Source organism: Dicentrarchus labrax, unplaced genomic scaffold, assembly GCF_905237075.1.
Source record: "Dicentrarchus labrax unplaced genomic scaffold, dlabrax2021, whole genome shotgun sequence".
Lineage (NCBI taxonomy): Eukaryota > Metazoa > Chordata > Actinopteri > Moronidae > Dicentrarchus > Dicentrarchus labrax.
In genome coordinates this window covers 26,234,881-26,299,826 of record NW_026136722.1, presented here as the reverse complement: position 1 = coordinate 26,299,826, position 64,946 = coordinate 26,234,881, and the positions used below count along the sequence as shown (strand labels likewise).

Here is a 64,946-nt window from a genome sequence, read left to right as displayed (position 1 = left end):
CTCTACATCCTGCTGTCATCCCTTCATCCCTCCCTTCAGCATTCTTCCACCCGCCTCCTCGTCTCCGCACGATCTGTTTTTTAACGACACAGTCGGGGGAACTAAAGTGAGGGAGAGCCTCGCTCCCGGGGGGGAAACAGCTGGGAAGAACACAAAATGAAGGTTTAGGACCCTCACGTCCCCCTCCCCGCCTCCCCTCCTCAACCCACCCCCTCACCTGCCTTTGCTGACAGATGAGCAGCAGAAAGCAAATATCTAACACCTGGACTGACAGCCGCCCATCAGTTAAGTTTGTGTGTGTGTGCTCGGTTTCAACGGTAAGTGTTTAAGCCCTAGTCCACAAGTACACAGGGGTTTTTTAAAACAGCATCTTAAGACAAAAATGATCTCTGTTTCAGTGGTTTTCAGTGACCTAAATGGTGCTAAAATGCACAATAAAATTTAACAAATACCCATCAATACCTATGTGAACTAAGATGCTAATTAGGCAGGTACACCCACAGTCACAAAACACATGTGCAAACAGTGATATATTCCATATCATGAAATGCAGATGAACTGGGGAGGAGCAAAGTAATCCACCAAAACACCAGAAGAAAAAATGACCTTTAGTAACCAACCTTTAGTGGAGTATATAATGAACAGGTGTGACTATCAAAAACATAAAAGCTTCAATCTTAATGAATTGATTTGTTTAGGGCCACTTTGGGACCTAACAAACAAGCTGTAAACACATCACTGACAGTATCACAATATTAAGTTCATATGATGAATATCTTTTCCAGTTCAATATGTAAAAATATATAATATATATATATGAATATAAAATTTGTTAGAAACACCAAGACCAAATGTGACATACATTTGCTGCAGATGTTGATTCTATTAAATGCAGTGTATGACTGAGAGGAATCATGTTGTTTTGTTGTAATTTGAAAAAAAAAAACAAATGCAAATGACCAATTATCACATTCTGGCTTCACAAATATAAATCAGAAAGTTCACACTGCTACCTTGAACTGAATATCTGGCACTGCATTCTGGGAGATGATTGATGCTATATTCAGAAGGATCCATACCAGCACTGTTAAACTTACAAAACACCTTGAGGCCTAAAGCTACAGAGGATGTCAGATGGGGGTGTGGCTGTTCTCTCGTTGAGTCCCGATCAGTATTTTTATTATTATTAGTGGCACCTTGCACCAGGATGAAGTGACAAGTGTCAATTGTCCTTAAATTATACTGGCAAAGTAATTCTCTGACAGCAGCCAAATTCTCAATCACTTTGTTTGATATTTTTCTATAGACACATAAAGCTTAAACAGAGGGGGGAAAATATACAACTGAGGGGGCTAAGCCCCTTAAGACCCTTTGTGGCGCCGGACCAGGGCACTATTACTGTTATTAGTCTCTGCTCTTTAACAAAAACCCTTCATTTCCCAAAAGATCAGTGTTTCTGGAATTCTGAAGCACAGCCTAGTTTTCTGCTGTTACATAATAAGATTTGATCGAGAGTCATGGCTCACATTTAAGATTTGTTTCCACACACAGCTACTGATCAGCCACTTCATTCCACCACTATTATTTATTTTTATCTCTGCCTATACCAAACTTTGGCCTACAGGAACTTGTGTCTGCCATTATCTTTCTTCCCCTCATGAAGGGTTAGGGTCAGCAGTGCCAAAGTATTGTGTTATAGTTTTCAACATAGGAAGCATTTTTAGATTTGGGTGAATGTAAAGGTAAAAACAAACGCACACTGTGCATCACTTGTACTCATTTTATTCCAATGTTTGGGTCCTCAGACCTTTATCAGGTAAAAGTCATTAACACCAACATCACCTGATGTACCTGCTGAATGTCCATGGACCATGATGATGAAGGGATTCTTGAGTTCTACATGCCTGTCAGAACAACCTTTAGGTGTGCAACAACTTATTAGCTGTATGGATTTTAAAGATAAATAACTGAATAATAAATTATGCTGGGATAAAAACAAAATCTTAAATACCCTCACTGACCCGCAGCACTGATGACATATAGCGCATTCTTTTTTACATTTCTCCTTCACTCTCTTTCCTGGTCTCTAAACTGAACTCCTCCTCTTTATTTCCTGCATTTTTCCAAATACATAAATTACATTTGAGCTGGTTCAATTTCTAGAAGTTTTCATGGATTTACCGTTACCGAGACCAACAGGTGAAACTGTCTTGTGAGGGGCCTAATGTGAACAGTGCCGTACTTTGGCCACTTACCCATCTGTCACCAGTGATAATTGTACTAACAGAAACAGAAGTACCAGTAATGACAGCAATGGTTGCTCCACTAATATGAGGCCTCAATGGAAAACACTTTTAACAGAAAGCAGGGAGCATATCATTTGTACATTTGCCAGGAATGGAGGGAACACTGTGTGTGAAAATATTCAAAGCATCCCCCGACTCAATGACTGTAATCCACATACACTAACATAAGCAACAGTTTCATTTCTTTGTTTTTTGATCAAACACATTCACAAAGAGAAAGACAGGAAAATGCACCCAAAATCTACAGAAAACTACAAATGTTGTGTCTTGACAGGCAAACACACAACCTGTGTGTGTGTGTGTGTGTGTGTGTGTGTGTGTGTGTGTGTGTGTGTGTGTGTGTGTGTTGACATCTAGGTGTCAAATGTATTAACAGGTAAAAGTGAAACTTCACAACTTGTTAACAGTTTTCTCTCTCTCTGACTTTTCTCACCTTCTCTGTGGACTGTGTGTGTGTATGTCATCACATCCATTAGATTGACAGTGACTAAGTGCTAAAGCTCTCACACATCAGTCGTTTACAAACTCCTCTATCTGATCAGAGTTCGGCTAATCTGGCCTGGATCTGTAGTTTTCGTATCATAATAATACTTATTATTAAGAACAATAATGAATCCAACCCACATAAATACATATACATTGTATATAATTACTTTACTTTACAACACCGTATTAACTATGTGTGTGTAATGTTGCCATCCGCCATAACTTCCATTTATTTACCAATTTACTCACTCACAATACTTACAATACTTGATTTTCATTGTACACAGACCTGACACATATAATCATTTACAGCATTTTTTATTTTTTTTAACAGCTGCTGCTAAAGTGCACCCATGCTTGTGGAGTAACAGATTACATGAAACAGAGTTAAGTAATCAGGATACAAAAAAGGTAAGTGTAATCTGTCTCAGATTACAGTTACATTTGGTAAAAATGGTGATTATTGGCAGAATTCAAAATTTAAAATACATTCAAAGGACCAGTGTGTAGGATTTAGTGGCATCTAGTGGTGAAGTTGCAGATTGCAACTAACTGAACACCTCTGACGTCTGCATATGACAACCTGTGTTTGGTTTGTCCAATCTGGGCTACTGTAGAAACTTATTCTAAGCTCATGCTATAAATATTATATTCCCTTTCTGACAATAGATCCTATTAAAGTGTTTTAGCTGGAGCTTTAAAAAATAAAGAATGATATATTGCCATGCATTTGTGCAGTGTGTATACATTTCACTAGTCTTACAGCACCTCTTTGGTCTCCAGTGAAAGCATAGCTAATCTTCTCAGTATCATGGCCAAACATACTGTACACGGTTCTTTAGCACACCTATTCAGGATCCAGTTCTCAAGCATTATTAGTATTTAGTCATTAATATTTATTCATTATACTTTTGTTTTATACTGTACTGTACATATTTTAACATCTTATTTTCTATTTATATATGTTGTTATATACTGTGATATAATGTACATCTTTTACAAACTCTTATTTTATATTTTTCTATCTTCTATATATATTATTGTTATATTGTAATTCAATGCACATATTTTGACGTTCTTATTATTAGTTCTGATTAGAGAATGTGTGTCTCTTATGAGCACTGTAGGCTCCATTATACTGATTTAAATCATACATCCATAGTCTGTTACCGTTTATTATGACATTTGCAATTCTTTGTGTCTCATTTGACTTTATCCTTGTGTATTTCTCTGTATAAAAGTGATATAGCAGTGTTTGGGGCTGTGAAGTGAATTATTTCAAAATGTGCTGCTGTCTCCTCAAGTTCCTTCCAAAAGATTTTCCATGAAAAAGAATTTGACTCTTCTTCTTTTCAAAGACATTCAGCCAACACCTCCCTCCCCTCTCCTCACTTTGTGCTATTGTACCTGTGGATGACTCCTTCATTATGAACAAATACAGATTTCTGACACATTTTTATTGCCCTTTTCTCCACAATTTACTGACAACAACTGACATGCAAGTTGAAAAATAAATACAATCCTCACACATTGCCCAATCACCCCTTTTCACACCATATAGAAAATTTTACATAACACAACTGTAATATCTGTCAAAATAATCACAATGTTTTTTTTTTTGTTTTTTTTGCCATATCATGCAGCCCTATATTCTGTGCAGTGAAATAGCAAACAGTTATGTAAAGGTGTCTCTGGGTCAAGTCCTTAAATCAAGTCCTTCCTCCCTAAAGATTCACTTTCCATCATTGACTTCCAGGGTGATTTTAGAAGCCACTTGTGGGCTGCTTTCATTGGCTTAGAGTTGAATCTTACTAAATCTCAATGGACATAAATTTAAACTTGGTCTGCTCAGATGATCCTGCATAATAATGATTTCATCTAATCAAAGTACCTTTCATTGTTACCTAAGTGTCTCTCTACCTTCTATCTGACCTTTTGGGATAATTAATATCATTTCAATCTCTTCTTCCCTTCCTCCTGTGCAAGAATTCCAAACATTTCCATGGTTTTTCTCCAACTCTGCTCTGCCAGGGAAAAGTTGGAAATTACAGAGTTGGATTTTTTTGCTCCACTGATCGCTCAGACTTTATTGCTATATAGCTTTACAGTGTGCTTTAATTAGTTTATACTTTTATGTATGGACTGTGTCCCTGCAGATCTGCGTGTAAGTAGTTTCGTCTCTGGGGTCAAACTTACTGTTCTGCTTGTAAGAACTGCTGTGACCTTCCAACGTGCCACAGATAATTCTGAACCAGCCAATCAACTCACAACTACTTATTGACAGCTCTGTGCATGAAGTGTCTGCTGTGAGGGTCTTTTTTGGGAATCAAAGCCTTTATGTACATTTTTAGAGAAACTGTACATGATTCTGTACTCTTTAATTTAGGTCATATTATTTCTTAGGCTGAATAAAGGCTCAATCATCACCTCCATGAAACAACATATTTGGTACACAGATGCAAAAAACACAACTTTCACTGGTTTATTGTACTATGTCCCACAAGAAAGAAGAAACTGATAAAAGAAAACTGCACTGTTTTTAGCATCTCTTTATTTCTGGCCGTTTTACCCTGCATGAGCTACAATTACAGCAATTTTGAAGGCAGCTTAGCAAAAACCCTTTCATGTTTATTCACACCCGTTTCATTCCAAACAGCATAGAAACTGGAATTTCCAATTCAGTCAGAAAGTGCAGGCACTCAGTTATCAAGATATGTTTTTTGGAAAGTGGTTTTCACAGTTTCATGTTGCATTTAAAAACTGTGAATGCTGCGCTGGTTGGCTCCACGCTTCTTTAATTAATGTTTGGTTGAGCCAAGAGAAGGGCTTTGTTGTTTTGAGCGTGAAAATAGCAAAAATAGTTTTTTCAAATAATTAATAAAAAATCAATGGCAACGTGTTCCAGTGAGAAGGAAATCTGGTAGTTCGGTGACGTATGGCACACTGTTTTGTGCCAGGAGGCGTTGCAATTGGTGAAACTCGCAGGAAACTACAATGATTGATCAAATTTGTGGAAAAGTTGCAGTAATTGGACAAAATTGCAAGTTTGCACAACTGAATTCGCGTCAATTCCTGGAGGGACTGACATGCGCTCGTTCCTCAAACTGATTGATTCAATGTGGAAGAGCCTGTGTAGTGGAATAGTCCAGCGTTGCTTATTTTAACTTTAAACTTTATTATCAATAAAAATAAATGTTTTAATACAAAAATGTTTTGATTGAAATGATTGTGCCAAATTCATAAAACAACACACCTCCTGTTTAGGTAGTTTTAAATTGGGATAAATATAGAGTAGCATTTATATATATGTATTTATTTTTGTTTTATGTTTGTTTTTTTCATGCAGGTCCTGATCAGCTTGTCATGATGTGTCAAGATTGTACCCTGTTGGACTGGGTTTATCTGAAGGCTCCGAAGCCACGCTGTAGGCTAGCTGATGCGAGCCTCCTCAAAAACGTAACTACACGTAGGGGCAGCCGTGGCTAAGAGATAGCACATGGAGACTGTGACTGGCTGCTTGTGCTTTTTCATGCAAGTTTCTGATGCAGTTAGAGATTGAGCAATACAACATAAATAAAATAAATAAAAAATAAATAAATTGTTAATATTCTTGTGTATTGAGTAATAAATAATGAAACAAGGCAACACTGTCACTCCTCTCACATAGTAAATGGAAGAATACAAACTTATTTTACAGTCATTTGTTTCAATGTACTCTCAGTTTTAAATTGTATAATCAACATAAAAAGCTGAATAATGTCAAACATTGGGTCAAAACACATAATCTATTACGATTTGACTTTGGTGTCATGCACACAAAGTATCCAACCCTCATGGGTTTACAAGACTACAAAAATACAGTTGCAGTGATTTAACATTTCATTTCATTACAGAATTACAGAATATAGATTTGGCTCTGTCTTAAAACAGATATTCTGCATTCTCTGGCACAAAAAGTTTTTTACAAGAGAGGTTCCCTTCTTGAAGCACAATTCAAGTTTTTCATAATCATCCAGCCAAAAGAAATCATCTTAAATGGAGGACATTTTACTAAAAACTACACCCCTTATGTCCTCGTAGGCAGTACAGCAAAACAAAATGTGAACCCTTTTATCAGTTTCACAGTGTATTAGCATTAACATTAGCAACATACAATATAATATTCAAGGGTTTTCTGTGTGTTTTGTGTTCTGTTATTAGTTAGTATTTCTGCTAACACTTTGCTACAACCACTTTTTGTACATACCTAAACTAAACCCTGTATTTGTAAGTCATTTTAAATGAAGATCGCTGACTGACAGCTGACGTACACTACTGCAGATTACACACAGTTTGCTGAATGATTGACACTCAATTTAAAATGCCACATAGTGAAACTACTGGTGAATAATAGTTAAGTCTTTGCGGGTTGCTGCTGAAATGACGGCGATGTGTTTTTTTCATCAGGGACACATTGGAACAAAAGCTAAATGTGCGTGTGTGTCAGTGTGTACGTGTGTGTCGGTTTGTGACGCTCTGAGGATCCGATCAGAGCTGGAGGTTGAGCCGGGGAATGATGAGGTGGCGCTTTTCCTCCCTTTCTTCTTCTTTTCTGCCTCTCTTTCTTCCTGAAAGACAGATTGCATTCCATCCTCTTCCCTGTAAAAAAAGGAACAGGCAGACACATGGATAATGTGAAGGTATCTGCAGTGTGTGTGTGTGTGTGTGTGTGTGTGTGAGTGTGTGTGTGAGACAGAGAAAAAGAGAGAGAGAGAGAGAGAGAGAGAGAGAGAGAGAGAGGAGGAGTGAATTAGAGGCTTGCTTGGCCAGCTTCAGACTGTGCAACGTGTCTGCTGCTGGTGGATCAGATGGCAGAAAGCTGCTGCTCTGCGTCTCCCTGCAGCTCCTCTGCTCCATAATGTCTGCTTTCTGTTTAATTACAGCTCACCTGCAGCCTGGCCGGCGCTGCACACAGCCTTCTGAGGGGTGGGGGCATGACAGAATCGCACATATAAACCTTTATTTGGACTGGGGGGGAATGCTGCCGCTAAAAAAAAAGGGCTTTTATTATTTAGAGCCAATAACAATCATAATGTCTGCAAACCCCACAATTGTGCAGGTATTTCAAAACAGAGGCAGTTTCAGCCGACTGCTGCCGCTCCAAAAAATGCAAACATCTGGTTCGCTCATAAGAAACTGTAATGCTTTTTTTACAGTCAGCTGCTTCACTGATCTATCTATCTATCATCTATCTATCTATCTATCTATCTATCTATCTATCTATCTATCTGAAAGTTATTCTTTTTTACACATTTCAATCTTCTATATTTAAATACGAGGATGAGTCTGGTGGTGATGGATCTCACACACATGACATTCACACGTCACTGCACTGTATACATACTTTGGCTTAAATCTGCAGGTAATCTACAGTCTGTTCTCAACAAGTCTAAACTTTATCCTCTGTGCCAACTGAAATACTTCCAACATAAGCATATGGCCGACTTGCAAGCCAAATAATCTGCAGCAAAGCATCAAGATAGCTCAGTGATTTCATGGATCTGCATCAGTCTTTCCAAATCGGAGCACTGACTCTTTAACTTTGGGTTCAAACAATCGCTGAACTCAGCCTGCCTTAATTTGGGACAGGCCTTTAATTCCTTTTGCACAAAACTCAGTATAGAAATTAGGCTATTGAATAACATATCAATTAAAAAACATTAATTTGATAATTTGATAGTCTGGTGCTCATCGTTTCTGTCAAATGAACTGAACGATTGAATTGTGAAGAATCAAACTGATCTCACAATGTATAGCATTTCCATATTAACAAAAGTGTAAACATTTAGAGTTGAGGAGGGGACCTAAGCAGTTTGGAACCTCTATGAAATCTAATGCAGACCTGCGTTTATTTGTCAAAACGTGTAGCCACACTAGGCTACTAAAGGAGACCTGCTTCTAATTTGGACCCTGCTTTTAATTGAAGTTGGGAGGTAAAATGAATTAACAGTGAATGGTATTAAGTTACATTGTGCCTCCTACCTCTTGAGATATTGAAGAATATTGCTATTATTCTTTTATTCATTATTGTTTGTGGGGCTTTTTATGCCTCTATTTTGATAGTGACAGTTGACAAGTGATGTCACTTGAGTCGGCATTGGTTGGAGAAGAAGTTTGAAAATGAAAACAAATCTGGGGATGTTTAGTTAGAGAGGTACTAGACCTTTGTCGCCTGCTCCTCACAGCTCAAGACCTCATTAGCCGCTACTAGCATAACGCACCTGAATCTCCTGGGTTGCACTGTGGGTACTGTAGGCGCCATGTTTTGACAAGCAAGAAGAATATGTGGGATAAAAAGAAAGAAAGGGCTCTGCTGCATTCATTTTGATATGTTTTAAACTGTCCATCATGAGTCTGACAGTGTTATAGGAGCGCAATGCTAAATTGGTTCCAAAGCCATAACTGCAAGCCCACCTTGGCTCAGGTCACATTACCATGTGATGTAGCACACATGCTAGAATGGATCAGAGGGCTGGAACAGGAGAAGTGAATAACACAATTAAGCACAATAGTGCAGCTCTCTAACAGACGCTCGCTGTTGATGAGTCATGGATCAAGATCTGAGTTGTGTCTGAAGTACAATCCTATGACACTTAAAGGAAAAATCCCCTGTAACACACTGATTTTCAACAAGTTCTGGAGTCATTTACTATAAGGGTTTTTGTAGATAGCCCATGGACTGTCAGATGCAAAGTAAAGGGCCACTCCACTTTAATAAAGCAGGATAACTCACAAGAGACAGGACCAGTGTGTAGGATTTGGTGGCATCTAGTGCTGAGACTGCAGATTGCAACCAACTGAAACCCCTTGACTCAATCAAGCGTTAAGGAGAAACTATAGTAAAACTCTGAGAAAAACGTGTCCCTGTCTAAAGCCAGTGTCTTGTTTGTCCATTTTGGACTACTGTAGAAACCTGGCAGGCTCTGCCATAGAGGAGGACTCTGTAGATAAAAACTGCTCATTCTAAGGTAACAAAAACACGATTCTTATTTTCAGGTGATTAAACATTAATGAAAACACACCTATGAATGTTATATTCCATTTCTGCCAATATATCCTCCTATATGCTAAACACTGGACCTTCAAATCTGTCCTTTAACTAAACTTTTAATTTTGGTGCAAGACGGTTGTGACATGACGACAATCCTAAACATTATAGACACATGAACAATGCAAACACTGAGGCTTTCCTAACCTGACGTCACTGATCAGAGCTGAATTAGCAACAGAGACAAAAATACAAGCCAAGCTAAGCCCACAAATGAAACCAAACATTTTTAAGCCTGCAGCCATGTTCAGCACATGTTAACAGCCTAAAACCATAAAAACACTACAAGGAATATACAACCAAAAACTAATTTTTAAAAAGTCCAAGAACCCAGCTGAACACAGCACAACTGGACTACAACTGTAATGTTCTCTGTTTTTGAACTAAACTAGACTTAGAACTGCTCTGAGACTACCAGAAGCACTCTGCAATTCAACTGAAATCAAAGTGAGTCAGGAAGTAGATCAGGACCAGAAATAAAATCTGGATTAAACCCGTGGCTGCTGGAGGAGTAGATCCTCTTCCGACCCTCCGATGCTCTTCAGGATCAGGTTTCCTCCTGCTCAGCCCCCCCCCCCAAACTCCAACCCTTCTGCTGTGGAATTATGGAAGGAGGGACATGCTGATTTTCCTCTTCTTTCCACTCTTTTCTTCTGTTTTTTTCCTTCCTTTGAAGGAGGGGTCCATTCTTGTCTTCCCTAAACGTGAGCGGCAGCAGCTGGGTGAGCAAGGGTGCGTCCCCAATCGGTCCAGTCCCCAGCACCTCCCAGTTCTTCAGGCTCCCATATAAAAGCCCTTGTGGAAAGTGAGTGTAGGCAGTAGGGAGTTTTCTGCTGGGGTCAGGAGGACTGTGAACAGACGAGCGGACCCTGCCCCAAACACCCGTGTATGAGTGGAGTGTAGCAGGAAAAAGAAAACATCCCCAACTTTTTTCCTCTCTTGCCTCAAAGAGTCTACATGTCTAGTGGCATCTAGACATGTTCAGCTTTGTGGATTTGCGGCTGGCGCTGCTGCTCAGTGCAGCGGTGCTCCTGGTCAGAGCGCAGGGCGAGGACGACCGTAAGTTTCATCACTGTTTACTGGAGCTTCTCAACCCTTTTTTTTTCTTCTGGTTTTTGAAAGTGGATTTTCTCTACGTGGGTGGACGGCTGCTGAGATTTTAGACAGAGAAGAGAAGAAAGGAAAAAGTTTGAACTAGAGATAGGAGCTTTGATGCGTGCTGCTCTTTGTCTCCACTCAGATAGATAGATAGATACATAGATAGATAGATAGATAGATAGACAGCTTTAAACAGCAGGGTGTGCGTAATGCAATGGGCATCCCAAGAAGGCCTCTCTCTCTCTCTCTCTCTCTCTCTCTCTCCCTCTCCTTATGTTTGTCTATGTCACTCTACCCCCCCCCATGCATGCAGAGCGAGTTGCTGCAGGTTTTCCAGGCTTTCCTCTAGGCGAGGGTTTCTAACGGGGACTAGCATACTTTATCACATTTGAACTCCCCAAAAAAGCAACAAAGTATTTTCAGAAAAAAAACTTTTTTGCTGACATGAAAAGCCTGTGGCATTTAATCAATTTGACACCGATATCCACACTGGCTACACCCCCACCCCCCACCCCCCTACCCCCGACTTAAGGCTCCCAAAGGTTGATCTCGGGTGGTAAACTCTACAGTTTTTGGATGTAAGACTGGAGGAGGATTATAAAAAAATGGAATGGAGATTTCCCCCGCTTTCAGCAGACACCAGGCAGACGGGGAAAAGCTTCTCCCAGGCCTGATTGATGTGGCAGAGAAATTCACTGCCTGGAGCCAAAGTGTTGAGTTGGCCAGGTGAGCGAGTGAGAGAGTCACATAGGGAGGAAGCAGAGACAGAGAGAGAGAGCAGGCGTAGTCTTGTCTACTGGAAGCATTTGACCTCTACAGCCTTAGCAAGCCTCCTCCTTCTGCTCTGTTACAGTTTACAAAAGCTCAGACGTGTGTGAAGAGATTGTAGAGCACAATCGGAGGGAAGGAAGGCCTCTGCTGGTGTTTAGACACAGAAGACAAAGAGACCCAGCTCAGTTCTGGAATCAAGAGAACCAAGGAGCTGAAAGTCAATTTTTCCAGATGTTCTTCTTGATCTCAGCTGCCTGCCTGTCTGTCTGTCTGTCTGTCTGTCTGTCTAAAGCAGATGTGGGTTGACCCATCTGAACGGTCTCACAGCGCCACCCAGAGGCTTGTCTCCGCACCTGCAGACACATCTGGCCGCCACGTCCCCCACACCACCTCCTTTTTCCCCTCCTCCTCCCCCTCTTCTTCTTCTTTCCACTCTTTTTTTTTTGTTTCCTCTAATTGCAAACACATGCGGACTGTGTTTCCACCAGCTGCTGCCAAGCCGACAGTCTGCAGCAGCGCTGCTGCTTTTCCCTCTGAGCTCAGCACTTTGGCACGCTGGGAGATTTATAAACCCTAGAAGGAGCCTCATCTGTGGGTTCCGTTTCGCGGAGGAGTTCGCAGCGGCGGCTCAGGTCGGAAAATGTGACTTTGAGTTAGAGCAGAATAACGATCATCACGGTTTTATTGGTGTTAAAGAGAAGTTAGATCACTCGGAGACGAGTTTGCTCTGTGCGTAACCAGCGTCTTTCCGTGCGTAACTATGATGTGACCTGCATCCAGACGCAGCGCGCCGTTGACCTCTCTGTCACCTCAGCCCTATGCCCTCTTTCCGGTCCGATTGCAAGGCCACCAGTTCCTGCCACTCTCTCTTCTCTTGGCTGGATGTTTTTATGTTACTGCCCTCACCATTTCTACTCCTGGTCGACATTTTTGTGTCATTATATGAAATCTTTTATGTGTTTTTTCAAGGGGAAGCTCTTTAAAACGTTCCTTTAGTGCGATTCAAAAACAGAAATACAGGCCTGTATATCTCACAACTGTTAGAAAAGATATATACAAACTATACATTATGGAAACCATTATTCAAATGATATTCCCATTTAATTTTTAGATGATTACAAAATGTATTAAAACACCACTAAAATGAAATATGAACATATATGTCTGATATTATAATGCTGATTAATGCAGCCTATATCAAGTTACATTAGCTTTATTTATATAATTAAAATACATTGAATTTGTTTGCTTTCCATTTTTCACAACATGCAATTTTAATGTTCATTCGCTCCTATCTAGACCCTTGTATTTCTCTGCGTGTGCGTTGAGGTTATCTCACCTGTATCTCTGTGGTGTCGCCCCCCTTAGGCACGGGCGGAAGCTGCACCCTGGACGGCCAGGTGTTTGCGGACCGGGATGTGTGGAAGCCAGAGCCATGCCAGATCTGTGTGTGCGACAGCGGCACGGTGATGTGCGATGAGGTCATCTGCGAGGACACAACAGACTGCCCCAACCCCGTCATCCCCCACGATGAGTGCTGCCCCATCTGCCCCGACGACGGTATACATCTCTTTCTCTCTTTCTTTGTTAATTCTACCTGCTTTTCATACTTTCTCCATTTTGTCATTATTTTTATTATTCTACCTCCCCCTTTCCTTATTCTTATTATATAGTCCATTCTTATTCTCCTTGTCTCCTTACAAAAAGGCCCAAACACTCAAACTCTTGCTGTCTTTCACCCTCTCTCACTCCTTCCCTCACTTCTTTCACATTTACCCACTTCAATATGACTAAACACATTATCTGCCCCCACAAATGCACACAAGACAGTCTGCCTCTTCTGCTACAGTGACAAGGAAGGAAGAGGACGTGTGTGTGTGTGTGTGTGTGTGTGTTTCATAATCATAAGTCTCTGTGTCTCCTCTCTCTGCAGGCTTCCAGGACGCCCAGGTTGAGGTAAATATTGATTATTTCATTGATAATTGATCGTCAAATGATTGCTCTGAACAAATAATAATTATAAAATATAATAATGTAATTTAAAACAAACCCGTTAATTGTGATATTAATTATTGATCAATGATGGATTGATGATCACGTTATTGATCAGATACATCATTACCCATATGAATCATATCCACATGTTTTTCTATTATTATGACTTTTTAGCATGCACTGAGACACTTTTCTTTGCTCACAGGGACCCAAGGGAGAGCGTGGACCCAAGGGAGACAGGGTAGGTTCACACTCTCACACTTCGTCTGTCACTCACTCATCAGTCGTTCGATTCCTGCTCAGCTGAGGGGCCATGTGGGTGGTGCGTTCACACTCTGTCTGGCACCCAGAGCAGATTCTTGTGTGTTTATGATGGAGCTGTACTGACAAAAGGGTTTCAATTAGTTTTTTTTTTGTTACTTCCGGAACATGTGGAAATGGGACTCGGATCCTTTACAGTCCAGCATTCAAAATCATCAAAGTGTTATCAAAGTAAAACAAGTAAAAGCACTCAAATTATTGATGGAGTGGTGTGTGAACAGCAGCTGTCCCAATGACATCAGGTCTAACTACTTACTGAGATCATAATTAGTGACGGATTCAGCATTTAAGCATTTTTCCTGTAAAGTAGATCCAGGTCTTATGAGTCCCAGAAAGTAGAAATACAAAAGTAAGCTGCACACATAGATCCTTAAAACTGTACTGATGGGTACTACTTGTACTCTTTCCCTTCCATGTCTGAATTAAGTCGCTATCATTATAAAGCGATTTGCTGGAAGAGGGTTCACTGCTTACCGAGAGCAGTGAAATGATCAGGGGGTGAAAACATGCTGGGCTCAGGTTGGAACACGCAGGCTGAGGTTGGAGCTGTTTGGAGCAGGACAGGAAGTGGAGACTTTGCCTGGCTGAAGGGAAGTTAGACACAGTGGGGAAGAGATTTTTCTTTTCTCTCTTTGAGCAGTGGACTTGTTAAGACTTCATTTTTCACAAAGAAAAATCCAATTTTATGTCATCAAAACTGATTACATCCTTAAAAAGTTAAAGGTGGGTTTATGTGAGCTGTGGAAAAAAATCTCCTGTAGATATGTTTGGGGTTGCTTTTGCAGTGTTTTTTTTTACAGATCTTCATGTTGATTTTATTATTGACTTAAAATTAGTCTTTGCTATGATAGGATTTGATTAAGCCAGCTGTACAAGTTGGATCTGAAGAGAATTTGGTCATTTTATTTTGGAAGGTCAGCTCACCTTCAGCTAAGTTTGGGAGTTTACATAAACTCAAGTGTAATTATGAGTTTTCAGTAATTATTATTATAATAAATGTATTCTATTATTCAAAATGTAGAAATGATTGCAGTCATATATTTTGAGTTTGAGATGATGGTGTAATCCCCTGGTCAGTGACTGTACTTACCCACTTCCCGTATCCTGACCACTACCAGTCCAGTCCTGGTTGGTCACATGGTCAGTCTTGGACAGGAGTAAACTGCACCTCCTTCAGGTGTAATGCTGCTTCCATCACTACAGGGAGCCAATCAGCCTGTGGAGACACACATAGGAAATTCATTATAAAAACACAAGGATCTGTTCTGATGTGGGTCTATGGGGGTTGTGTTGGCATCAGAGCCCTGCATTCAGGTGATTCTGACTCTCAAGCTTGACCCCTTCTTTCTCTCATCTTGTCCCCCTGCCCACCCCCAATCACAGGGTCTTCCTGGTCCCCCTGGTAACGATGGTATCCCCGGCCAGCCTGGACAGCCTGGACCTCCCGGCCCTCCTGGACCCCCCGGCCTTGGTGGAGTAAGTTGTTGGGTTTTGTTGTATTTCTGTATTTTACTTGTTTAGATCTAAATTGACCAGTTGTAAGTGGCTGGAAACAAAAGTCACATGACTCGTGCGTGTAGCTCATTCATTGGACACAGGTGTGGCATAATTCTTCTTCTGTGGTGATGTAACAAATCATGAACACACAACCAAAATGCCACGCACAAGCATCAGTCCCAGTTCAGTTTGGTTCTTCCCAGCTTCCCAGCAGTCATATTCTATTACCCATAAATCATTTTGCTTCCTCTACTTTGGCGAGAGATTTTCCAAATGTGTGCAAATACATGAAAATAGACCACCGATGGTTTGGCTTTCAGTCTGGGGTCAGAAGGTCAGAAGGTCATTAGGGTAGATGCTCAGGGAGGGGAAGCAGAGATTCTCTCTATTCATAATGGATGTCCAGTCCAGTAGTTGTATCATGCTAAGAATGTATACAATCCATCCTTACTTAGCATACACAACTCATCAATCATTCCTTCCACTGGCTCTTACTGTAGTTTAGGCTACCATGCTAGCATTTCCAGGCTAATTTAGCATTTTTATGTAGATCCACATGCTAATTCACTAGGCTAAGCTAACATATATCACCCAGCCTGATTTATGCTTATGTAGTAGCTATTATTGACTAACATGCTACTTCACCACATATAGCTAATATAGCATCACAATCTAATTTAGCATGCTATGATTCAGTTCACCGTTGACTTCTTTCCTTCCGACAACATTCCCACATTCTGGTTAAGGATACTGAGCTAACATATGCGGCCTACTTTTGCATTCTCATGTAGAATTTATCACTAAATCACATGCTAATTTACCAGGCTAAGCTCATATGATACCAGTCTAATTTAGCTTGCTGGTATAGACTTTACCACTGACTCACATGCTTATTTACCAGTTTTAGAATCCAAGCATACAAAACCAATATTCCTGTTTTTTAATTTAGCATTTTAATGTAAATTTGACTTTAACCCTTAAGTCAATGGAACAGACTTCCATTCTAAGTGACCACACGAAGATAAACCAGACTCTAAAGCTCAGATAACAGGATGGGATTTGGTAGAGAAAAGTAGGAAACAGGAGACAGATTGTGTTTGTATGAATCTTAATCTTCAGGATTTGGTTGAGACACAATTGAAGAGGTTTTGTCTGGGATGCCCCAAAATCTATTATCAGATTTTGTTGGACAGATGTTTTTCATATATAAGCCCCTGAGTGCATATGCGTATAGATGACAAATGGGTCTTGAACGTGTTGTGAAAATGCATTGTTCTACATACGAAACAACTTAGAAAAGGCCTTTTATCCACGTCATGGAAAGATTAAACCTAATTCACATTACAGACGGATTGGAATATTTCTATATATAATATCTCCGCTTGCTTTTTTCCAGAACTTCTCCCCTCAGATGTCTGGTGGCTACGATGACAAATCTCCTGTCATGCCTGTGCCTGGACCCATGGTATGACGCACACATAAATACACACTATCATTTCACTGTCAATCATGGTGATGCAGTGTCTGACCCTGCCTCTGTTTGATTGACAGGGCCCAATGGGACCCCGTGGACCCCCTGGATCTCCTGGTGCTAGCGTAAGTATATTACTTCCTCAACTCAAAAGTGTTTGGAATCTGAAGCTGGGATGATCGAGCAGGAGAGGGCAGCGATAGCATGCGTACCTTACCATGACATTACCATGACATCACTACCCTCTCCTCAGAGACATGACACGCTCCTTTGTTTCACTGCACAGTGAGAGTACATTTCCAAATAAAAACTACAAAGTTAACACGTAGACACGAATGACATTAACACATAGCCTTCAGTTTCTAAAATGTTCAAAGACTGTATTAAGATGAGAGGAAAACGGAAGAGATTAGAGGGGAATGAAAGAAGCCATCTTAACTAGCTTACAGTTAAAGCAAATAAATACAGCGGTCAGATTGACACGAATAAAGCAAAGCAAAAAACTGAGTATAAACAATTATTTCAACCAAAATACCAGTGAAACAGTATTTCAACAGCCCCTCGCTTTTGTTATCCAACATGCTTCTTTTTCTGACAATTCGAATTGTCAGCACCAGAAAGAATCATTCAAATCTTTAAGCTAGTGGGTTAGCTTTGAGATTCATCACAATAACCAATAAAATCTAAGAGAACCTCTTGAGGCTAGATCAAATCTGGAATAAAGGGTTGACGCAGCGGGCTAATGCAGATCTGTGAATGTAGTTGAAGCTACCCAGGACTCACCCTTAATATACACAAATGATTTACGTCAAGTAACAAGTCACTGAAAAAGAATACTGTCATATAAACAGAGAGTTAGGGTTTGGTTATTGTCATCACTACTGCATTTCAAATTCTGCTACTGTACCCACCCAAGTGAGCTCACAGCAACAATGAAACAAAGATACCCCACTGCCTAACAGACTGTGTATTTTACAGATTTTAGAGAGTGTTATCAACATATCCGTACAGTACTGATGGTGTACAGTAGTAGTGATGGTGTTTTTGTGTGTCCCCTACAGGGACCTCAGGGATTCACTGGCCCCCCTGGTGAGCCCGGAGAGGCTGGAGCTTCTGTGAGTATTAGGAGCACAGAAACAGATACACTCCCACGTTGCACCTCGGTAGTATTTTGCCATTCTCACCTTGTTTTTCCCTACAGGGCCCCATGGGTCCCCGCGGCTCCGCTGGCCCCCCTGGAAAGAACGGAGAGGATGTGAGTCGACTGAATCTGCTCATATTCACCATCTTTTTCTCAGTTTGGATCAAAGAATGACTTTATCCACCCGCTCATTCCTTTCTCTCTGTCTCCCTTCATCTCAGGGTGAGTCTGGCAAACCTGGTCGCAATGGTGAGCGTGGACCTTCCGGCCCACAGGTAAGATGCCACAGCAGAGTAATTCTTGATGATGCATCGTAAGGAACAAAAACAGAGCCTTGGTAATAAATGGTGTCTCCTATCATTCATCTTTCCCTCAGGGAGCTCGTGGTTTCCCAGGAACCCCTGGTCTGCCCGGCATCAAGGGACACAGAGTGAGTCAGAGTTTGGACCTTCCCGTTCAGCAAATCAACAATAAAGCATTTCCTAACTGTGGTCTAACTGTATGTCTCTCTCTCTCTGTAGGGATTCAGTGGACTGGATGGTGCTAAGGGAGACTCTGGCCCAGCTGGCCCCAAGGTGAGTAACTTCTTTGTTATTAGTGTAGAAAAATGTAGCAGAATTAGTAATAGAAGTAGTACAGTGGTGCAAATGGCAATGGTGACAGTAGTTGAAGTACTGGTCATATTATTTATGCGAGTCGAATTGCCCTTCCATAAAGTCCTGGGACAGATTCTTTAGAAAAATGGAAGCTGCAGAAGCTGAAATATCCTGCCTTTTAGTCACAAAATCTGACTGATCAACTGGCTCCTATGTTTCCATAATGCAACCAATAGTATCTTTGTAATGTCTGTTGTAAATGCGCGATTTCCAAGACCAAGCCAAGATGACTACTACTCTGTATGACTAGTAAAATCAGCGGACTCAACCTTTAAGTAATTCTTGGTATTAGTATTAGATTACCAGTGGTAGCAGCATAGAGGCAGCCATGCTAGCTAGTTTAATGAATACTGACAAAGGATGCCACAGTTTCTGTCATTCTCATCACCTCACCTTTATGTATGTCAATGTATGTTTAGGGAGAGTCTGGAGCCCCCGGTGAGAATGGAACCCCTGGTGCTATGGTGAGTAAAACAAGCGCCCCACACCATCTCAGGCATGTAGTAGCCATGTTGGATTTCTTTCCTCCATTCCAATTGATTTAAAGCTGACTGAATGTTTCTCTGTCTCAGGGACCTCGTGGTCTGCCTGGCGAGAGAGGCCGCACTGGTGCTTCTGGAGCTGCTGTGAGTCCCACACACACACACACACACACACACACACACACACACACACACACACACACACATGCAACTACTGTAATCAATCAATCAGTGAACAGACCAATGAATCATGTTTGTCCATGTGCTGCAGGGAGCCCGTGGTAACGATGGTGCTGCTGGTGCTGCTGGACCTCCCGTAAGTCTTCCATTTTCTTAAGGGTAAATTCGGTTTCCGTTAAGGTATAAATTGTTCCCGTGTCTGAATCTCTTTTGTGCTATTGTTTCCTCTCAGGGTCCCACTGGCCCCGCTGGACCTCCTGGATTCCCTGGTGGCCCCGGATCCAAGGTACTACAGCCAACATGATCCAACCTGCATTTTTAATGCCCTTCATCTTCAGCCTCTTCCTTAATTTTCAGCCATTAGCGAGTTACTGGCCTTACTTTGCAGTGCTTCCATGCATTTCTCTTAGCATATGTGTAGGTAGATGACCTTTAATTTGATCTTTGGCCCAAAACAGGGTCACCGGGCTGGGGTGGGGGGTTCTGGAATTCTGTGCCATGTCCCACTTCCATAGTACATGCTAAGTCTAAGTAAGTTTAAAGTGTGTAGTAGTATTAGACAGACAGAATTACCTACATTATTGGTAGTAAATTAGCAATTTCTTTACACCAAAAACACACTCCTCCGTTCCCCCATTTTCATATTCCCTTTCTCCAACCTTTGTTTCTGTCATACCTTTTGACATCCATCTACAAGTCTTCCATTGTGTCTTGATATTGGACATGAGTATCTGACTGTATTCTCTGTTTCCCCTCTACCCAGGGTGACGCCGGACCCCAGGGTGCTCGTGGACCCGAGGGCCCCGCTGGATCCCGTGGTGAGCCTGGTAACCCCGGACCTGCTGGCGCCGCCGGACCTTCTGTAAGTATAGCCAGTGACGTAACTCTATTGCTTACTGTTCAGAGGAAATGTTCTCTGTTAAGTGAAGACAAAATATAAATATATAAATAAAAAATAAACAAATATAAATAATTATCAGAGACAAAAAAAAACGTCCTCATTGGCTGATTCTTTCTGATGATGTAATGGCATCATCATAATTCAAAAGAGCCTTTCTGGCCTCCGCATCGTTAATCAAAATGTCTACCTTTCTCTCTCATCTCAGGGAAACCCTGGAACTGATGGCGCCACTGGAGCTAAGGGAAACCCTGTGAGTATCTCTCTCAACTCATTTCGTCTTTAGACATGATAGGGTTGAACGTTTGAATCCCTTTCTGGCTCAAAAGCAGCCGTGGCTGGTGCGTCATGGTCACCACAGCCCACAGGGTCTCATAGCCGGGAGTACAGCATGATGTGACTGTGTTGTTGCTGTGTGCCGCCCCCTGCAGGGTGCTGCTGGAGTTGCTGGAGCTCCCGGATTCCCCGGACCCCGTGGACCTTCAGGACCTCAGGGTGCTGCCGGTGCCCCTGGACCCAAGGGTAACACTGTGAGTAGAGCTCTCTCAGAACTAACCAACGCTAAAATATTGTTTTCCTAAATTTGTCCCCTGTAATGGACATGATTGAAAATACTTAGGTCTAAACATACTGAAGTAAGTAAAACTACTGAATGAAAAGTAAACAGTGTTTTGTTTATTAGTCAGCTTTTTGTGTTTGGTTTTTAGGTTTTTGTTTTTGTTTCTTTGTTATTTGTTGTTGAGACCTGTCCCAGCTATTGTTTATGTGTCATGCACATTTGTTTTAGATGACTGACATTAGTTGCTGTTGAATTGTTTTTTTTGTTTTGTTTGTTTGTTTGTTTGTTTGTTTATGTTGGCTTATTTGCTTGTTTCCCTCAGGGTGAGGCTGGTGCCCCAGGAGCCAAGGGAGAGGCCGGTGCCAAGGGAGAGGGTGTAAGTTCACCGCAGTCTGCATGGAGCATGGCTATGTACACACAAATGTACGAATACACATTCTTAAGGCCATCTGTGTGTGTGTGTGTTTTCCAGGGTGCTCCAGGAGTTCAGGGACCCCCAGGACCTTCTGGTGAGGAGGGCAAGAGAGGAGCAAGAGGAGAGCCTGGTGCTGCAGGAGGACGTGGAGCTCCTGGAGAGCGAGTATGCATTTAACCTAATTTTCACAAAATTACACTGCATACTTATATATTCTTTAATGTGATGTGTAATGAGGAGGGACAGTCGCCTGGTGGAGTATCTATATAAAATTGTATCTATTTATTTTTAAATATCTGCACAAATAAAGATTTTAAGGTAACTATTCCACTTTTTTTTTTTTTTTAATTAATATTATATTATAATTTTTTTGGCCTTTATGACTTTATTTGATGGAGGGAGAGGGGGGATGGCATGCAGCAGAGGGCTGCAGGTCGGATTTGAACCTGGGCCGCTGTGTATATAGGTCGCCAGCTCTACCGACTGAGCTAACCGGCCACCCAGCTATTCCACTTTTAACCGAGTCAGATTTAAATTATTCTTACCCTTGTGCAGTTACATATTTAACAGATATGATGTGGATGATTTAGACATTCTAGTGGCTCACCCGGATCATGTAAACACACTCTCTAGTGCCCCCTGCAGGCCAGAAAAAGTAGAACTGTAATGCAGGAGCAGAGCATCATTTCCTGATATCTGGTAACACTATTACTGATACACTATCATACTGTGCTGTCTTCTGAGCCTGAATCAGGTCCTCATGCAAGTGTTTTTGGCAGTCTTTGAGTATTTGGATTATTCTGCAACCACCAAGAAAAAAAAGTTCAGGTATTACAGTAACATTTAGCTAAGTGTAATTTCTCTCCAGAATACGCCTTAGCATACATCACAGTGTTGGCACTGACATTATGGTAAAGCACAGGACATTAGAATCATGGTAGTAGGTCACAGAGCTAAGCAATATGTGCTTGATTTTCTTTAGGGTGCCCCTGGTGGTCGTGGATTCCCTGGCTCTGATGGCAGTGCTGGACCCAAAGTGAGTTAACACACACACACATCTGATACATGCCTTCATTTAGCTTACACGCATTAGGCTCAATTTTCATTTAACTAATCTTTTCCTTTCTGTCTCTTTCTCCCACATCATAGGGTGCCACTGGTGAGCGTGGTGCCCCCGGTGTTGTTGGACCTAAGGGTGCCACTGGTGAGCCTGGCCGCACTGGTGAGCCTGGTTTGCCCGGCGCTAAGGTGAGATTCCCTACTATAACGTAATTGTCAGCAAAATAATTTATTCACTGCACAGGCCCTCCTCTGACCTCTGACCTCTTCCTGTAGGGTATGACTGGCAGCCCTGGCAGCCCTGGACCTGATGGCAAGATGGGACCTGCTGTAAGTTTATGTTCAGTATAATAAATCTTAATCTCATCAAGTCATCTACATTCTGTGTTTATTTAATCCTTAATTAATCGTCTTTACCAGGGAGCCGCTGGACAAGATGGCCGCCCTGGACCCCCTGGTGCTGTTGGAGCTAGAGGCCAGCCTGGAGTCATGGGATTCCCCGGACCCAAGGGAGCTGCTGTAAGTAATGTGCCTCAACTGCTACATGATCATGGATCGTGTGTTTATGAATATTTTAGTCAGTAGGCTACTAAAAAATGGTCTCAACATCTCTGGTAACAGTGCTTTTCTACTCCTGTCTGTAGGGTGAGGGTGGAAAGCCTGGCGAGAGAGGAGTAATGGGACCCACTGGCCTTGCTGTAAGTTATATATAGTCTACACTATGCTAATCTTTCAAACCACTGTATTGTTTTCCTGTACTGCATAAAAACTAAACCCTGTGTCTAAAAGCCTGCAATCTTTCCACCTAGGGTGCCCCTGGAAAGGATGGTGATGTTGGTGCTCCAGGTCCCTCTGGACCTGCTGTAAGTAAAACACACACATCCTTCACATGCAGCTACTTACAACAAGTCATACCTATACAATGCCTTACTTCTGGTCATTTTCATTTAGCCCTAACAGTCCTTCTCTTGTACATCCTCAGGGTCCTGCTGGTGAGAGAGGAGAGCAGGGACCTGCTGGAGGTCCTGGATTCCAGGGTCTTCCAGGACCCCAGGGTGCCACTGGTGAGGCTGGCAAGTCTGGAGAGCAGGTACTGACTGAGATATGATTAACTTTGATACCTGATCAAATTGAAACTTCTTGGTAAATGGATGCATTAATTGCCTATCTGTCTATCTAGGGTCTGCCCGGTGAGGCTGGAGCCCCAGGACCTGCTGGAGCTAGAGTAAGTCACTCATCATCACTCATCATCACCATCATCATCATCATCGTCATCATATTCACAATTACTCTGCAGTCTGCTCCTATCATGTAGAGTTATCCGTTCATTGCAAATATTTACCAACCAGGTTACAGATGGTGAAAAAAGCTATGTGTTGTTGCTAGAAATGTATTCAGTAATATGTGCTATTTTTAGTTCCAAATGTAGGTTACTGTGACACAGTGAACTAGCTTGACTTTTACCATTGTTTTTACTCCAAAACACTCGAGCTTAAAAACTAGCCAGCAGGTTCTTCTAGCAGAAGAACAACAGTTATGACTAGCTAACAACAGGCTAATGCTAAAGTGATGTTGGTTAGCTATGTTGATAGCATAGGTAATTTTAAGCATACATTGTCTAAAAACAAAAATAAATGGGTGAGTACATTCAATATGGCAGTTTTATATTCCTCTTTTTAAAAAAAAAGAGCCCTGCTTACCAGACACGTTGAGAAAGTCTCTTTTGAAATTTCTCACACAGACGAATAGTGTAGGTTTATGGGATATCATCGACCTCAAGATAAGCCATCCACAGTCAGATACATCATCATGATTTCTTCAACTCTTGGCTAAATTAGCTAACTCTCTGCCATCCCTTTCATTCAGGGAGACAGAGGATTCCCCGGTGAGCGTGGTGCACCTGGCCCCGTTGGACCCGCTGGTGCCCGTGGTTCCCCCGGATCTGCTGGAAATGAGGGTGCTAAGGTAAACCCTGGGAGAAAAACTAGATGACCAGATCACAGATAGAGATCAAGCAGCATTTTCTATGAAAGTTATTGTATCCCCTAATTCTTTTTCTTCTCCTCTTGCTTTTATCCTCTTCCTCTCCCACCTCTTCCTCAGGGAGATGCTGGAGCCCCCGGAACTCCCGGAGCTCAGGGTCCCCCTGGACTGCAGGGAATGCCTGGTGAGCGTGGTGCCAGTGGTCTTCCAGGACTGAGAGGAGACAGAGTGAGTCGCCACAACAGTATTCCTAGTATTCCCAAAATCCCACCTACAGAATGCCCCCAGTAGTATGATCACCTCTTGTATACCTCACTCCCCCTCTCGATCCAATAACCCAGGGTGACCAAGGACTCAAGGGTACTGATGGTGCTCCTGGTAAGGATGGTGCCCGTGGTTTGACTGGACCAATTGGACTTCCCGGACCTGCTGGAGCCCCCGGAGACAAGGGAGAGCCTGGTGCTGCTGGACCCGTTGGACCTTCTGGAGCCCGCGGAGCCCCTGTAAGTACCTGTCTGTTTTTCTGTGAGGAGGCGAAGATAAAGCTTAGGTTCTTTTTATCTGATCCTTGGCTGACTCTACTTACCCATCCTCTTCCTCAGGGTGAGCGTGGAGAGGCTGGACCACCTGGACCCGCTGGATTCGCTGGACCTCCTGTAAGTCCCTTCTTCATGACTGTCCTGGCTTCTCTTACCGACTCTCTTCCTTTTGCTTGAAGCTTCAGCACAGAATTTACTGAGAAATAATTTCTCCAACCATCGCCATTCCACACAGGGTAACGATGGACAGCCTGGTGCTAAGGGAGAGGCTGGAGATAATGGTGCTAAGGGAGATGCTGGTCCCCCCGGAGCTGCTGGACCCACTGGTGCTCCTGGACCTCAGGTTTGTAAACTTAGAGAATAAGTAAGAGTGAACTTCAGAAGTCTCTGTGGCTACATTGCCTGCTACTGGTTCTTCCATGGTTCTCCCACTGACACTATTGTGTGTCCTTTCAGGGTCCCGTTGGAAACACTGGTGCTAAGGGAGCCCGCGGACCTGCTGGACCTCCTGTAAGTCACCACTGTTCTACTACTCTGTCCTTCTCCGCTCTATTACATTGTTGTTTGCACTGACTTGATACCACCATTTTTCTTGCCACAGTCAGCTAATGGACCCTTGTATGTCTCCCTAGGGTGCTACTGGCTTCCCTGGTGCTGCCGGCAGAGTTGGACCTCCTGGCCCCTCTGTAAGTCTTTCTTTAATGTTATTAGCACTTCTTGTTCCAGTGAAAGGGCTCAACATCCAGGATGGTTTTAGCAGTGTTGTATTCCCCCATAGGGTAACCCTGGACCTCCCGGACCCGCTGGACCAGGTGGCAAGGAGGGACCCAAAGGAAACCGTGGTGAGACTGGACCTGCTGGACGCACTGGTGAGATCGGCGCTTCTGGACCCCCAGGACCTTCTGGAGAGAAGGGTAGCCCTGGTGCTGATGGTTCTCCCGTAAGTTGTCTTTAACATGAAACCCTTAGAACCAACTGTAATATTGGTAGAAGAAGCCCCTTCCATCTCAGTCAATCCTGGAACCAAATAGTTGGTTGCTAACAAATTATTCTTTTGATACCAACTAAATTATTATTATTACTTAATTATTATTAAGTAGTAGCACTGAATTAGTCTCCACAATCTTTCTTAACAAGCTGCAGACCTTGTTTAGCTGTTGGTTGCTGTTAGTTTCCGCTGCCCTATACCTTGATATCTAACCACTTTCTTTTTCTCTCTCTTTGTCACCCCCTACAGGGTAGCTCTGGTCTGCCTGGACCTCAGGGTATTGCTGGACAGCGTGGTATTGTTGGTCTGCCTGGACAGAGAGGAGAGAGAGGTTTCCCTGGCCTGCCCGGACCTTCTGTAAGCCCTTATTGTTACACTACAAACTCTACAAAACTACAAACTGCACAGTGGATCTGATGTAACCAGAATACCCAAACGTCTTTACCGAGCCAATATGATGTTTAGAACCAATTCTGACTCCAAATCCAGAAATATTAACTGATCAAGAACAAGTTCAAGAGGATGTGATGATGGAAACAAAACCACTGAGACTGACTGACTGAGAAATACAGTTAAACTCTGGTTTAGTCCATGAAAGGTCTCTGCTGACCTGGTCTCAACTGACTGCTGTTTAGCCTCCAGCAAGCAGGAAGTTTATCTTCAAATAAAAACGTATTTTTATTAGTATTAGTAATAAGCTTCAATCAATTAGACTTCAATTGAGGTTATTATGACTGGAATGACTGTGGCTGTGTCACCCACAGGGAGAAGCTGGAAAGCAGGGACCAAGTGGTCCCGGTGGTGAGCGTGGACCTCCCGGACCCATGGGACCCCCTGGACTGGCTGGAGCCCCTGGCGAGCCCGGACGTGAGGTATTAAGAAACAATTGTACCTGTACACTAAGGCTATTTCTCTGCCATTTGTATACTGGTGTGAGTATAGGTCACAATGATGCTGTTTCCTAATCACTTGACATTCTTTGTGTTTTAGGGAACCCCCGGTAACGAGGGAGCCGCTGGTCGCGATGGAGCCGCTGGACCCAAGGTGAGTTCAAATTAAAACTCACTCACCAGCACCAGAGAGCAAAGTAACACACAATAAGTAGTAGTATACAATGAACTGTCGCTCCAGCCTCTACTACAGCATTGAGCTTGAGAAGAGTCAGCAAGATTGACCTGAACCAAGCAATAGTTAAACCAGCCTGAAGTTAATTTAGCATCAATGTATCTAGTAGAAGCCACTGTAGTTATGCTAGATACATTGATGCTTAGCTCTACTGTAGTTAGCTAGCTGCAAAGCTGCCAATATCACACAAATGGCAGCCAGGGAGCAGAGTTATACCACCAGCAAGTATTGTTATGTTTTATATAGCCTAGACAGAGGCCAGCTTCACCACATCCTATAGTTCCTTTGGACAAAAATCAATGGCAAAGATCTGTGGGATCCTGGAAGACAGGTATTTAGTTTTTCCTGAGCCTTTTTCATCACGACTGAACAGACCATGGTATTAAAATGATTAAAGCTGGTGAAATAAAAAAAGATTTTGTGCTCACATTTTAGGGAGACCGTGGAGAGAGCGGCCCTAGTGGAGCCTCTGGTGCCCCTGGACCCCCTGGTGCCCCCGGACCTGTCGGACCCGCTGGAAAGAATGGTGACCGTGGAGAGACTGTGAGTAACAAACAAATTTTTTAGTTTGGTCATTGTCTCTTTTTTTAAATATTTGTAAATTCAGTACATTAAAGAAAGTCCGAGCTTTATACTAGATCTACTGTAGTTGAGAGACCTGCCTCTACATCAAACTGATTTTTGTTATGTTTCAGGGACCTGCTGGACCCGCTGGCCCTGCTGGCCCTGCTGGACCTCGTGGCCCTGCTGTAAGTAACAACATCAGCACCATTAATAGAGCCCTACAATAAATGTGACAGTGTGTAGAGAAAGGCAAAACAGCACTCTTCACCCCCTTCTTTCCTCTAACAGGGTGCTCTTGGAATTCGTGGAGACAAGGGAGAGACTGGAGAGGCTGGCGAGAGAGGCATGAAGGGACACAGAGGATTCACTGGCATGCAGGGACCTCCTGGGCCTGCTGTATGTCACTTTACACTCACACCTACACATATATTAACAATATATGCAATATACAGACTTTATCTCTGACCCCTGTTTATGTTTGTTAACTCGTAGGGATCTTCTGGAGAGCAGGGACCTGCTGGTACTCCTGGACCCGCTGGACCTAGAGTGAGTTAACACACCACACAAATGCAGAGCAGTTTTTTCGTGTTTTTCATGTCTCAGAGTGTTTGAAAGGACTTTGACATTCAGAGACTTTAAGGTTTCCCTTTATGCTGTTTACAGGGCCCTGCTGGATCTGCTGGTAGTGCTGGTAAGGATGGTATGACTGGCCTGCCTGGACCCACTGGACCTTCTGGACCTCGTGGACGTTCTGGAGAGATGGGACCTGCTGTAAGTCTTCATCCATTCACCTGTCCTCTGTCTCCTCATTTATTCATCATATAGTGGTTGTGATTATCTAGGAACACCACAAGACCTCTACCTGCAATGAAATAACCTTTTCGCCTCTTCCCTCGCTTGTATCTCAGGGTCCTCCTGGACCTCCCGGACCTCCTGGAGCACCAGGTGCCCCTGGCGGTGGATTCGACCTCGGTTTCATCTCCCAGCCTCAGGAGAAGGCACCCGATCCCTTCCGCATGTTCCGTGCTGATGACGCTAACGTTCTCCGTGACCGCGACCTGGAGGTGGACGGCACCCTGAAGAGCCTGAGCCAGCAGATTGAGCAGATCCGCAGCCCTGACGGAACCCGCAAGAACCCCGCCAGAACCTGCCGTGACCTCAAGATGTGCCACCCTGACTGGAAGAGCGGTGAGTAAAAGCCTTTAGAGGAATCGGATAATGGTAGATGGCAGCATTTAGGATAGCATGCAAATAGAATAATAGCATGCTAAAGTTCTGACTTTTCTTCTTTTTGTTCTCCAGGCGAGTACTGGATTGACCCTGACCAGGGCTGCACTCAGGACTCCATCAAGGTCTACTGCAACATGGAGACTGGTGAGACCTGCGTATCCCCAACTCAGCGCGAGGTTACCAAGAAGAACTGGTACGTCAGCAAGAACATCAAGGAGAAGAAGCACGTCTGGTTCGGAGAGGCTATGAGCGACGGCTTCCAGGTAAACACACCAAAACAGAGCACTTCCTGACTCATGCTCCTATCTTCCTTTAGTTCCAGCATCCAAATCCAAGCCTATTAAGGACAGCTTCCTTCTCAGTTCCTCCTTCCTGTACCCTCACTTTCCCTTCTTCTCCCTCCTCTTGTTTTCTCAACTCCGTCTCCACCTTTTAATTCTCCTCTCCCTCACAGTTCAGTCAGTAACTTCTCTCCTATCTTCTTTCCTACACAGTTCGAGTATGGCAGCGAGGGCTCTCTGCCAGAGGATGTCAACATCCAGCTGACCTTCCTGCGTCTCATGTCCACCGAGGCCTCTCAGAACATCACCTACCACTGCAAGAACAGCGTCGCCTACATGGACGCCTCTGTCGGCAACCTCAAGAAGGCCCTGCTCCTCCAGGGCTCCAACGAGATCGAGATCAGAGCCGAGGGCAACAGCCGCTTCACCTACAGCGTCCTGGAGGATGGATGCACGGTGAGGAAACTAGCCGATCCTTAGATGACATGAAGCTTGAAATGCTAAACTTGCAACATTAGCAAGGATCAGATACCACAATTCAGCAGGCGTATACACGTCCTGGTAATAATCAGTGGTTTTGATCAGACATCAAACATGATGCTAGCTACTGCATCTAGTTTGGCTGTTAAAAGTTTGGGCAAAAGTTTAGGCATTTTTAAATTTCCAGTATTAACTGTGCAGCAGTCATGTTGAATGTTGAACCTAACTTTCCTTTCATCCTCTCTCCCTCCAGTCACACACCGGTACATGGGGCAAGACAGTCATCGACTACAAGACATCGAAAACATCTCGCCTGCCCATCATTGATATCGCTCCTATGGATGTTGGTGCTCCAGACCAAGAGTTCGGCCTTGAAGTTGGACCCGTCTGTTTCTTGTAAAAAGAGAAATCTGGACTTGAAATTGTTGTTGTGTGTGTGTGTGTGTTTTATTTTTTCTAGCAGTCATCTCTCTCTAAAAAAACCCCCACCAAAACGTTTCTCTAATGCCATTTTTCTGAAAAATCCAACCCCTCGCTCGTGATTCTACGAGTTCCCATTTGGCCGTTGTTTCGATGGTCCACTTTGCCTAAAACCTGCACTTCAACAAGATGGCGGCGATGTGGCGGAGTCTGCATCATCGTGTTTGGGACCACTACTTTTTTTTTTATTTCTGACTCTCGTTTTTGTTGTTTTTTTTACCATCACCAACACCAAGGATCCTGTAGAGAAGACATTTTGTTTCACTGGCAACAAGAAAATAATATATGCTTCTGTAAAGTGTAAAAAATTGACTTCCCCTCTTCATCCAGCCAAACCAGGCATCTCTGGAGTTTACAGAAATCAACAGAAACACACAGGTGACTTTTGTATTTTTATACACCACTGCGGTGAGAGGAATGAAAGGACAGTCCCAACAGACAGAACCCAATTGCTTTGTACCACGTTTCAGGTGTTGATGAATAAACGGTGAAACTGACAGCCATGTTTGTCTCTGTTGTTCTGCCCCCACCTCCACCTGCCCCAGACAACACTGACAACTCCCTTCCCCTCATCCGCTGATAGCTGTTGTGATTTGTTTGTTGTTGTTGTCGCTTTCATGTTTGTTCCTTTCAATTTTACCCTTTTTTTTTAAAGAACAGTCACATTAAAACCACCAGCAGAGAAACATGGGTTTAAACCTCTTTTTTGAAAGAAAAAAAATCCTATGGCTACCTCAGTAAAGCAAGGAATTCCAGCTGCAAAAAGAAAAAAGGACCCAGTGTTTTTCAAGTGAAGCCTGCAGTAGTTGTGGCGGTCGGTAGGGTAGTTGAGGTTAACTGACACTTTAGCAGAAGCAGGAACAGCTAAAACTTAAGGTGCTATTCTTTCTTTGAGGTCCCCCAGCCGTGCAGTATGGCTCTGGTGTGGCCTCTTGGTGCTAAAATGAAACCATGGCTTTTATTCTTGGTGTCCAGAATGAGACAGGCTTCCTCTATTTCCAGCCTTGGTAGTGCTGGCGGTCAAACTCTAGCTCTGTTTCTGAGCTCAAGTGAGAAGTGGATCAGCATCTCTTCCCCTCATCACACCTTTTGGTTTTTATGTTTTAAACCTCCCCACCAGCTTTTCTGTCACCCCAAATTCTTCTCCACCCCTTCATCCACACATCTGTTGTAGTTTGTTTCTTGTTTTCTTGTGCGAAGGGTGAACTTTCTCAAAAAAATTGCAATCAGAGATTTTTTTTAAATGCACAGAAAGAGAGCCATCAGAAAAGAGTTTTGTGAGAGAAGGCAGACAGACACACCCATGGGGGAAAACACCACAAGGATCTGTACCTATTTTGTATATGTATAATAAATTGAGATGTTTTTAATTATTTTGAATGCTGAAATAAAGCATGTTAAGTGGTCTAACATTGAATCCTGCCTAATTCCGTGACTGACTCGCTGACTGCCCCCACCCCCCCCAGGACTTGAATTGAAGCAGCTTTTTACCTGTTTTGTACAGTGACTGATTGCGGAAACGAGATTAAAAAAAATATCTAATGTATTTTTTTCTTGTCTCTTGTTCAGTCTGTACCTCTTGGAAGGGGTGACACTAAGAGATCCTGGAGAGTGTGAGTGTGTGGGAAGAGAAAAAGATAAAACTGAGCGTCCCAGACAAAACAGGAGGATTGGAAATATTTTGAAGCAGCCCTGTGACATTTTGCTTATTTATTTTGACAATTTAAAACCTTGTTTCCCAGAGTGATGAGTCAAAAAATGTCAGTCTCCCCCTCACGCTGTCTGCAATCTTAATCCAGTCTGAGCTCTGAAAATGTAGCCACGTAATACAAGCAGCTCAAGAAATGTGGCTCCTAACTGGCTAGCATGTGCTATATCTGGGTCAGAAAAGAGGAATAACTTTGGCCTACCTCTCAGTCGGTGGAGACGCCTTGATGTCATGCAATCCCAAAGAGCTGGTGGTGTTTTATCTGATAATTCCATTTGAAAATGAATTTGAAGATCCATAATCCACCAAGAAAAGAAGAAATATTCGGCTCTGATAATCCAGCATTTATGATGATGATATTTGTCCGAAGTAATCCAGTGTTTCCACAGCAAGGAAGACCATCTGCACAGCTTAGGCAGCAGGACTGAGGGGCTGCCGGGTGGAGTGGCTCTGGGCTCAGGCTGTTGGCATCAGCTTGGCTTCACAAAGACACTGATTGTCCACCTTGAGGGAGGTACAGCGGATAGGTTTGCACTCCCAGTGGGAATCTGGATTATTTCTGCAAGAATCTGGGTCTTTATTTGAGGGCCTGGGCAGAGGAATGCTCACCTCTCCGGTTTCAGACACAGAGAAGGGTCTGTTTGCGGAGAGGAAACCCCTCTGCAGGCGAGTTGACTTTATGCTCAGGGTAAACATCAGAGGGATGTTGATGAGATGAGGGCAAGTAGAAGTAGATAAAAAAGAAGACAGTGATGTACATATTTGTATATAAGGCACTTTAAAGGTCCAGTGTGTAACATTTAGGAGCATCTATTAATCACCTGAATATAGGAATATTACCATTACCACGCCATTGGTTGCCTCCCGAAGAGGCCACCAAGTAGGCCAAGAGACAAACCAAACACTGGCTCTACCTAGGGGTGTTTGCATTTTTCATGCATTTCATGGCCACTGTAGTTTCTCCCTCTCGCTTGGCAAGGTAGGGTGAGAGTGAGTTGCAATCTGTAGCTACACCAGGAGATGCCACAAAATCCTACACACTGGACCCTATTATTGGCAATTCTTTATTTGGAATAACCGCTTGAGATGTACCATCTTGTTTTCAAGGGGGTCCTCAACGACAGAAACTACACAAAAGGTCTGACAAAGATAACAGCATATAACACCAAATATGACTAAACCAACAAAACATACAGAGACACAACAAAACAAAAGGGGAAAACAAGGTATATAACAAGACCATATACTGGCAGTATTAATGTCAGTGAAAGCATTAGGTAATAGAGTTACAAAACATGATTACAAATGATAAAGATGTTATTATGGAAATGGATAAACTGACATTAAGAACATGTACAGTTGATCCTAAAATAAGAAGATTTAAGGCATTTTTAAACAGGTGATAAATTGATATAGACCGAATATTTACAGGTAGATTATTCCAGTAGTAGGGTGGCTTTAAACATGAAGGAGACCTTTAAAGGGTCAGTTCACCCAAATACCAAAAAAGAGAAAATGTTTTATAATTTACCCCAGTGGTGTTTGGTCATGAAGATAGTTTTGGTTTTATTTGTACAGGTTTTGACAAATCTATCAGAGAGATTTCTGAACATGCTTAACATTAGCATTAAAGAATTATCATTGTCAGCATGTTTCCATAAGATGTTAGCATTTAGCTCACTACTGTGCCGAGAGAAAGTACAGAAAGAAAGAGAGAGAAAAGAGTGTAGGAAATGAATCAAACATTTGTGTATTATTTTGGTGACATCAGATGTTTCTAACTTGAAGGGTAGAGGAGTGAGGGGATGGGTTAAAGAGAGGACAGAGAGAGACAAAAGGTGCACAGCGAAAACAGTAGCAACAACTATACTAATATAAATGACAGATGATGATGATCATAATGATGATGATGATGGTGATGAAGATGATTATACAACAACAATGGGGGATGAATAATAATAATAATAATAATAACAACAATAATATCAGTAATATTAGCAGTGGGGGTCAAGTAGGACCATGGCAGGAGGCTCCACCAGGATCCAGTCAGGATAACTCACCTGGAAGAAGAAAAGTTGAATGCTATTAGTCCTATTTAGAACATGGTTGGAGAGATGCCCTTCAGCCTCTTGTGGACAAAATGCGTATTTCAACAACAAACACTTGTCACAAAAGTCACCTTTCAAAGTCAAACTTTTTTTCACCTTTTTTTTAGCGGTGAAAAGAAAATAACTTTTTGAATTTTAGTTTTTTCACTTGTTTCAAACTAAAAAAAAAATATTTAAAAAAATATATCCTAGCATTATCTTTCTTTCCACCTGATCTTAAATTACAGACACACAAGAGAAAACAATTTAGATCAGACTTAAAAAATGGATCACCAATTTTGTTTTGTTTTTCTCACTTGATGTCACTAGCATGGTTAAAAGAGACTTTGTGCAATTTGGGTACAATGACACTTATTAGAAATACACACAAATACACACATTAGGGTATACTGTCCTGAATATACATTGACAGATAATGCCAGAAAAGAGGAGCACTGCAGGAAGCTCTGTTCACTACATTTTTTGTCACCTCCTCTCTGAGTTCATCCCACATCTGTTGGGTCTGCCAGTGCAGCGACAGCGACAGCGACAGCAAGGTTAAGCCACCATGATCAGCAACCTCAACAGGATCACTCTACTGATTCTCTGGATCTCCTGTGGGTTTAAATTCAAATCCTTTGACAAAATTTGTTAATAAAAAATAAATAAAAAACAACTCGGTTTTTCTCATAATTTGTCTCTCTTTAAACACAGATCTTTCACTGTGTAAGGAGGTCTTACAGGTTCCACCAGCCATCTTGGGACATCTTCGTGATCCTGCAACAATCAGCTGCAGCCATTCAATCAGTTCATACGATACAATAGTGTGGTACCAGCAGTCGATGGGTGACTCTGAGCTTAAACTAATTGGATATGTTTTCTACAGTAGCCTGACGATTGAAAACTTATTCAGCAATAGCTTCAAACTCAGTGGAGATGGCTCAAAGAAAGCTGAACTTCACATCCTAAAACTCAGACATCCAGAGGACAGTGGCACGTACTTCTGCGCTGCTGTACACACAGTGCCTCAATAGCCTTCTCTTCTCTGCAAAAACCTTCACACATTCACTCACACCTGTGACTAACCACAGACTGCCACAGTAAATTGATTTGCCACTACAGTGCCACTTCCTGTTTTTACCAACAGATTGCCATAATCAATAAGGAAAAGTGTTCAGTCTAGATATCAGTAAAATGTTGTCATCATCAACCCAAATATGCTGTCAGTGGCATATGGGGTCAGTTTTTCACTGAATTTAGGCTTCAGGAAAAATGGAACATTGGTCACTTAGATTTATTGTTCACTTAAGTACTGTTACAATGGCTGCATCCATTAAGTCATATCTGGCTGTGCTTCCATGCACACAATAATCCTTCTGTTTGCACTGTACAAGCTTATCTTAATAGCAGAAATAGGTCAAATAACTTAATCCTCCAACAAATGTGGAGGCACTCAGTTGCAATTAAACCAAACTAAAAATTGGGTTCTTGAAGTAATAACTGTTTGTTGTTTTAGTGAACTTACATTTAACTTAAAAATTAAAAGTATTGGTGATATCAATATATAATTCCACTTTGTTCCATTGACTCATTTAAATTAAGTTGACTTTACATCATCATTACAAAAATGTAAGTGCCACTGTTCTATAATGCTAAGGAAAAAAAAAAAAAATCAGTTTATAAATCATCATATGCCCAACTATGCATCCAGATAAGTCTTAATGACCCCCCAAAGTATCGGGAAGGATTTTGATGTTAGTCACATAAAAAACAAATAACAATAACAATTAGATTAGATGATTTACAGAAAATGAATTGGCTAATACTTTGATAATTTATTAATTTTAAATAGTTTTTATCATATGGCAGCTGTTTTGACAGAAGAAAACTGAGTAAATTCAACTAACTGATAACATTTGTATAGAGAAAATGCATTTAGTCTGATAAATTCTGTTACCACATTTTAAACAAGTTTGGAGAATGCTGTATATAAGTGTAATATACTTACTAGTTTTACGTTTAACAAGCAAGTTTTGTCCTGGATTGTCAAGAAAACTCCTGAAAAAGTCCTGGAAATCGATTTCTTTAAAAAAGAGTGGGAACCCTGTCTGTTAAAAGGGACATTAAAACTGCAATAACTTCATAAATTTAATAATACATTTAATAATTCATTTAATAATCTGATAATACATGTTGGCCACTTGAGGGCAGCAGAAACAAGTTGTGAGCACAACACTAACATATTCATCTTTTATATAGAACTTGTTAACAAACAGCCACATACATACCACCGTCTGACCTCTGACAGGGGGTGGTGGCCAATCAGATTACTGGGGTTTGCGCGCCACCCTTGGCTACCGCTCTGGCTCCGCCAATGTTTCGCACAGTGTCAACCCACCATTTCTTCCAACAAGACAACTGAGTTCAGTTTGCACTCTTCATGAGTCTTATGCTTTTCCCTGCACAAAGATGATCATCACACTGCTCATACAAATAGCTGCTCTGCCGCTCTGTGTAGCAGGTAATGTCATACAATTTCATAAAGTCCTTTGGGTTAGATTTTTTTTATCTCCACTAACACTGTATGTTTTGATGTTTTCTGCAGAGCTCTTAAAAACAAGTGTTCATCAGAATCCTCCTGCCATGTTCAAAGATCCTGAAGAGGAAGTCCTGATTAACTGCAGCCACTCAAATAGTGATTTTAATATGATCCAGTGGTACAAACAGTCTGTGCGCAGCAGTGAAATTACTCTCATCGGGTTTGTACGATACAACTCTGTGACCATTGAAAGTCCATTCAAAAATATCTATAACGTGAGTGGGGATGGAAGAAGCTTGTCATCTCTTCACACTCAAACAGCGAAGGGAGCCGAGGACAGCATGGTGTATTTCTGTGCTGCCAGCGATGCACGCTGCTGCATAAAGCCTCTGTCTTTAACAAAAACCCTCCAACACAATCACAACAGTCACCTGCTGTAACCACACGAGCTACAAACGCTATCAGACAGTCTAATACACAGTTATAATGCAGTTCTTATCCAATAGGGTGCAGTGTTCCTCTCCTGTGCCTGCTGTATGAATAATATATGATTGACATCATATTTCAAACTCTCATTGAAATACATGTAGTAACAGCAAGATGTCTGCAGAAATCATGACAGAAATCTGGTATCTGAATTGAAATGCTGACTGATAAATACTTCTAATCATTTGTAATTTGCAAACCATTGGAGCACTAAATATTCTAGAAATGATCCTCCCTAAGGATGTCTGGGTAAATTGCGTCTCTACTATACACACTTCCTCTATTTGTAATTATAGAGTAGTGGAGCAGTCGTAGTCCAGCTGATGAAGGATGACACCACCCACTTTAAGACTCGACACTCACTCACAGGGAGTGCATATATGACTGCTTACACACTGAGGAAGACACAGTTATATACCCACTCTAAATACACAAGATCAACAAAATCTTATTTCTGATTATCACTTGTGAAGCCATCCTTGTGTCAGGTAATGTCATAAAATGTATTTTTGATTCTGTTCACATATTGATATCATTGATTACTTTCTGATGTTTATTTGTGCTTCAGTCACCAAGTCCACCAGACTCCGGCTCACATCCTCAGACATCCAGGAGAGACAGCCAAACTCAGCTGTTTACACATCGTTCTCAACTACAATGTGATCCTGTGGTACAAATGGTCAGACAGCGGGCAGTTACGGCTGCTGGGGTACATGTTAGCAGGCAGTGGATTTCCTGAGACCGGAGTGTCTGTGAAGATGGATGGAAGTGCAGATACAAACAAGACCAGCAAATTAACAGTTGAGAATCTCAGCCAGAACAGCAGCGCAGAGTATTTCTGTGCTGCTAGTTTACAGTGTTATCTATTGCCACTCCGCAGCACAAAAACCTACCCATCATGCACTATCATCTCTTTACTACACTTCACACCTCCCTGCACCTGTGTTCTAAACAAAGTGGGTTTTTTTTCATTCAGAGGTTACAGTGGGAGGTATTTTCTTAGGAGCGATAACCTACCACCTCACTTTATAACCACCGGCATCACATTCAGTTCAGTGACTTATTTTGAAAGGATCACTATGATTACACAGTTTTCATCATAATCATGTCCTCATCTCTGCTGTTTCCAGTTTTCCTGTAGGATGAGTTAAAACTCAACAAACTCTCCTCAGCTCAACAGTGAGGCATCATTAATAAAAGCCCCATGCAACAGGGTGTCTTGGGTAATATGATAAATAGTATTGATAAATGTCTGGCCACCTTTAAAATGGCATTTTTTAGGTTCATTTTGGGATTCTCAATACACTACAAAATGGATGAGAAGTCCTTAAACCAGTTGGACGTCAATTGCATGGGTAAGGCTGACATGATGAATGACTAGCTGGAAAACCATCTATTTATGTCATCTCTTACTTTCCTTAACAAACATGGGGCATTCAGATCACAGATTTTGGAAAAGGGGAATGTACAAGGCAATGATTATGATTTGTGCATTAATTAAAGTAATGATGAACGATTCTTAAAAAGATGATAGATAACTATTTTATAGAGGATAACTTAACTTGCTATTGCAGCCAAGGGCTGAAGCTGACTATTTAGATGCAGAGGTGGAGTTGCGCTCAGGCCCTTTTTAACACCTCCCCTTTTTTCTTCAGACCTCAGGCTCAGCAGAGGCACGAGTTGTTTCCACATGATAGTATGAGCCATTATCATCAGCCAATATCTGAAAGACAGGTGTATCTACAGCAGATTATCAAAAGGTTTTGAGTAACGTCCTAATCTGTAGGGAAGAAGAAGTCAAAATGATCTGCTTTCTCTTTTTCTGTTGCCTTGCAGGTAATGCCTTCTTGTTGAAAATGTTAGCGAACGTGTTCACTCAGTCTGCTGGCCATCACAAAGTAAAGAATGCCTCTCTTTTTGTATCCAGGTGGCTGCGTGGGGATTGAGGTCCATCAGACTCCCCCTGCTCTCATCCAAAGACCCGGTGACCAAGTGCAGCTCATCTGCACCCACCAACAAACGGACTACAGAGTGATGCTCTGGTACCAGCAGCCACCTGGGCAGACAGATATAAAACTCATTGGACTTTTGAACTATAAGGATGTCAGAATGGAAAAACCATATGAACAGCAGTTTAATATAAGTGGAGACCTGAGTCAGAATGATGCAAAAAATGTGTCTCTGATGTTCATGCTGACTGGAGCTGAGGACAGTGCGGTCTACTACTGTGCAGCTCGCTATGCACGCTGACACAAAGTCTCTCTGCTGCTTACAAAAACTCTACTCTATCTCTTTGCATTGGTGGTTTGGTACATAGCGTGGAACAGCGGCCACCTGCTTCTGTGGTTGTCACCATCAGCTAATGCGTGTGTCTTATGTGGATTTCAATATCAATAGGGATTTGAGCGGTAACACAACAAGAAAAGCCTGCTAATGTCTTATGTTGGGGAGAAGCCTTAGAAATAATCTCTAACAAATCATTTATTTTCCTCCTAACATTGTCATGAGATGAATCATCCTTAGTGACTCAACTGTCACTGGTATTTTGGTCAGACCAATGAGACCGATGAGGTATTTCTTTCAAAACATGATTATGATGAGACGATGAGTTATACCTACACTACCATTCAAGTGAAGCTGTAAGGATTCTGAGAGGAGCAAAGGAGAAAGTGAGTCCTCTAACCTTAACTAAGGTTAACATTATGTTAAAGGTCCAGTGTGTATGATTTGGTAGCATCTAGTGATGTAGTTGCAATTACAACTCTGTTGAAATTGAAATTGGCACAGCAGCACAGGGGAATGTAGTGCAAAGAGTAAAGAAAGAGAATAAAATAGTACAAAATGGGCCTGTGTATATCTGTACATGTGCAATGTTTCTGAAGTATTGTGCATGGGGGTACTGGCTGCTGTGGCCTTGTGGCGTCAATGTTGGCTGATGGCACAAATGAGCCTCCGAAGCACTTTGAGGCACGGGGCTGGATCAGTCTGTGGCTGAAAGGGCTCTTGAGCTGCTTGGTTTACCCTGTGTTGAGCTGAAGGTGGTTTCTGTCGCACCATACAGTGAAGTTCTCTTCCCTATCATCTGTGATACAGTTGACAATGAAGGAGTCTTCTGAGAACTTCCAAAGATGGCACATTTCCGAGTCAATGCAAAAGTCAGTTCCTTTGGGTGTGCCAGTGTTGCTCATCACCAAGTCTGACAAGCAGCCATGCTGTCTGACATACTACGCTAGTCTCCAACACTTTCGTCCAACATCCTTCCTTTTGTACTGTTGGGTGTATTTAAGACTACAGCCTCTTGGGGCCGTTATCAAGATTTTAGTTTGGTTTCATTTTTGATGTTTGTGTCCTCACACAGAATTAATTTAAAACAGGACATAGAGTCATAATGTTTTCACCTCTCCTGTCACCTTATTAAGTGGATCAACAAGGGGTGCTGTGTAATATCTGATAGAAGAGCCCTTTTGACTTGAGTGGAGCACACAAACAGACCAAACATAACAGACATACATCTTTGACGTAAAACCTTTTCCTCTTCTTCTTTATGTGATGCTGTTTGCGCTGTATCACTCCCATTTCCTGCTTCAGACACAAACAGTGCAGTGCTCTCAACATGAACAGTGCTCTTATTACCATCATTATCCCACTCTTTTGGATCAAAGGTACATCGAGTTATTCTTTTTTGCTTTATCACTTTGATCATATGCTGTCATGTGAATTAATAGTGATCATTTTTGCTCCTTCTTGCAGGAATATTGCCAAATGAAAGCAAAGATGTTCATCAGACTCCAGCTGATCTGCTCGGGGAGATCAACAATAAAGTCAAACTGACCTGCAAACACACCATAAAGAGCTACGACACCATTCTGTGGTATCAACGCTCACCAGGAAACCCCTCATTAAAGCTAGTTGGTTTTACAAGTTATACATCCATTCAAACGGTTGAAAACTCTTTTCAGGGTAGCTTTAAAGTGAGTGGAGATGGTGAGAAGGAGGCATTCCTTCATATGCTGAAACTGAGGCATCCCGAAAACACTGGGGATTATTTCTGTGCAGCATCTAGTTGCACAATGACATAAAAGTCTCAGATGCCCCTACAAAAACCCTTCTGTGTACACCTGGAGCAAACCACATGAACAGACACAGTTGTAGAGCCAAGTAGAGGGAGGAGCTGAAAAAGAAATGGCAGAAAGACAAGCGGAAGCACAGTCAGACAGACAGACAAAGCTTGAGTCCTTTTATAGCAGACAGTCACTTGATCTTCTGACACCATAACCCAACGGTTCAGCAGATATTTCAGTTGGTTCATTACACTCAACATGATCCGGCCTCATCTCATCATACCCATCATCATCTGGATTAAAGGTACTCATGAAGCCACTTTGTAGACCTTTATAGTTTTGATTTAGCTGTACAATTCCTCTTTATATGCATGGGGAGAAATCATAGTGAAAATTTGGTTGGATACTTGTTGATCACCTTACTTACAACTATCCTACAGTTTATAAAGGGTGTAACAAAAGGCTTTATTAATGATTTGAAAAATACTTTACTAATGATCTACAGACTGATGATGTTTGTTTAAAAAAAAATCTTGATGAAGATGATGAGTGTGAAGGTAAGAATGAACCATTGGTCAAGGGAGTAGAATTGAAGGTGCTTGAGGATGCAAATAGCTGTTGACACAAAGATGGTTGGGGTTAAGGCCAAAGAGACGCTGGGGTTACAGTTTATGGATAAAGATTCACAAATTTTCTACAGCCAAGCCCTCTGCAGGTAGTTTAAATAGGCAGTTTAGGGTTAGGGTAGAAAATTACAACTTATGACGTACCTTCTGGAAAAAGGAGTTTCTAGACCAACTCTATTTCATTAAGAACTTATTATATACATTAACATTTACTTGGTGTATTATTGTAAGAGTCATTCATACATGGTTTAAAATATTTAAGTTTAACCTTTTACCCTTAGGGTTAGGGTTAGTGATGAAACCTTTGCTGGGTTAAGTTAAAAGAGGCAAACCTAGCAGTCAAGGCAAACCTGGTTGGGGTTCTGAAAGACTAGTCATTGGGGATTAAAAACCAGGGCCAGAATGATGAAGATGGTCAAGGTTAGAATAACCCAGTGGTCAAGAGTGTACAATTGAAGGTGCTTAAGGATAGCCAATGTCATAAAGATGGTTAGGGTTAGGGCCAAAGAGTCGTTGGGGTTAGGGTTTAGGGATAACATTTTTAAATGATTTCTACAGCCAAGCCCCTTTTTCAGGATTTTCTCACAATTTATTACTGAATCAAAAAAAGAATAACTGATAATGAAATAAATTATTAGTTGATATTTTACTACAGAAAATATGTGTTCCTTTAACACTAAAGAGACTAGCAGTTACAATGTATTAACCCTTTCACTCTAATAAAACAGGACAGAAGCTTTTATTGTTGCCTTTACTCTCTAAATAGGCTATGCATTAATCACACTCTCATCACCATGATGCACTGACTTAAATTCTCATACTCTACTGCAAATGCCCATGAAGTTTTCCATAAGCTAATCAGAGATATGCAACAGTACAAGCTAATATGTTTCTCTACCTCTTTACAGGAGTTTCCCTAAAGGAAACAAAAGAAACACAAGTGCTTCAGACTCCAGCTGAGCTTCTGAGGCCACTGAATGATGAAGTCAAACTGACCTGCACACATACAAACCCAGACTTTAAAACAATTCTGTGGTATCAGCGCTCAAAGGAAGACACTGCCCTCAAGCTCATCGGCTACATGTATTACAAAACGCCATCTGTTGAACCATCATTTAAAGGCCGCTTTAACGTGAGTGGAAATGGAGAGAATACTGCATATCTCCACATTCTGAGCCTGAGACACCATGAGCACAGCGCAGAATATTTCGGTGCAGCAAAGTTACCACAGTGACGAAGAGCAGCTTCTCTGTCTTACAAAAACCATAATGATCCAGCAGATATTAACACACCGATGTGAAACCATTGAGGTGATGCAGTTTCAAACCACTGGCACAACAAACATCTACCCTACAGCAGAATGTTCATTTTAACTTACATAACTGTGTATATTTGAGAAATAAAAACACTGAAATGATGATCATTAAAGATGATAATAGTTATTGGTAAATCCTAGAATGATGTCATTGTCACTGGCTAACTATTCAATTCAATTCAGTTCAATTTTATTTGTATAGCGCCAATTCATAACAGAAGTTATCTCAGGACACTTTTCAAATAGAGTAGGTCTAGACCGAACTCTTTAAAACATTATTTACAGAGACCCAACAGTACCACCATGAGCAAGCACTTGGCGACAAGGGCAAGGAAAAACTGCCTGTTAAAAGGCAGAAACCTAGGACAGATCCTTCGGCTCTAGGTGGGTGGTCGTCTGCCTCGACCAGTAGGGGTGAGAGAGAAAGAGAGACAGAGAGAGAGAGAGACACAGAGAGAGAGAGAGAGACAGACAAACAGACAGACAGACAGACAGACAGACAGACAGGTGCACAGCAACAACAGTATTGGCAATGGCAATCTAGCAGGACCATGGCAGGAGGCTCCATCAGGATCGATAAGAATATGCGAGACGAGAAAGCACAAGAACTCCGGGGAAGAAGTGAAGTTAGTAACATGCATTAATGGGACATGAATGAGTGCAGAAAAGAGAGAAGAAGAGAGGAGTTCAGTGCACCCTGGGAAATCCCCCGATAGTCTAGGCCTATAGCAGCATAACTAAGGGATGGTTCAGGACTCACCTGATCCAGCCCTAACTATAAGCTTTATCAAAGAGGAATGTCTTAAGCCTACTCTCAAATGTGGTGAGGGTGTCTGCCTCCCGAACCACAACTGGAAGCTGGTTCCACAGGAGAGGAGCTTGGTAGCTGAAGGCTCTGGCTCCTGTTCTACTTTTGGAGACTATAGGAACCACAAGTAGCCCTGCATTCAGAGAACGTAGTGTTCTAGTGGGGTAATAGGGTACTATGAGCTCTTTAAGATATGAAGAGCTTTATAGGTGAAGAGGAGGATTTTAAATTCTATTCTACATTTTACAGGGAGCCAGTGCAGAGAAGCTAGTACAGGAGAGATGTGATCTCTTTTTCTAGTTCCTGTCAGTACTCGTGCTGCAGCGTTCTGAATTAATTGGAGCGTTTTAATGGACTTATTGGGGCAACCTGATAATAAAGAGTTGCAGTAATCCAGCCTTGAAGTAACAAATGCATGGATTAGTTTTTCTGCATCTGTCTGTGATAGGATGTGTCTAATTTTTGTAATATTACGTAAATGAAAGAAGGCAGTCCTAGAGGTCTGCTTCATGTGGGAGTTAAAAGACAAATCCTTATCAAAGATAACTCCAAGATTCCTGACAGTGGTGCTGGAGGCCAAGGTAATGCCATCTAGAATAACTATATCTTTAGACAGTGAGTCTAAACAAGAATTTTGTTTTTTTTCTGAGTTTAACATCAAAAAATTGCAGCTCATCCAGGATTTTATGTCCTTAAGACATGTTTGTAATTTAGATAATTGATTAATTTCATCGGGCTTGATCGATGGATATAACTGCATATCATCTGCATAACAGTGAAAGTTAATGGAGTGATTCCCAATAATGTTGCCTAAAGGGAGCATATATAAAGTAAATAATATTGGTCCAAGTACAGAACCTTGTGGAACTCCATGACTAACTGTAGTATTTATTGAAGATTCATTGTTAACATGTACAAACTGCGAATGATCTGATAAATATGACTTAAACCAGCTTAGTGCGGTTCCTTTAATGCCAATTTGATGCTCAAGTCTCTGTAAAAGAATATTATGGTCAATGGTGTCAAATGCAGCACTAAGATCTAATAATACAAGTACAGAGACAAGTCCATTGTCAGAAGCAATCAGAAGGTCATTATTAACTTTAACCAGAGCTGTCTCTGTGCTATGATGGACTCTAAATCCTGACTGAAAATCCTCAAATACACTATTGTGAATCTTAGAGAGGAATGGGAGGTTAGAGATTGGTCTATAGTTAGCTAAAACCCCTGGGTCAAGAGTGGGCAGCTACTTTAAAGGACTGTGGTACATATCCTGATAATAAAGAAAGATTAATCATATCCAGTAAAGAAGTGCCAATTAAGGGAACAACTTCTTTAAGCAGCCTAGTTGGGATTGGGTCTAATAGACAGGTTGATGGCTTCGATGAAGAAATGATTGAAGTTAACTGATGAAGATCGATGGCAGAAAAACAGTCTAAATATATATCTAAGTTTACATTAGCAAAAGTCCCTGAACTTGGAGAGCCACTGATAACTGTTGATGGCAGTTGGTGATTAATTTTCTCTCTAATAGTAATAATTTTATTATAGAAGAAGCTCATGAAGTCATTGCTACTTAAGTTTATGGGGATATGTGGCTCAATAGAGCTGTGGCTCTCTGTCAGCCTGGCTACAGTGCTGAAGAGGAACCTAGGGTTATTCTTATTTTCTTCTATTAGTGCTTAGTAATAGGCTCCTCTGGCATTACGGAGGGCCTTTCTATAAGTTTTAAGATTATCTTGCCAAATTGAGCGATATTCTGATAATTTGGAAGAGCGCCATTTCCTTTCAGATTTCCTAGCTATTTGCTTTAACTGGCGGGTTTGGTGATTGTACCACGGTGCTAGTCTCCTATGTTTTAATAATTTCCTTTTTATAGGAGCGATAGAGTCTAATGTTCTTCGTAGTGAGCCTGAAGCACTATCGACAAGGTTATCAATTTCAGAGGGACTAAAGTTGTTATAGGATTCTGTTGAATTCAGACATGGCATTGAATTAAACACTAAAGGAATCTCCTCCTTAAATTTAGCTACAGCACTGTCAGATAGACATCTGCTGTAGGAAGTTTTGCCTAATGGCTTATAATCTAATAGTATGAATTCAAAAGTTATTAAATAATGGTCAGATAGGAAAGGATTATGTGGGAAGACTATTAAATGTTCAATATCAATGCCATATGAAAGAACGAGGTCAAGAGTGTGATTAAAACAATGAGTTGGTTGAACTAGTTCCCTATTACATCCTTAAAGAGATTTTTCTAATTCTCTTTTCAACCTCACTCTTATTTTTATTTTATTTATTATTTTTATGATCATATTTACTCCCGTTTGCTGAAATTTGGGGATTCGAGGATATTGGTTGAATGTTTCAGACCCCATTGAAAATAAGATGGTATATCCCAAGTGCCTTATCCTGATATATAATACATTTCAAGTTTCTACATCACACTGTACAAGTTGCATACTGGACCAGGACTGACTTCCACACTCAGATTCTGCTCAGAAAATCAGATGTTCAATGAGCACAGAGAAACTTTCCACTTTTGCAGCAGATGAATGTGAAAACATCCTTCTAGTGTCAAACTGCACAGACATCATTCAAACATCACACTGTAGGAACAAGCAGAAACACTTATTTCAGACTAGAAGGGACTTTAAAATATGATACAGTGTAGAAAAAATGATTATGACTAAAGAGATTCATGGGATTCTCAGTCATCCTCATGCACTTAGCAGAAAGAATGATCTTAAGTAAGTATATATTATTATATAGTATATTTTACAAATTATCTTAAAGAATGAAAAATGAATGCACCAGATTAGATTCAGCCAATAGATGGGGGTAGAGCACATGGTACAGAGGTTTTCTCAGAGGCCAGTGGTGATGACAGAGCACCTCCCCAGTATAGGAAATACATGCCCTTATTTACTCAGAGCAAAACTCCTGCAGAAACACATCACAATGTCTTCATTTATGTATGCATTTGGTGCCCTCTTCTTCTGGTTTCCAAGTAGGATTATACATTTGAACAGATAATCCAACATTTTTATATATTTATATAAACAATTTCTTCCAATCTGTTCTACATCCATGATTTTATCCACACTGTCCACAGGTCAGGTCGACTGAGTCCTCCTCAGATAGTGGAGGAGAGCACCAAGGTCCACATCAACTGCAGCCAAGATGACAGCAGCCGTCCATTAATGCTCTGGTACCAGCAAAGAACGGACAGCCATTCTATGGTCCTCATTGAGTTTGGATATGGAACGGGCACACAGAACTATGAGGAGTGGTTTGAAGAACAGTTTGAGCTGAGAAGAGAAAGCGTGGTAAAGGGAGCTCTGATCATTGGCAGAGCGAGCCCATCACACTCCGCTGTGTATTTCTGCGCTGCCACTGCACAGTGATGTGGGTCAGTGTCACTCCCTCACAAAAAAACCCCTCAGCAACTGAGCATGTGCAGGTTAAACAAGGGGGGCAGAGTCTCAAGATATCTTCCTCCAGCTGAACAATGCTACATCTGCATCACCGCTGAGATGTCTCCAGCTGTGATCAGACTTTTTCTTCTGCTCTGGCTTCCATGTAATGTTTCTTTAAGATTAAATAAGACCTAAAATTAATGACAGGAAAGAAAAATACTACCTTTATTATGTTATGCAGCAGTATTATAAATGTTTTTTTACTAAGTAATTCATGTACGAACCCTATTTTGAATCTCCTTTTCCACAGGTGAAGCCAAGAGTGTGACGCTTCAGCACTCTCAGCCCAAGGTAGTCAGTGTTGGAGGCAGGGCAGAAATAAAATGCAGTAACGATGATGACAGACTCCATGTGATGCTCTGGTACCAGCGGAGGCAGAACGGGCCGATGGGCTTGATGGGATACAGTTACGATGTCAATCGGGCCGACTACGAGGAGCAGTTTAACGATCACATTGAGATTGTGAGAGAAAGCAAACTGAGTGGAGCTCTGATCATCCACAGTGTCAATCTGTCAGACTCAGCTGTGTATTTCTGTGCTACCAGTGCCATGATATGGTTTCACCTCACTGACTTACTATTCACTGTTCCATGTTCCTGCTGTTTTCAAGCTTGAAATACAAACTTGAATCTGCCATCATGTTGTGAGAATGTGATCCCAATCCCATTCATCAACACCACCATCTTTGTCCCAAATGTGTTTATTTGAATTAAAGGACCAGTGTGTAGGATTTAGTGGAATCTAGCAGTAGCAGATGGCAACTAACTGAACACTGCTCGTATCTGTATTTAATGACCTGGGAATCAAAACGGGCTGTGAAGTGCATAAGAGAAACTACAGTGGCCGCAAAAAAGACCCTATCCTATCTTTTAAAGTGAAAGAAAATATTCACACATTTTAAAGAAGAAAGGCAATAGTGGCAGCACAAAAATAAAGTCCTGGTCCAGTATGCAACTATGCAACTTGTACAGTGTAATGTAGAAACTTGAAGGCACCAGTGCACAACCACTGAGAATGGACTTTATAGTGAAGTAAGAGACATCCTGTGTCCAGCAGGAAAACTTTATGAAGAAATGAACAACATTTGCATATTCAGAGATTCTGGAAACAACATATCAGACACACACCATTGTTCCAAGCTGATTATTTGTATTTTTGTCTTTGTATGTTTGGAGGGGATCTTTAAACAACACAATCACAGTGCTCTTGGGCAACAAACATAAGAAGCAGGAGTGCCAGGTGGCCACAAGGACACTGTAGCTGTTGTGTGTGTGATTGTGGGTGGAGTGTGCAGATAAAATGTTAAAGATGGAAGAAATCCGGTCTCATTTCACATACACAACTCAATATGAAGGTCCTCTTACTGGACCTTCTGCTCTTTGCTGGTAAGATATTCAATTGGAATACATTTTTCTTTTTATATTTACATAAAATGAAGTCATTTACTTTGTGTCTCCTCTGTTTTCCAGGTTTCTCCTGCTGTTTAAAAATACATCAGCCCCCAGCTGCATTCAGCCACGAAGGAGACACATCTGTAACGCTGCAGTGTGAACAAGACAATGAAGAATATCTGTACATGTACTGGTACAGACACACTGGCAGAGGGGGAATGCAGCTGTTAACATACTCCATCAATAAAGAAATATGGACCACTGAAGCTCCTTTCAACACATCCAAGTACACCATGGCCCGGCCTGTGGTGCTCAGCTCCGCTCTGCACATACAGCACGTTGAGGCTGCGGATTCAGCTGTGTACTACTGTGCCTCTAGGTTCCCACAGCGGCTCACATGCACTCTGTGGCTAAACAACAACCCCAATAGCAAACATCAGCGCTGTGTCACTAATAATACATGCAAGAAATGCTCCTTCTGCCTCTCTCTATTTACCTTAAACCTTACTGATAGGTTTTTGAGCTTGGTAGACAATGTTCTTTGTTGCTCTAACGGTACACTGACAATTTGATACAATTCATGATACTGCGTTCATATGAAATATAAATGTATGGGACAAAACAATCAGTTGTCATAGCCCGACATTGGGCTTTTATCAGGCTGAACCTGGGACAACACTGCACTCTGCAACTGCTAGCCATAGTTCAAGTTGTAAATAAATTGACTTTCTGATTCTTTCCCACTAGCTGATATCTGAAATTGAAAAACTGAAACAAAATGATACCATTCAGAGACAATATATTAATATTGAACAATCCTGTGCAATTCAATGCAATACGATTAAGTCTGATCCAGTTCTTAACATTGTTTAACGTAAACATTTATTTTCCATTTTAAATTAAAATGAGCCAGTTCTCTAAAAGTGACATTGTTTACCTTCAAATACATGTTTTTTTTAAAATACCGGGGAATCTCAAGTATTTTCTTTATTCATTTTTCTATGGATTCCACCATGTCGAACTGCCATGTTTCTACAGTAGACGGATCCAGAACGGATACACCAAACACTGGCTGTAGATAGTGTTTCACATTTTCATTGAGTATCACAGTCACTGTAGTTTCTCCTACACACTTGGAAAGCTAGCAGTATTTAGCTGGGTGCAATCAGCAACTTCATGGCTACATGCTACTAAATCCTACAGACTGGTCCTTTAATTTATTTTATTGATTTCAATATTAATATTTGTAGAGGTTGGACAGACATACACCTAACAAACCAAATCTAGGCTACATGTATTTCCTATACGTAACCTAGCTCAAAATAGATTTTATTTTCTTAAACAAATAGTAATTAGTATACTAATTCAAATAGACAAGAAACCTAAAAGGACACATATGTTGATACTTTACTAAAAACATGCTCTCTGTGTTGAAAAACCTGGTTTTGTATATTTTTTATGATATATTTTGATATTTTAGACATAGTTGGGAGCTGAAATAAAGTTCTTTAATGCATTATTTTGTGGTATTTTTTTATTTTATTTAAATCACTTAATGGTGTATTTAGTTATAATTTGACATTACAAAAGAGTAAATTAATGAACATGTCTGAGATTTATTTTTTTACAAATGATTCTGTCACACTATACAGTGTTACCATTTTACTCTATATGAGCTTGTTTTCACTGCAAGAGAGTGAATTAGTGTGTAACATGAACATTTACCTTAGTTTACCTTACTTTAGTTATTTTACCCTCCAGTGTTAACTTTTGATAACTCCATACAGTGTTAATCAGTATTGGAATCTAACTCAACAGAGTAATTTATCAACACTCTCCAGAGGTTTTTAACCTTTAATGTAAAATTTAAATAACACTATTCAGTGTAAGCAAGTGTTAAATTCTTACTCTATTTGGAGTTGATTTAACTCTATTTAAAACCAAATCCAAATGGGACCAAATACACTTGGGGATAATATTAAATTTAACTCTAAAATTGAGTTGACCTGACCCTTTCCATGACTTGTTTTCCATTAACACAGCCTTCCAGAATACTTTGTTAGAGTTTTTTTTAGCATCCAGTTTTGCTGTGGAGCTTTCAAACAGATTAATCACAAACTGAAAGCAGCTCCTTGGATAATGTCTGTAAAGTGGTTTCCATCTGCTAGATCCAAATCATCGATTATTGTTAAAGCTTTCATTTTGATGCATAATTTAGCTCCACTTCTAAAAGAAAGTGTTAACCGTTAAACAGCCTTTAATTCAAGTAACAAAACTCCTTCTCTCTCAGTTCACTGATATTTCTGCAGAACCACAGAGCTGATCAGTTAGATAAATACACAGGTGCTATAACAGAGTAAGGAATGATTCTCTGTCCTGTACAGTCTACTGCTCTCCAGGCACATCTCTTTATTTTGCTCTCCTTTTTGTTCTATTCCTTAATTCTTTTTGCTACCTGTGTAGAAGGTACTTTTGGAAAGAACAAGTTTAAGAATTGATCATACACTGACCTCCACAGGGTACATTTGGCATTACATATTTAACAAATCATAATGCTGAAAATCAAACTGTTATAGCTATAGTTATAGTTTAAATATGGGTAGATTGGTGTTACTGTGTAGAGATGGCAGGTCTGACAGTCTACTGAATGGAATAGTTCCATACAAAAATGAACTGAGGTTGTCGGGGGGGAAATAGGAATCTGATCATGAAAGGTTGTAGCAACAATTCTTTCCCATAAGTCAAAATGTAATAGTAAAAACAGCCTTTACTGCACGAGTCAAACTGTAGAAATAATGTTAAAATGAATCAATAAGTTGACTTTATATCATTACAAAACTGTAAGCCTCACTGTGCTATAACGTTGTTTTGTTTTTCTTTCAGTTTATAAATCATCATATGCCGAAGTATGCATTCAAATGATTCTTAATGATCCCCCAAAATGTCAAGATTTGATGTTAGTCACATAAAAAACAAAGTAGCCAGTAACAATTAGATTAGATGATCCACAGAAAATTATTTGGCTAACACTTTGATATTCTAATATTGTTTGGCCTAATTGTTTTTATTATACATAAACTTAATACATTAGAAGATGCATTTAGGTTAGTCTGATAAATTCTGTTAAAACAATTTAAATCATTTTGGAGAATTGCTGCATACGAGTGTAATATATTTACTAGTTTTAAGTTCAATTAACTGAATGGATACACTAAACTTAAATTACCAAAGTTATCTTAACAAATACTTGAATTATTTGTACTCAAATATTTCTAATGCTTAAATGGTTTGAGTTAATAAACTCAAATGGTTTAAGGCAATCTGTTTGAGTAGAACTAACTCATCGGGTTGATATGTTCTCTGACATTATGATATTATTAGTTAATGTTACTGCATGATTCATCAACAATTTTATATTATTAAAATGATACATTATGATGTTTTTTTTATTTGATAACAGAATAATGTATTATATGAATTATATAAACCTGCATAAGAGCATTGCTGGAGAAAAGAAACTGATTAAAAGTCTAAAACGTGTCGCCACTTCCCCCCACTGTACAAAAACCCCAAAATCCTGGTTCATTACCCGTACTGCAGCCAGCCACCAGGAGGTGATCTAGATGCTTTGGCTTTACTTTTGGGGAGCTGTCATCCATCTTTATATACAGTCAGTGGTTGATACTTGACAGGAAGACTTATTCAGTGAAATATTTTGATGTTTAAAAGATGAATGGCATTTTGTACAAACATTCCTGGTTCCCAGACTGTGTATCATGTCATCGGATCAAACGTTTTATCTGGCCAGTATTTTGGTAACTGCAAAACGAATGACTTCCCCATCGGCCTTAGCTGTACCATGCTAATTAATAAAAGTTAGCAGGCTTATCATTGTCATTGCTTCACAGTTTGGTGTCAAATGCTGTCAAATGTAACACGTTTGTTTTATTCATTTAAAAAAAATTACAAAACAGGAATTTATTTAATGATCTGTTATGGCCATATTTTAGACTGAGTGATATGTTTGAGTTCAATAAAAAAATAATGTATTTGGAATGTCTAAAGATGCTTCATAATACATAATAACGTAATGTTTCATATATCTTTATTTGGGGTCTTTTCCAAGCAAACGATAATATATGGAATTATTAGTGATTAGCATATATTTCTGCCAATCCTCTGACCACCCATGTATATTTCTCTATATCGGCCTCTAGCTATAGATTCTTGTGTAGTCTGTGTGTGAATGAATAATAAGGTAAACCATGGTGCAGAGGGGATTTTGGCCTGGTGGTGGCACTAAAGGAAAGGTAAGGACTTGGGAAAATCAATAGTGATCATCTTTTGGGGAAAAAGATGACCACTCTAAATTTCATGGTGATCTGCCACAACAGATATTCTGGACAGAAAATGTGAACGATTTTGCAAGTAAACAGTTTGAGGATTATACACAAGTCTTGTGTCATCTTTTAGAGAAGGTTATATCAGTTATACGTGGGCGGGATGAAGAGGTGTGACCAGTGAAGATGTCACTTCCTCTGTGCAGCTACTGTACACAGAAACACAAGGTTTTCTTTTCCTCATTTGCTTCTTTTCTTAGCTGGCACAGAAATAGCAGCAGTCGGGCTGCATGGAGCTCACCTCAGCCGTCAGTCAGAGCGAGCCCCACAGCTGCTCTCACAGACAGACGCAGAGAGATGGAGGCTGAGATATGGAAAAGCCGGGTGGGGGAAGGCGAGGCAAGACGAGCAAAGAAGAGGCAGCAGGTTTTTGTGTAATGCTTTTTCACTGTGGGGACAGGGGGGCACGGTGATACAACCCAATAGAGCCGCCGTACAAAAACCTCCTCCATTGAACAAACTGAGTGAGAAGCTACAAGTTGCCCATGACACTTGGCACACATAGAAACATCCATATTCTCATTCATGCAGGATGCCTCACTTATCTGAGAATGTAACAAACTGAAATTTTAGTGGAGGAATAAAATAAAGTAAAACAACAATCCAGAGTATCTGGGTCTTGTGCACTCTTCTAAAAGAAAACCAGCAAACCTGAGTGTTGTGCATCCTGTTTACTATTCTAAAACTACAGTAATGTCGTGGACTGGTAGCCTGTTTCCAGGTACCCGTTATGGGCAGTTTTGTATCTTTTCGGTAGAGGATGAAGTCAGTGTGACACTGGAGCTGAAGCCTACTTTGGAAAAGGAACTAAACTCACTGTTCTGGGTAAGTCGGAGCTCTCACAACTTCAATTCATCAACAAAAAATGTTTCTCTTATTTGCTAATGAAGGAAAAACTATCAAACTGATTCTGGAAGATTTTGACTTGCACTGATCATAAACCAATGTCGCCATTTTAGGTTTTTTTTTTAGTTTAATGTTGTATTTTAGTGGTATGGAAATGTCTTTAGATTCTCAGAAGAGCCTGGTTCTAGTTCTTCTGAAATAGCCTGGTTCTTTAGAGTCCACCAGAGCTGGAGCTTCATAAACCTTCCATACTTGGGCCTTTGTAGTTCCAGTCCAGCTCAGTGCTTTTTGATATCAAGCGATCATGCTGTGCTAATAATGAAGCGTATTTCGGTCTGGGCACAAAACTGACTGTTCTTGGTGAGTAAGACATCAGGTTTTTTTCTTTATTCTTCACCTGTGATAAATGTGCTGTATGTGATCCTCACATGTCTTTCAGCTGCATTGAGAGAAACAAAGTTGTCCTCTAACTTAAACAGGCCGTAGCACAGCTATGTTGCTTTCAGGAATTAAATGAAAGCAATCGAGAAACAAAAAGCAAAGTTTACAAGTATACAACCCATACTCCTTCTTAATTAAAGTATTAAAGAAAAAAAGCATAAACTGCATATGAGGCTAATTTGAGCACTGCTAAAGTATGGTGGTGCATATGAGGCTCACTTCGCGGAGGAACCAGATTAACTGTTTTAGGTAAGAAATCAGCATTAAGTTAATTAAAATATAAGAATGGTTTTGTTCAGATTTGATCCGTTGTAAAGAGCTTCCAAAGCCTGACAGAAACTTTGAATGTGACAATTCATGCACTAACTGCCTTCAAAATGACTTCAGTTATCATAAAAATACCTTAATATCATATGTCGACGTATAGAAGGTGATCTGTAGAGAGTGACTATATTTTGTGCAAACTGCAGTATGTCACAGTGTAAGCTTCCTCGTGTCTGAGTGTGACAAAGTTGGACAAATAGCAAAAAGGAGCACAGAGAAAGAAGCAGTTTTGTCACGGTATGAGAGCTACGTGTTAACTCAGAGAGGCTTATTTTGGAGCTGGAACTAAACTGACCGTCTTAGGTAAGAAAATGTGCCACGACAAATCAAACTGAGCATGTTTCACAGCTGGTTTATATGGGAGAATGTGCAGTATGTGGACTCTTCCAGGCTTTTAGGTGATTTTATGGGGTGGCAGTAAATGTATTCTAAGTATTGTTTCTTTAGAAGACGTTATAACCCATGTTAGTTTTGTTTCAGTCCTAACCTGTTCTCCAGCAAACTGCTCCGGCAATAACAAAATTGGCTCTATGCCTGGATTATTGCTTTCAGAGTGAGTTCTTATCAGCTCTGTGAATGATTGTGAGTACAGTCGGAGGCTTACTTTGGGACTGGAACGAAACTTACAGTCTTAGGTAAGGTAAAAATACATATAATATTAAATTAGACAGAATTTAAAAGTCAGATGTATTATGTAATATCCCAAAATGTCTAATTCCAAGGTACAATTTGAGGTTGTTACACCCTGTTTTCTACAATTGAGCAGATTTTTCTAAAACTGTGAGGAAATGTTGGTTACGCAGCGTGAATCTGGAGAAGTTTCCATACACTTGTTTGATGTTTTCTGTGATGAAGAGCAAAAAGACAGTTTACAGCTGCTAGTGTTGAAAGCTTAAACGGTTTTTACTACAGTCGTGTGTCAGTGTGACAACTACAACCCTGCTTACTTTGGTGGTGGAACCAAACTGACAGTCTTAGGTAAGAAAATAACTTTACAAGCAATAGATAACCTCTTACATTGTCTCAGAGGTTTTTTGTAATATGTGGGGTTGTGAAACTTTGAATGTATTTGTAATTACTTGAATTTGTAACTATTTAAAATGCTGTGAATCTAGCATCAGAGGCTGTCCTTTAAAATATAGTTGCTTTCTGTGCTCAATCAAATTAGGCCAACCTAAAATTAAACTAACATACATACAGTTATATAACAAGTGTTTTGTTCAGTGTTTGTTCAGAGTTTTTTGCCTAAGACGATAATAGATCTAAAGAAATGGAATTATAACGGCTCTGTGTGTGAGTACCATAAGGACCGTGTTGCATGTTTTGTCTCACTGTTCAGGTCTAAATTCTGGCATTACAAAGTCACAATATCTCCAGGAATTTGAAAGGCAGCTTTAAAGAAATACGCTTTGATACCACCCTTACCTCTGTACAGTAAATATGTTGCTGGTCTTAAGACTGATAAAAAAAAAAAAAATCCACCTACCAGCACCTCTTAAGCTCCGAATTGACATGTTATATTGGTAATTGTTGCAACTAAAGTGTTGCCTCTGCTGATTGTATTTGTAACTGGTTCCTGCCAAGAAATACACGGCAGAATCAGCCCTTCTAGAAACAAGACAAATATTCTTAAATATAATCACACTTCTTGTAATGAGCCTTAAAACTAGAAGGAAAAAAAAGCCAAAAATGTGAGCAAGTTATGGACTGAGCTGAATTTAAAAAGCAAAATAGTGACTTTGTCTTCAATGAAGCAGCAGAAGCATTCTTATTTTTAGCATTTTTTATTGAAACAATGAAAAACTAAACAGCTGCTTTATTTCCAACACTGGGACAAGACTACTTTCTGTTAAACTGAGTAAAATAATCGTGTTCCTCTGCTGGGATATTATGCAAACCATTGTTGTAGCTTGTTATTGGTTAAATCTAGTTCAATATGAGCTGTAATATCTTATTAAGACGCAGTTAGATATATTTCCTTAAAACCAGATTACTTTTCTAATGCAAAAACATGCTTGACAAGATTATATTTTTCTTTTTAGACAAAAAATAAGATGCATTTCCCAAAAACAAGGCCTTTTTAAATTTCTTGAGATTCCTTTTTAGCAGTGTAGTTTGTCACATAAAAAAAAAAAAAAACAGCAAACAGCAATTTTTCGTTATGGATGTTTTTACCCTAGGTATTAAACTAATAGTATATAAAGTGTTAATTGGTGAGCTTTAGTGCTGGGGGGCAGATTCTTTTACCTTTGGAAAGATTGAGGCTAGATGTTATCATAAAGGCATGGGAGTGGTATCAAACTTCTCATCTAACTTTCAGAACATTTCTCAAAATGTCAGACTCATCAAATGATTTGTTTCCTTTGTCCCTACAGAATCCAACCGTACCATCAGCCCACCAACGGTGACAGTTCTTCCTCCTTCAAAAAAAGAAAAAAACAAGAAGACCTTGGTGTGCGTGGCCTCTCGTTTCTACCCGGACCATGTTAGCGTGTCCTGGCAGATTGACGGGGACAACATTACAGATGGCGTGGCGACCGACAGCGCTGCCCGATTGGAAGGGGAACATTACAGCATCACCAGCAGACTGAGGGTCCCGCTCAAAACGTGGTTGACACAGGGCAAGAAGTTCAACTGCACCGTCAGCTTCTTCAATGGGAACGAGACCGTGTACCGTTCTGACTGGGTCGCTGGTGTTAAAGGTTGTTTGGCAGAAAAATATCTGAAGATCACCAACGCCGCCAAACTGACCTACGCCGTTTTGATCGCCAAGAGCAGCTTCTACGGAGCCTTTGTGGTGTTTCTGGTGTGGAGGCTTCAGGTTCGTCCAACATGATCACATACATAAAAACATGATTCTTGGAACTCATAAACACGAAGCAAAATTTTTTGTCAAATGTAACTGAAATATAAGAAATCAAAAGTTAATTTCTTAAAAAAATTCAATACAATATAAATATTATGAAATAAACTGATAAACTGAATGCAAACAAATTGAATAAACTTTACTAGATCCAGTAAAGAGGTTTATCTATGCGCATCACACTCCAACACTGCAGGTGGCTGACCCTTTACATTGCGCTTATGTAATAAAATTACATGGAAAATATAATTGAAAGACTTAAGTCAACATTTTAGGGCCAAATATTTTTTGGGTGTACAATGTCTATACTACATAAGTCACTGCTGTGTCTCTGTTCCAAAGAAATCCCAGTGGAAATCATATACTTGCCATAAGAAATGGTCATGGCCAGATAGTAAGTTAAAGCCCTTGTCATACGTGGAATATGTAACATTGCCAGCTTCAACTTTGTGTTAAAGTGGTGTCACACATAGAAGTGTGTGTTATGTAAATGTAAGTTGAGGCTTTATGACATAACAGGAGGGTACATTTAGGTACATTTAGCTCATAGGATTTGGCTGATCTTAAGTCACTTTAAAGCTGCAGTAGGAAAGATTTCTAGAAATAGCTTTTTGTCATATGTCTGAAACTTTCACTACATCCTGAAAGTAGTACATGAGACAGACAATCTGTGAAAAATTCAGGTTCATCTGGCTTGTTCTAGAGCTCCTAATGACATTTGTAAGAATCCACGGCCTGAATGAAAACAGCCAATCAGCCAGAGGAGCCTGATTATGAACATGTTCACTTAATTAACATTCAATCGAAACCACAATCTTTCCCCAACCTTAAACCTTAAAGGGGGTTTTCTCCCCCTAAACATGTGAACCCTGGTCTCTGGTATTAAAGTCCTGACTTTTGTACGGCTACCATAAATTGACTTCATGAATACAGAGGTGGGAAGTAACAAAGTACAAATAGTTTGTTACTCTACTTAAGTAGGTTTTCAGATAGCTGTACTTTACTTGAGTAATTATTTTCCCAGTATTATTATTTCTTGCATCATTACATGCCTTCCCAACATCAAGACTGCTGCATATCACACATGACAGTTAGAACCAGAAGAAACAGACTAGAGAGTTTGGAGTTCCAGTTAGCTTTGCTCAGAAACAGCCTGTAGAAACCAAGAGAGTACTTTTTCCTCTCCAGATCCTTTCCAGATCCATATAGACTAATCTGTAATGAGAAGAATCTCCTCGGCAATTTAAAATGAGCTCACTCACAGTGTTTTGTGGTGTATTAAACATTTCTTTGTGCAGAAGAGATGATGAAGAAGCTCCGAGTTTATTTCAGAGCTCTTAAGAGCGAGACCTCTGTTTAATCTTTCTCTGTCTGTATTCACTGATGGCATACACTATGTTAGCTTATGTAAAGGTGACTCAGACTGAAAGGAGCTCAAGTGAAGTATAGATCAAGGTGGGGTTTTTTGTAGTTTTTTTGTTTTTTTAACAAATCACTGAAAATGTGTCTTTTTTCTGTGTGCTCCACAGGCATCATGCGGAAAACAGAACAACTGAGAGCTGAGCTGCACACACCAGCTGATTCTCCTGCTTTCTATAAACATGCTGCTTTCAATGCTCAGTTCTGCAAATCATATTATGCACAAATTAGGGGCAACTTCCTGTAGTGTTAATAGCACTATTATTGACTTAAAACCATGTGAATTATTCAATATCCAGTGTGGATTGATACTGTTTGTGCTTCATGCTGAGTTTTATTCTCAATAAAGGCTTTCCAGTCAAGACACACTGTATGGCGTCATTATTTCTTTAGAAAGTGTGTATGAAAAGGTCAGACTTACTGTAAGACAACACATCACATACTAATCTTCCCACCTGTCAGATGGAGTCACATAGTTACTTGTTGAAGGCAGTTAACATGCAACTCATGTCACACATATCTCTGCCTACATGACATGAAAGACTCAGTGGGGGTATTTTTAGCTGCTCACTTATCTGTTGGTTTTCTGAGAATTCAGACATGTTTTCCATTCACAGCAACTGAGTCAGGCTCTAAAAAAAATCAGGGTGGTTGGCAATAATGACATTTTCCAATTAGGAAAACTTAAAGCTGATCAAATAAGCCTCTACAGTGGCATTTAAAGGTATTAATCATTGCAAATCTACCAAGCAGACATTAGGAATAACAGCCAATCGTCTCACTGATGGTCTTGTTTGTTTATGTATGTAATGTTGAGGCTTCAGTGTTAAACTGAGACTGTTTCATAACCAGTTCAAAACTCCTTGTAGAAGTGAGTTTACTTTTTCCACTGTGCACATAACATACGGCTGCTATGGATCCACACTTGTCTGTAAATGAAGCTATGTTCCTTTAGGTTGCAGTAAAGAAGTAAACGTTCACATCCCACAACAACAGGAAGTCAGTGTTCTCATCTCTGCACAGAAGAAGGTCGAGGCTGTTGTTGATGGGTGTGAAGGCCCGGGAAGGCGGTGAGAGTGACAGCAGAGGAGAGGATGTGGTCGTAGAGCAACCCGTCGGTGCAGTTCTCAACTTCACCGCAACATTTGCAGGCAACACCTGCGTCTGTGCAACAAGCCGCCGCACTGCAAGAGTCTGCAACCAACATGCTTCTGTGTCAACTGATGCTCCAGTGCGAGCCAACAGCTGCTCACATAAAGAATATACAGCAGTTAAAATAAGCTTTGTTGTGTCTGTCTACACTATAATGCAGGAAGAAGGCAACTATCAATAGTTCTTCATAATAGAGTCTCACAAGAGTCTCCGTTATGTAAGCCTATTTGCCAAAGGAAAATATAGTTTTAACTATTTTTAACAATCTTTTTGTCGAGGCAAGTTTGTTAGTTTGTGACTTACCAGTGACAGTTTTTAATTATATTACGTAATTAAAAACATGTTACAATACATGTTCAAAAATATCTATATTTTCTTTCTCTATTCAAGAGAAATAAAACACTTTCCTAAAACTTTTATGTCACACTTCTCTTTATATGGACGAGGTGTAAAGCTTTAAGATGATAAAAAAAAACAAATAGTCAAATCGAAACAACAAAATAATTATATAATCTGAAGTTCAGTCTTTGTAGATCCAGTTCAGACTGTGTGGTGGGCGATCATCTTTTTGTCCTTTAAACATTGACTCGTTTTTCAGAAAGTCTTTCCGATACACTGGCACCATCCCCTGTGGTCACAGTGAGGTTTATGAACGTGTACCAACAATATAACCCTGGATTTACCTGATCACTGACTGTATTTTGATTAAAAACATTTACAAAAAAATCATAAAATGATGAATGATGAAATTAGACAAGAGTAACATAAGATCTGCATTCCATGGCAATATTGGTGTATTGTTTTTTTCTTTTTTTATTGTTAGAAATACTATATTTACCATTAATGACAAGTCAAAAAAATATAAAATTTAAATTCTAGAGAATCAGGTCCAACACGTTTTCTAACAACATATCACAGCTTATAATGTGTTCTACCAAACAAAGAAAACAGCATTTTAGGGTTAAAGTCAAAATGATCAATATCCTGAGATACTAAATCAACAGATTGAGATACTCAAAAGAATGAGCAATATGTGGACTAAAATGTGGACTAAGTTATGTCATTATAAAAGTTATAAAAGTTGTAAGAGCATCTGTACAAACTTTCTGTTGTCAATTTCTAGCACTCCTGCTAACCCTGACCAATCCATGAGTGCTGTCAATGAGCCCCACAGAGGCACAGCACTGATACTGTGTGTAGGTTCAAATACTCAAAGTCCTACATTTGGTGATGTGATGCTGTGTTCAGGTTGGAAGTGACAAGTGATGTCGAAAAGGTGTTTGTACTGCTCATGGGAACAAGAAACTAATTATTTACTTTTAACCAAGTAATTTTACCCTTAGAGCATGCATGCAGCACATGACCCCCATGTCCCAGCTCAGGGTATATGGACATTATCAGTTAGGTGTCTCCATCTGCTGGACAGTCAGTGCTGTTACAGCCCTGGCTTTGGTCTGTGCCTGTGCTGAGCTCATTACACACGAATAATATCAATGAAATACAAAGAGTTTAAAAAGGTGAAGAACAAGATCTGAATAACACAGTAACAGAACCAAAAACAGCATTAAACCCAAATATTAAAGCTGAATTCATCAATATAATAATGTTTGTAATATTGTTATTGAATCAATTATGTTATATAATGTAAAAGGGGTTGTGACCATCGGCTTATATAAAGATGGACGACATGACAGCTCTCCAAAAGTGAAGCCAAAACATCTCTATCTCTCCCTGGTGGCTGACTGCAGTATAGGTCATAAAGCCTGCTGCCTCCATGTTAGCAGATGGGACAACTAAAAGTACTAAAAGTACACGTCAAATAAACGATAGACCAAAGATAGACCAACAGAATACACCAAAGATGGTTTCTGTCTTTTTAGTTTTCATCAAACTGACGTATGTTCTAGTGTTCATTTTTCTGATAGGTTCAGTTTTAATTATTAAAAGCTATAAAAAGGGGTTTCACGTCATGATTGACAGCTGAGTCCTGCTCACGATTGAGTTGGCCGGGCGTATGGGCGGGACTGCAATATCACGGTGCCAGACTGGCTCTGAATGACGTCACCTGAGCAAGGTAGCAGCGGCCGTATCCGGGATATTTTGGCTTCATTTTTGTACAGCGTGAGGAAGTGGAGACGCAAAATCCATCTTTTATGTCGATGGTTGTGATCAACACACTTTTCAGTCTTTTTTAGCTCATTGTCTTGTTGTCATGGTTTTACAGCCCCCTGTTTCCAGCTATATTAAAGCTGCAGTAGCCAAAACGTATGCAAATCCTTCCGCCTCGCTCTCTGCTATGACTCCATAAGACCCTCCCACAAACCGTCAAGTTTATGAGGAGTTGTGCTCTTTGCTCTTCATCGGCCTAGTTCTCCTCGGTGAGCTTTCACTCCTTTCTAATACCCTTACTTTTCTTCACAGAAGTGAACCAAATGCTGAGATACAGGCCTACTTTCCGTACACACCTTAAAATCAAGAAGGCATGAGGCTTTGGCGACCCCTAGTGTTGGCGACCCCCAGGTTGGGAGCGACTAATTGTGAGGTGATTATCAAAATGATCTAAAAACAACAGATAGCAGTTCTCTGTATTTACCATTAGCTTTTACTGTAGAATTGAAAGAAAGTAAACAGATGTTCAGATATATGTCACTACATTGTGAAAGAGGAGAATGTGATATGCGAGGGCCACCTTCCGTGAAGTCTGCCATGTTGAACTGCCATGTTTCTACAGTCGCTGTTCCATGATTAATCCCAGAGGAGACAGCAGAGCAGCAGAGTGATGGCCACATTAGACCAAGCGGCACTCTGGCCTGTAGAGCCGGACACCATCTCCCTTTTGTGGCTCAGGCTGGCCAGTGGACAGGAGCCATACTTCCCCCCAAGCATGGACACACCCTCACTTGCCAACAGGACGCCAGAGAAGGTGATGGTTTTGGAGTGAGTGCTGGCCCAGGCGCAACTCCCCACATTCTGCTTTACCCACACCTGGTCACCTTTCTTCAGTTCCTCCATGAGGTAGCAGGTGTTCAGGGTTGTGTCACCACCAGAAACCTGGGGACAGGAGTGGACGATGTCTGTAGTATCATCTTCCAGTTCCTATTGACTTTTGATTACCGTATTCATTTTGTCATGTATTTTCTAGTCTTTCTTGCTTCAATGACTATAGGTTTAGTTCAGTCTTGTGTACCTGAGCATGACAGGCCATGTCCTTGGAGCCCTTGAGCATGAAGATCCACAAGTTGTTGTGGTCTCCGCGGCAGAGCTGAGCAGCAAACACGAACTGGTAGATTCCAGCGACCGGTGCCGTGAACACACCTGTGTCATTGTTGTAGGCGGAGCCCTGGTTCACCAACACCTGATTGAAGATGATTGGGTTGAACTCGATTTCTCTCAGGATACCCTGGAAGGAAACGAAAAAAAGAACGACGCCCCCTGGGACATAGATTCATGTCTCAATCAAATAAAAAAATATGACGTTCATTTGACTGTTTCCACATGTGCCTAAATTCATACACACTATTATACAGTCACTCTCAAACACACACATTCATACACACACTACCTTGTTGTCTGGCTGCTGTCTGACGGGGGATCTGCGGAGAGCGTCATGAGAGAGTTGGTTATGTTGGGACAGTAGAAAAGCTTTGAGGATCAAGGTCAAAGGTAACTTCACTCACCCGGCCCACTGGATCTGCTACAACCAAACTGGTTACACACAACAACACTGTCACAATGACAAAATAGGAACATATCTGTAACAAAAAGAAACCAAAAAGCATCCCAATGAAAGATCAGGTACGACAGACAGACAGACAGACAGACAGACAGACAGACAGACAGGCAGACAGACAGACAGACAGGTACCTTGATGGAGCTCATCTTCCTGCTGAGAGCTGTACAGCACTGACACACTCTGCTTCTGTCTCTGTGCCCAAGTCCACCTGCTGCTGCTTTGTTACAAAATCCAAAATCTGTTTGACTAACTCATGCCCACCACACACACACACACACACACACACACACACACACACACACACACACACACACACACACATATATACCCCTAATATTTCTAAGAAAAACCAGACTTCGGTTGAGGTCTTTGTGTGGCGTGTGTTTCCAAAGAGGATGGCATGCTGTAGGAGCTCTCTCCATATTTTTTTACCATACAGTCTCCTCAAGAAGACAGACAGAATCATTCATTTCAACAAGGACCCAACATAAGTCTATGTTCAAGTGACAAGTCCACTAGTGGCCAAAGCAAATATGAAAGGAGAAAGTCACATGACTTTTATAGAGACATTGTCTGCGTGGAAGGAGGTTTAAAAAAGTATACCAGGGAAACCATCGTGGGGTCTGAGTTCAAATTACACACACACAAGAAAGCGATGCATTTACGTACTGGATGTGACTTATATGTAATCATTGATACCAAAGGTAAAATATAAAAACAATGATTGCAGTAAATGAGGCACAAACAAGCTGCTCCTGCACCTTCAAAAACAGCATGTTTAACCAGTACTGAATGGAGTTGTTGAGTTCATTGACACTGCTATAGGGTCAGTTTCAGCAAAAGGCTGGAGGAACTTGGAATTTAGCCTCTGATGAAAACAGCAACAGTCTGTCACTGACCTGACTGTGATGAGCCTTGCACTGTTCCATCATGGTGTTCTGTGTTGTTACAGACGTTCAGATCAGGGAGGCCATTTCTTCTTCCCAGCAGCCAAAAAACAAATCACAGCAACGTGGGACATTTTGCAAATGAGGGGTACTTTGAAGTGCTGCAGGGGGTACTTGAGATTATTAAAAATATAAAACAACCACTGTGTCTGAAATGTCCTTGCTGTCAGTCAGTCACTGTGAAGTAAATCTCCCTGTAATCCTTGTTATTCCAGTCTGTTCTGTTCAG

General features: G+C 40.8%; 3 protein-coding genes and 2 long non-coding RNA genes across 8 annotated transcripts; 2 read left to right on the top strand and 3 right to left on the bottom strand.

The window, feature by feature from the left end:
* Positions 1 to 5,326: 5,326 nt before the first annotated feature.
* LOC127357055 (uncharacterized) lies at positions 5,327 to 13,213 on the bottom strand. Its single transcript, XR_007882100.1, has 2 exons — positions 13,088 to 13,213; positions 5,327 to 7,430 (listed from the first exon to the last, which is right to left on the bottom strand). It is a non-coding gene; the product is annotated as an uncharacterized LOC127357055 (long non-coding RNA).
* col1a1a (collagen, type I, alpha 1a) lies at positions 10,683 to 31,509 on the top strand. Of its 3 annotated transcripts, none has more exons than XM_051389073.1 (49): positions 10,683 to 10,938; positions 13,117 to 13,308; positions 13,682 to 13,704; positions 13,949 to 13,984; positions 15,448 to 15,540; positions 16,958 to 17,026; positions 17,113 to 17,157; positions 18,094 to 18,147; positions 18,234 to 18,287; positions 18,395 to 18,448; positions 18,550 to 18,603; positions 18,695 to 18,748; positions 19,249 to 19,293; positions 19,402 to 19,455; positions 19,583 to 19,627; positions 19,724 to 19,777; positions 20,255 to 20,353; positions 20,598 to 20,642; positions 20,821 to 20,919; positions 21,271 to 21,324; positions 21,421 to 21,528; positions 22,346 to 22,399; positions 22,558 to 22,611; positions 22,699 to 22,752; positions 22,843 to 22,941; positions 23,067 to 23,120; positions 23,232 to 23,285; positions 23,405 to 23,512; positions 23,603 to 23,647; positions 24,289 to 24,387; positions 24,526 to 24,633; positions 24,747 to 24,908; positions 25,008 to 25,061; positions 25,180 to 25,287; positions 25,401 to 25,454; positions 25,577 to 25,630; positions 25,723 to 25,884; positions 26,182 to 26,289; positions 26,697 to 26,804; positions 26,923 to 26,976; positions 27,493 to 27,600; positions 27,753 to 27,806; positions 27,910 to 28,017; positions 28,114 to 28,167; positions 28,285 to 28,392; positions 28,530 to 28,809; positions 28,924 to 29,114; positions 29,346 to 29,588; positions 29,866 to 31,509. In XM_051389073.1, exons 1-49 carry the CDS (start codon positions 10,857 to 10,859, stop codon positions 30,010 to 30,012), a joined length of 4,299 nt encoding a protein of 1,432 aa, XP_051245033.1. In that variant the 5' UTR covers positions 10,683 to 10,856; the 3' UTR covers positions 30,013 to 31,509. The 3 variants fall into 3 exon arrangements, with proteins under 3 accessions (XP_051245033.1, XP_051245032.1, XP_051245034.1); XM_051389072.1 differs by having other exon boundaries at positions 22,513 to 22,611; XM_051389074.1 differs by lacking the exons at positions 25,180 to 25,287; positions 25,401 to 25,454 and having other exon boundaries at positions 22,513 to 22,611.
* Positions 13,991 to 32,581, bottom strand: LOC127357061 (uncharacterized). 2 transcript variants are annotated; one of them, XR_007882124.1, is made up of 4 exons: positions 32,003 to 32,581; positions 15,155 to 15,280; positions 14,539 to 14,648; positions 13,991 to 14,121 (listed from the first exon to the last, which is right to left on the bottom strand). It is a non-coding gene; the product is annotated as an uncharacterized LOC127357061 (long non-coding RNA). The 2 variants fall into 2 exon arrangements; XR_007882123.1 differs by having other exon boundaries at positions 14,539 to 15,280.
* A 15,953-nt stretch (positions 32,582 to 48,534) lies between these two features.
* LOC127356805 (immunoglobulin lambda-1 light chain) lies at positions 48,535 to 59,249 on the top strand. Its single transcript, XM_051388826.1, has 5 exons — positions 48,535 to 48,586; positions 48,671 to 49,036; positions 55,516 to 55,581; positions 56,979 to 57,424; positions 58,996 to 59,249. Exons 1-5 carry the CDS (start codon positions 48,550 to 48,552, stop codon positions 59,020 to 59,022), a joined length of 942 nt encoding a protein of 313 aa, XP_051244786.1. The 5' UTR covers positions 48,535 to 48,549; the 3' UTR covers positions 59,023 to 59,249.
* Positions 59,250 to 60,826: 1,577 nt separating this feature from the next.
* Positions 60,827 to 64,043, bottom strand: LOC127357043 (complement C1q-like protein 4). The gene is made up of 5 exons (XM_051389208.1): positions 63,902 to 64,043; positions 63,715 to 63,789; positions 63,600 to 63,630; positions 63,225 to 63,469; positions 60,827 to 63,088 (listed from the first exon to the last, which is right to left on the bottom strand). The coding sequence occupies exons 1-5, from the start codon at positions 63,914 to 63,916 to the stop codon at positions 62,783 to 62,785; spliced, it is 672 nt and encodes a 223-aa protein (XP_051245168.1). The 5' UTR covers positions 63,917 to 64,043; the 3' UTR covers positions 60,827 to 62,782.
* Between the last annotated feature and the right edge of the window lie 903 nt (positions 64,044 to 64,946).

What these genes read in the sequence shown, in the direction of transcription:
- col1a1a (XM_051389072.1), top strand. Translation starts at nt 10,857, where the DNA reads ATGTTCAGCTTTGTGGATTTGCGGCTGGCGCTGCTGCTCAGTGCAGCG. An exon ending in GTGGACCTTCCGGCCCACAG is followed by an intron (nt 18,449 to 18,549) that starts GTAAGATGCCAC and finishes TCTTTCCCTCAG; the next exon opens with GGAGCTCGTGGTTTCCCAGG. An exon ending in CTGGTTTGCCCGGCGCTAAG is followed by an intron (nt 22,612 to 22,698) that starts GTGAGATTCCCT and finishes CTCTTCCTGTAG; the next exon opens with GGTATGACTGGCAGCCCTGG.
- LOC127356805 (XM_051388826.1), top strand. Translation starts at nt 48,550, where the DNA reads ATGAAGGTCCTCTTACTGGACCTTCTGCTCTTTGCTG. An exon ending in GGACCTTCTGCTCTTTGCTG is followed by an intron (nt 48,587 to 48,670) that starts GTAAGATATTCA and finishes TCTGTTTTCCAG; the next exon opens with GTTTCTCCTGCTGTTTAAAA. An exon ending in CAATAGCAAACATCAGCGCT is followed by an intron (nt 49,037 to 55,515) that starts GTGTCACTAATA and finishes TTTTTACTACAG; the next exon opens with TCGTGTGTCAGTGTGACAAC.
- LOC127357043 (XM_051389208.1), bottom strand. An exon ending in GACAGCAGCCAGACAACAAG is followed by an intron (nt 63,470 to 63,599) that starts GTAGTGTGTGTA and finishes TCTATGTCCCAG; the next exon opens with GGGGCGTCGTTCTTTTTTTC. An exon ending in ACATGGCCTGTCATGCTCAG is followed by an intron (nt 63,089 to 63,224) that starts GTACACAAGACT and finishes TCCTGTCCCCAG; the next exon opens with GTTTCTGGTGGTGACACAAC.